The sequence below is a fragment of the Aegilops tauschii genome, chromosome 1, assembly GCF_002575655.3.
Source record: "Aegilops tauschii subsp. strangulata cultivar AL8/78 chromosome 1, Aet v6.0, whole genome shotgun sequence".
NCBI lineage: Eukaryota > Viridiplantae > Streptophyta > Magnoliopsida > Poales > Poaceae > Aegilops > Aegilops tauschii.
Genome location: NC_053035.3, coordinates 425065292 through 425137380, shown reverse-complemented (window position 1 = coordinate 425137380; position 72089 = coordinate 425065292). Strand labels below are relative to the sequence as shown.

The following is a 72089-nucleotide window of genomic DNA, read 5'->3' as shown; positions in this document are numbered from 1 at the left end:
AGTTATCCGCGCAAGGCTTTACCTAAGCACTACGTGAATATAACTGGAGGCGTAAACTATGGAGGGGGCGCCGCACACGGCTAACGAACGTTGGTGTGTCTTGTAGGTGCCCCCTCCCCACGTATATAAAAGAGTGAGGGGGAGAGAAGCTGCCTAGGGCGCGCCCAAGTAGGAGGAATCCTACTTGGGCCCCTAGTCCAATTTGGCCTCCCCCCTTTCCTTTTACCGGAGGGGGAAAAGAGGGAAGAGGGAAGGAGGAAGGAATGGGGGGGGCGAACCCCCACCTCCTTCTCCTATTTGGCCTCCTATCTTCCCCCAGTGGGTTCCGGTAACCCCCCCCCCCCCGGTACTCCGATATGTACCTGATACATTCGGAACACCTCCGGTGTCCGAATACTATCATCCTATATATCAATCTTTACCTCTCGACCATTTAGAGACTCCTCATCATGTCCGTGATTTCATCCGGGACTCCGAACAACATTCGGTCACCAAATCACATAACTCATAAAATCGTCATCGAACGTTAATCGTGCGGACCCTACGGGTTCGAGAACTATGTAGACATGACTGAGACACCTCTCTGGTCAATAACAAATAGCAGAACCTGGATGCTCATATTGGCTCCCACATATTCTATGAAGATCTTTATCGGTTGAACCGTTATGACAACATACATTATTCCCTTTGTCATCGGTATGTTACTGCCTGAGATTCGATCGTTGGTATCTTCATACCTAGTTCAATCTCGTTACCGGCAAGTCTCTTTACTCGTTCCGTAATGCATCATCCTACAACTAACTCATTAGTCACTTTTTTTGCAAGGCTTATTATGATGTGGATTACCGAGAGGGCCCAGAGATACCTGTTCGATACTCGGAGTGAAAAATCCTAATCTCGATCTATGACAACCCAACAAACACCTTCGGAGATACCTATAGAGCATATTTATAATCACTCAGTTACATTGTGACGTTTGATAGCACACAAGGCACTCCTCCGGTATCCGGGAGTTGCATAATCTCGTAGTCGGCGGAATATATATATTTGACATGAAAAAAGCAGTAGCAATAAAACTGAACGATCATTATGCTAAGCTAACGGATGGGTCTTGTCCATCACATCATTCTCCTAATGATGTGATCCCGTTCATCAAATGACAACACATGTCTATGGTTAGGAAACTTAACCATCTTTGATTAACGAGCTAGTCAAGTAGAGGCATACTAGGGACACGGTGTTTTGTGTATGTATCCACACATGTATCAAGTTTCCGGGTTATACAATTCTAGCATGAATAAGAAACATTTATCATGAATAAGGAAATATATAAAATAACAACTTTATTATTGCCTCTAGGGCATATTTCCTTCAATTTATAGAGCAAAAGTTTATGTCAAACACATAGGAAGATGGTGGTTTATAGTGTTCAGCACCCAACTTGTTTATCTCGAGGATAGTTTCAACAATAATAACTCATGGTCACCTACATCCAACTGGATATATATTCCCCACCACATGATGCTTGCCAACTAGAGATTACATAGAGTGGAATAGGGATGTACATTATTGACTCTTGCATAAAAATAAATACAGGAAAGTAAAAGATAGACCCTTCACAGAGGGAAGCTGAGGTTGTCATGCACTTTTTGTTTTTGGATGTGCAAACTCTTAGTCGAAAGGAACGCCACCTTATATTGCCTCTTGTGATGGCGACCTTTATTATGAGGTTCGTCGCTTTTATTTCTTCACCATCACAAGTTCATACAAGGCTTATTTTGCCTTCCAATAAAAGATCATACATATCTAGGAGCCATTTTTATTGCTTTATGAACCGATGACAACTTACTTGACGGATCTTATTCAATCCGAGAGACTAGGTTTAAGGGTTTTGGATGCAAAAGTAGTATCTGTACTTAGTGCGAATTTTGGTTAGCAAAAGATCCTAGACAAGCACCACATGTTAGAGGATCCATGGTAATATAACTTCTATGTGAATAGAAGCAAACATAACTCATTACATTGTCTTCCTTGTCCAACATCAACTAATTGATATAGAATATTTAATGGGGCTCAAAATAATAAAAGATGTCCAAGATATTATATTTATATGTGAAACCTCTCTTCCTTTGTTACTTTTTCATGAATTGCACCAACAACCAATGCTATGTTTGTTAAGCTCCAACAAACTTTATCAACTATACTATTTTATGTGAAATCATTACTCCCCATGGGATTAACATATGATATTTTCATTCTTTATTTTATTTCATTGCTAGGATTGAAACAAGAAAGTAAAGCAAACTCAAACTACTATTTATTATATAACTTTCACACGATTACATAGATAGATAGATCACAAAACAAACACTTGAAACTAGATCATACTAAAAATTTATTCTTCTAAATCATGAAATAACTAAGGATCGAACTAAGATAGGTAATGATGATAAAAGTGATGGTGATATGATACCGGGGCACCTCCCCCAAGCTTCGAACAAGCCAAGGGTGGTGCCCATACCCGTGTACTCAAGTGTCTTTCTTTGATGATGGTGGTGATGAGGTGGTAGGCTTGTTCTTCAGCTTCAATAAGTACTCCAAATTACTGTTAATCCTTCGACAAGCATGATTTTGTTCCTCCAGTGCAATGACCTCATGAGTAAGCGATGTATTCTGAGCACAAATTGCTTCAAAGATCTTTATTGTATCAATTTAAGATGGAGAGAGATTATGATAAAGGGTTTGTAGGATGTCTCCCTCTTTTGTAGCCTCTTATGTGGGCATGGATTTGTTTCCTTCTTCATGGATCTAGCTTCCCACAACCTCCTTAGCTTCCTCTCGCTCGACGGCGTTGAAGGAAATATGCCCTAGAGGCAATAATAAAGTTATTATTTATTTCCTTATATCATGATAAATGTTTATTATTCATGCTAGAATTGTATTAACCGGAAACATAATACATGTGTGAATACATAGACAAACAGAGTGTCACTAGTATGCCTCTACTTGACTAGCTCGTTGATCAAAGATGGTTATGTTTCCTAGCCATAGACATGAGTTGTCATATGATTAATGGGATCACATCATTAGGAGAATGATGTGATTGACTTGACCCATTCCGTTAGCTTAGCACTTGATTGTTTAGTATGTTTCTATTGCTTTCTTCATGACTTATACATGTTTCGATGACTATGAGATTATGCAACTCCCGTTTACCGGAGGAACACTTTGTGTGCTACCAAACGTCACAACGTAACTGGGTGATTATAAAGGTGCTCTACAGGTGTCTCCGAAGGTACTTGTTGGGTTGGCGTATTTCGAGATTAGGATTTTTCACTCCGATTGTCGGAGAGGTATCTCTGGGCCCACTCGGTAATGCACATCACTATAAGCCTGGCAAGCATTGCAACTAATGAGTTAGTTGCGGGATGATGTATTACAGAACGAGTAAAGAGATTTGCCGGTAACGAGATTGAACTAGGTATTGAGATACCGACGATCGAATCTCGGGCAAGTAACATACCGATGACAAAGGGAACAACGTATGTTGTTATGCGGTCTGATCGATAAAGATCTTCGTAGAATATGTAGGAGCCAATATGGGCATCCAGGTCCCGCTATTGGTTATTGACAAGAGAGGTGTCTCGGTCATGTCTACATAGTTCTCAAACCCGTAGGGTCCGCACGCTTAACGTTCGTTGACGATATAGTACTATGAGTTATGTATGTTGGTGACCGAATGTTGTTCAGAGTTTTGGATGAGATCACGGATATGACGAGGAACTCCGGAATGGTCCGGAAGTAAAGATTGATATGTGGATAGTAGTGTTTGATCTCCGAAAAGGTTCCGGAATCCATCGGAAGGGGTTCCGAATGTTTCCCGAAATGTTTGGGCACGAGAACACTTTATCTGGGCCAAAGGGGAAAGCCCACGAGGTTTTTGGAAAGCGCAAAAGGATGTTTTGCGGAGTCCAGGGGCCAGACGCCAGGGTCCCTGGCGTCTGGGTCCAGACGCCGGGAACCCTGGCGTCTGGCCCTGGAGTCCGAGAAGGACTCTTGCCTTTTGGGTGAAACCGACTTTGTGGAGGCTTTTACTCCAAGTTTCGACCCCAAGGCTCAACATATAAATAGAGGGGTAGGGCTTGCACCCAAGACATCAAGAAACACCAAGCCGTGTGCCGGCATCCCCGTCCCCTCTAGTTTATCCTCCGTCATAGTTTTCGTAGTGCTTAGGCGAAGCCCTGCGGAGATTGAACTTCACCAACACCGTCACCACGTCGTCGTGCTGCTGGAACTCATATACTACTTCGCCCCTCTTGCTGGATCGAGAAGGCGAGGACGTCATCGAGCTGAACATGTGCAGAACTCAGAGGTGTCGTGCTTTCGGTACTTGGATCGGTTGGATCGTGAAGACGTACGACTACATCAACCGCGTTGATATAACGCTTTCGCTTACGGTCTACGAGGGTACGTAGACAACACTCTCCCCTCTCGTTGCTATGCATCACCATGATCTTGCGTGTGCGTAGGAAAATTTTGAAATTACTACGTTCCCCAACAGTGGTATCAGAGCCAGGTTTTATGCGTAGATGTCATATGCACGAGTAGAACACAAGTGATTTGTGGGCGATATAAGTCATACTGCTTACCAGCATGTCACACTTTGGTTCGGCGGTATTGTTGGATGAAGCGGCCCGGACCGACATTACGCGTACGCTTACGCAAGACAGGTTTTACCGCCGTGCTATGCACACAGGTGACTAGCGGGTGTCAGTTTCTCCAACTTTAGTTGAACCGAGTGTGGCTACGCCCGGTCCTTGCGAAGGTTAAAACAGCACCAACTTGACAAACTATCGTTGTGTTTTTGATGCGTAGGTAAGAACGGTTCTTGCTCAGCCCGTAGCAGCCACGTAAAACTTGCAACAACAAAGTAGAGGACGTCTAACTTATTTTTGCAGGGCATGTTGTGATGTGATATGGTCAAGACGTGATGAAGATATAAGTTGTTGTATGAGATGATCATGTTTTGTTGAAGTTATCGGCAACTGGCAAAAGCCTTATGGTTGTCTCTCTATTGCATAAGATGCAAGCGCCAAATAATTGCTTTACTTTATCGCTATGCGATAGCAATAGTTGCAAGAGCAATAGTTGGCGAGACGACCATGTGACGACACATTGATATAGATCAAGATGAGGGAGATCATGGTGTCATGCCGGTGACGATGGAGATCATGACGATGCTTTGGAGATGGAGATCAAAGGCACAAGATGATGATGGCCATATCATGTCACATATTATGATTGCATGTGATGTTTATCTTTTATACATCTTATTTTTCTTAGTTCGGCGGTAGCATTATAAGATGATCTCTCACTAAATTTCAAGATAAAAGTGTTCTCCCTGAGTATGCACCGTTGCCAAAGTTCGTCGTGCCCAGACACCACGTGATGATCGGGTGTGATAAGCTGTACATCCATCTACAATGGGTGCAAGACAGTTTTGCACACGCGGAATACTCAGGTTAAACTTGACGAGCCTAGCATATCCAGATATGGCCTCGGAACACTGAGACCGAAAGGTCGAGTGTGAATCATATAGTAGATATGATCAACACAGTGATGTTCACCATTGAAAACTACTCCATTTCACGTGATGATCGGTTATGGTTTAGTTGATTTGGATCACGTGATCACTTAGATGATTAGAGGGATGTCTATCTAAGTGGGAGTTCTTAAGTAATATGATTAATTGAACTTTAATTTATCATGAACTTAGTCCTGGTAGTATTAGCATATCTATGTTGTAGATCAATAGCTCGCGTTTAGCTCCCCTGTTTTATTTTGATATGTTCCTAGAGAAAACTAAGTTGAAAGATATTTGTAGCAATGATGCGGATTGGATCCGTGATCTAAGGATTATCCTCATTGCTGCACAGAAGAATTATGTCATGATGCACCGCTACCTGACAGACCTATTGCAGGAGCAGATGCAGACGTTATGAACGTTTGGCTAGCTCAATATGATGACTACTTGATAGTTTAGTGCACCATGCTTAACGGCTTAGAATCGGGACTTCAAAGACGTTTTGAACGTCATGGACCAGATGAGATGTTCCAAGAGTTGAAGTTAATATTTCAAGCAAATACCCGAGTTGAGAGATGTGAAGTCTCCAACAAATTCTATAGCTAAAAGATGGAGGAGAATAGCTCAAGCAGTGAGCATGTGCTCAGATTGTCTGGGTACTACAATCGCTTGAATCAAATGGGAGTTAATCTTCCAGATAAAACAGTGATTGACAGAATTCTCTAGTCACCATCACCAAGTTAGTAGAACTTCGTGATGAACTATAGTATGCAAGGGATGACGAAAACAATTCCCAAGCTCTTCGCAATGCTAAAATCGGTGAAGGTAGAAATCAAGAAAAACATCAAGTGTTGATGGTTGACAAGACCACTAGTTTCAAGAAAAATGGCAAAGGGAAGAAGGGGAACTTCAAGAAGAACGGCAAGCAAGTTGCTGCTCAAGTGAAGAAGCCCAAGTTTGGACCTAAGCCTGAGACTAAGTGCTTATACTGCAAAAGGACTGGTCACTAGAAGCAGAACTACCCTAGATACTTGGCGGATAAGAAGGATGGCAAAGTGAACAAAGGTATATTGGATATACATGTTATTGATGTGTACTTTACTAGTGTTTATAGCAGCCCCTCGGTATTTGATACTAGTTCAGTTGCTATGAGTAGTAACTCGAAACGGGAGTTGCAAAATGAACAGAGACTAGTTAAGGGTGAAGTGACGATGTGAGTTGGAAGTGGTTCCAAGATTGATATGATCATCATCGCACACTCCCTATACTTTCGGGATTAGTGTGGAACCTAAATAAGTGTTATTTGGTGTTTGCGTTGAGCATGCATATGATTTGATCATGTTTATTGCAATACGGTTATTCATTTAAGTTAGAGAATAATTGTTGTTCTGTTTACATGAATAAAACCTTATATGGTTACACACCCAATGAAAATGGTTCGTTGGATCTCGATCGTAGTGATACACATATTCATAATATTGAAGCCAAAAGATGCAAAGTTAATAATGATAGTGCAACTTATTTGTGGCACTGCCGTTTAGGTCATATTGGTGTAAAGCGCATGAAGAAACTCCATGCTAATGGGCTTTTGGAATCACTTGATTATGAATCACTTGATGCTTGCGAACCATGCCTCTTGGGCAAGATGACTAAAATGCCGTTCTCCGGAACAATGGAGCGAGCAACTGACTTATTGGAAATAATACATACTGATGTATGCGGTCCGATGAGTGATGAGGCTCGCGGCGGGTATCGTTATTTTCTGACCACACAGATGATTTGAGCAGATACGGGTATATCTACTTGATGAAACATAAGTCTGAAACATTTGAAAAGTTCAAAGAAATTCAGAGTGAAGTGAAAATCATCGTGACAAGAAAATAAAGTTTCTACGATATGATCGCATAAGTAAAATATTTGAGTTACGAGTTTGGCCTTCAGTTAAAACAACGTGAAATAGTTTCACTACTCACGCCACCTGGAACACCACAGTGTAATGGTGTGTCCGAACGTCATAACCGTACTTTATTAGATATGGTGCGATCTATGATGTCTCTTACCGATCTACCACTATCGTTTTGGGGTTATGCATTAGAGACAGCTGCATTCACGTTAAATAGGGCACCATCAAAATCCGTTGAGACGACGCCGTATGAACTATGGTTTGGCAAGAAACCTAAGCTGTCGTTTCTTAAAGTTTGAGGTTGCAATGCTTATGTGAAAAAGTTTCAACCTGATAAGCTCAAACCCAAATCGAAGAAGTGCGTCTTCATAGGATACCCAAAAGAAATTGTTGGGTACACCTTCTATCGCAGATCTGAAGGCAAGATATTCGTTGCTGAGAATGGATCCTTTCTAGAGAATGAGTTTCTCTCGAAAGAAGTGAGTGGGAGGAAAGTAGAACTTGATGAGGTAACTGTACCCGCTCCCTTATTGGAAAGTAGTTCATCACAGAAACTGGTTCCTGTGACACTTACACCAATTAGTGAGGAAGCTAATTGAAAGGATCTAGATGACGACTAGAGGGGGGGTGAATAGGCATTTTAAAACTGTTACGGATTTGGCTTTATCCTAATGCGGAATTAAACTAAACGGATACCTTTCAAGCACAAATCCTAAATATGCTAGGCTCAACTAAGCGCACCAACAACCTATGCTAAACAAGATAGGCACTTAAGGAAACTAGCAAGCACAAACTATATCACAAGATATGGAAATGTAGGAACAACTAAACAATTCAACTAGCGCAAGATATATCAATATGAGCAAGTATGAATTGCGGTAAGTAAAGGGTGTGGGTAAGAGATAACCACAAGTGAGTCGGAGACGCGGATTTATCCCGAAGTTCACACTCGTGAGAGTGCTAATGTCCGTTAGAGCGGTGCCGAAGCCAAAGCTCCGGGGCGTCACCAAGTGACTCACCGTATTCTCCTTTTCGAGTCACCCCCAACGGATGAGCCTCGATTCACTCGGGGTTGGTCTTGAAGGCGACCACCACACCTTTACAAACTTCTCCGGAGCACACCACAAGCAAGGAAGATTCCGGAGGAACTTGACCACCTAGGACACTTCAACACCCTTCCCCGGAGCACACCACAAGAGGAAGCTTTCGGGGGAACCTTGGCCACATAGGCCTCTTCACAATCTTCACAATGAATATCACCAAACCGTCTAGGAGGCCGAAACCTCCAAGAGTAATAAACTCACGGACTCTCACTCGAACTAATCGATGTGGGGAGCTCAAACCAATGCAACAAATGCAATGCAATGCCAAGCAACAAATGCTCAACACACTCTCTCAATCTCACAAGATGCACTTTTGAAAGTAGGAGATTGAGGAGAGGGGATGCAATGGATATGATCAACAAATGGCTCACAAATCCATCCACAAATCCCCCTTCACACAGAGGGGAGAAAGGGCTTTGGGAGAGGTGTAGAGAGGCTCAAAATGGTGTTTTGAAAGTGTAAGAACCAACCCCCAACCGGTGGGAGGAAAGGGCCCTTAAATAGCCAAACTCAGAAACTAGCCGTTGGGGGCTCCAACGGGCATTTCCTGGGCACCCTGTGTGCACGGGGGTTGAAACCCCGTGTGCACGGGGTCCTGTGTGCACGGTACGAGCCCGTGTGCACGGAGTACGCAGAATTCTAGACACCCCGTGCGCACGGGGGTCAAAGACCCCGTGCACACGAGGTCCCCAGGACAGCCAGCAGCAGCCCACTAAAACATCGATAACTTGGGCATACGGACTCTGAATTCGATGATCTTGGGCTCGTTTTGAAGCTATGGAAAAGCCCAAGGTCCTCACATAAAGAACCACCCAAGATCAACAAGAAAGAATGATGCAAGTAATGCAAAGGTTTGAGCTCTCTACATGCGACGTGATCAAGCTACTTGCCCGAGAGTCCCTCTTGATAGTACGGCTATCAAACCTATAATCCGGTCTCCCACCAAGCACTATGAGACCGGCAAAACTAGGAAAACCTAGCTAAGGTATACCTTTGCCTTGCACATTCAACTTGAGCTTGATGATGACTTTAATGCTTGCCTCAAGTTGGAATCCCTTTCTTGTCCACGACCACTTGGTGAAGATACTCGAATTGCTTCCTCATGATGCAATGAGGGAAGCCTTATCTCAAGCCCATCTTCACATGCACATTATCATGATGTGGACCGCAAGCTTCAAAGCATATAACCTCCGGCTTCTCATCTTGCACCTGGACTCCCCGAACTCGATGACCATCACCACTTGATGTCATCTCATCTTGCACTTGGACTCCTCGAATCCGATGACCATCACCACTTGATGTCATCCACACATAGGCTACACGAGATCTTTCCTTTTGATGCAAGCCTATGAGAAACACCTAACCCACATAGACATAACAAACATATAGCATGGGTTAGGTAACAAAGCACAATTCACAATTACTTACCATACCACTAGATCACTTGATCTCACGTGGTACATTGTTTGTGCTTTGTGAGTTGACCACTTAGATATACTCTTCGAGCTTCATCTTGGTCAACCAACATCTTTACTTCAAGCTCCATCTTGGTTTCTTGAAAGCCACAATGAACTCTTCATTTCACTTCATTGCTTCAAGACAATATCACCAAAGACTCTTTCATAACCATATCAAGTTCCACTATGAATATCATCTTGGTCACCACTTGCCCTTCTAAAAACTCCATCCCAAACTCTTGAGAGGCATAATGAATTCGTCACTCTAGTTGCTTGCTTCAAGACTTGATCAACATGATCTTGTCTTGAGAGGCATAATGAATTATTCACTCTAGTTGCTTGCTTCAAGGCTTGATCAACCGAAACCCAACACATGAGCTCACCATGATCTTGTCTTGAAACCATAACTCAAATTCTTCTCTTTGATTATTCTCTCAAGCCTTGATCCTCAGAAGACCAACTTGAAACCTCGCTGGATATGGAATCTCGAGAGCCAACACCTAGGCCCCGTGAGCATGGGGTATCCAGAGAGTTGACACTCGACCCCGTGCGCACGGTATAAGCCCGTGTGCATGGGGTATCCAGAGAGGGATACCATGAGGACTTCTTCGGATGCTTTGATGGCAATCTTCACAAAACAACCCAAAGAACTTCAAGCATCACTATGGAACATATCTTCATATAAGATCCAATGCACTTGATGCTCCATAGGAATTGTCATTTAATACCAAAGCTTAGAGCAAATATAACTTCATCTATATGGACTTCATCCTTGATTCCATCCAATATCCTTGAGGCATTATCTTCATATATATGGACTTCATCCTTGATTCCATCCAATATCCTTGAGGCACCATCTATGGACAAAACCTTCAAATATATCTCACTGAAAACATTAGTCCATAGAGATTGTCATTCAATTACCAAAACCACACTTAGGGGCTACATGCCCTTTCACTAATGATGATGATCATGAAACTTCAGATTAAATTACTACCGAACCTCGTAGGTCAACCAGAGTAAGATCCGCACCAGAGTGGTACGGTAATCCTGTTCTGGAGATCATGTTACTTGACCATGACGAACCTACGAACTATGAGGAAGCGATGATGAGCCCAGATTCCGCAAAATGGCTTGAGGCCATGAAATCTGAGATGGGATCCATGCATGAGAACAAAGTATGGACTTTGATTGACTTGCCCAATGATCGGCGAGCCATCGAGATTAAATGGATCTTCAAGAGGAAGACGGACGCTGATAGTAGTGTTACTATATACAAAGCTAGAATTGTCGCAAAAGGTTTTTGACAAGTTCAAGGTGTTGACTACGATGAGAGTTTCTCACTCGTATCTATGCTTAAGTCTGTCCGAATCATGTTAGCAATTGCCGCATTTTATGAAATCTGGCAAATGGATAAACAAAATTGCATTCCTTAATGGATTTATTAAAGAAGAGTTGTATATGATGCAACCAGAAGGTTTTGTCAATCCTAAAGGTGCTAACAAAATATGCAAGGTCCAGCGATCCATCTATGGACTAGTGCAAGCATCTCGGAGTTGGAATATACGCTTTGATAAGTTGATCAAAGCATATAGTTTTATACAGACTTGCGGTGAAGCCTGTATTTACAAGAAAGTGAGTGGGAGCACTACAACATTTCTGATAAGTATATGTGAATGACATATTGTTGATCAGAAATAATGTAGAATTATTCTGCAAAGCATAAAGGAGTGTTTGAAAGGAGTTTTTCAAAGAAAGACCTCGGTGAAGCTGCTTACATATTGAGTATCAAGATCTATAGAGATAGATCAAGACGCTTGATAAGTTTTTTCAATGAGTACATACCTTGACAAGATTTTGAACTAGTTCAAAATGGAACAGTCAAAGAAAGAGTTCTTGCCTGTGTTACAAGATGCGAAATTGAGTAAGACTCAAAAGCCCGACCACGGCAGAAGATAGAAAGAGAATGAAAGTCATTCCCTATGCCTCAGCCATAGGTTCTATAAAGTATGCCATGCTGTGTACCAGATCTATTGTATACCCTACACTGATTTTTGGCAAGGGAGTACAATAGTGATCTAGGAGTAGATCGCTGAACAGCGGTCAAAATTATCCTTAGTGGAATAAGGATATGTTTCTCGATTATGGAGGTGACAAAAGGTTCGTCGTAAAGGGTTACGTCGATACAAGTTTTGGCACTGACCCAGATGACTCTAAGTCTTAATTTGGATACATATTGAAAGTGGGAGCAATTAGCTAAAGTAGCTTCATGCAAAGCATTGTAGACATAGAAATTTGCAAAATACATACGGATCTGAATATGGCAGACCCGTTGACTAAACTTCTCTCACAAGCAAAACATGATCACACCTTAGTACTCTTTGGGTGTTAATCACATAGCGATGTGAACTAGATTATTGACTCTAGTAAACCCTTTGGATGTTGGTCACATGATGATGTCAACTATGGGTGTTAATCACATGGTGATGTGAACTATTGATGTTAAATCACATGGCGATGTGATCTAGGTTATTGACTCTAGTGCAAGTGGGAGACTGAAGGAAATATGCCCTAGAGGCAATAATAAAGTTATTATTTATTTCCTTATATCATGATAAATGTTTATTATTCATCCTAGAATTCTATTAACCGGAAACATAATACATGTGTGAATACATAGACAAACAGAGTGTCACTAGTATGCCTCTACTTGACTGGCTCGTTGATCAAAGATGGTTATGTTTCCTAGCCATAGACATGAGTTGTCATATGATTAACGGGATCACATCATTAGGAGAATGATGTGATTGACTTGACCCATTCCGTTAGCTTAGCACTTGATCGTTTAGTATGTTGCTATTGCTTTCTTCATGACTTATACATGTTCCTATGACTATGAGATTATGCAACTCCCGTTTACCGGAGGAACACTTCGTGTGCTACCAAACGTCACAACATAACTGGGTGATTATAAAGGTGCTCTACAGGTGTCTCCGAAGGTACTTGTTGGGTTGGCGTATTTCGAGATTAGGATTTGTCACTCCGATTGTCGGAGAGGTATCTCTGGGCCCACTCAGTAATGCACATCACTATAAGCCTTGCAAGCATTGCAACTAATCAGTTAGTTGCGGGATGATGTATTACAGAACGAGTAAAGAGACTTGCCGGTAACGAGATTGAACTAGGTATTGAGATACCGACGATCGAATCTCGGGCAAGTAACATACCGATGACAAAGGGAACAACGTATGTTGTTATGCGGTCTGACCGATAAAGATCTTCGTAGAATATGTAGGAGCCAATATGGGCATTCAGGTCCCGCTATTGGTTATTGACAAGAGAGGTGTCTCGGTCATGTCTACATAGTTCTCGAACCCGTAGGGTCCGCACGCTTAACGTTTTGTTGACGATATAGTACTATGAGTTATGTATGTTGGTGACCGAATGTTGTTCGGAGTTTTGGATGAGATCACGGATATGACGAGGAACTCCGGAATGGTCCGGAAGTAAAGATTGATATGTGGATAGTAGTGTTTGATCTCCGGAAAGGTTCTGGAATCCATCGGAAGGGGCTCTGGATGTTTCCCGAAATGTTTGGGCACGAGAACACTTTATCTGGGCCAAAGGGGAAAGCCCATGAGGTTTTTGGAAAGCACAAAAGGAAGTTTTGCGGAGTCCACGGGCCAGACGCCAGGGTCCCTGGCGTCTGGGTCCAGACGCCGGGAACCCTGGCGTCTGGCCTTGGAGTCCGAGAAGGACTCTTGCCTTTCGGGTGAAACCGACTTTGTGGAGGCTTTTACTCCAAGTTTCGACCCCAAGGCTCAACATATAAATAGAGGGGTAGGGCTAGCACCCAAGACATCAAGAAACACCAAGCCGTGTGCCGGCAACCCCGTCCCCTCTAGTTTATCCTCCGTCATAGTTTTTGTAGTGCTTAGGCGAAGCCCTGCGGAGATTGTTCTTCACCAACATCGTCACCACGCCGTCGTGCTGCCGGAACTCATATACTACTTCGCCCCTCTTGCTGGATCGAGAAGGCGGAGATGTCATCGAGCTGAACGTGTGCAGAACTCAGAGGTGCCGTGCTTTCGGTACTTGGATTGGTCGGATCGTGAAGACGTACGACTACATCAACCGCGTTGATATAACGCTTCTGCTTACGGTCTACGAGGGTACGTAGACAACACTCTCGCATCTCGTTGCTATGCAACACCATGATCTTGCGTGTGCGTAGGAAAATTTTGAAATTACAATGTTCCCCAACGGGTGTCATCCTCTCTGGACGACCACTTGTAATAAACCTCGTTGAAAGTAAGTTTTCCCAGTGAAGGTTGCATGATCCGGTGCTTGGTACGGGGCCTTCAGGGAGCTATGGCGATCTAGATCTGTCAGAGAAGTAGCACGAAACGAGAACATATGAGAAACTTGCGATGCGGTGGTCAAAGCAGTGAGGAGTATATATAATGAATTTTTTTCATGCATGACAAGTAACATGGAAGAAAAACGGAGTCCAGAAAGTCCACGAGGGAGCCACAGGCTCGGAAGGCGCGCCCAGGGGGTAGGGCGCGCCCCCTGGGCTTGTCGCTTTCCCGTGAACTTTTTGGATTGGTTATTATTTTCCTAATTTTTCATATATTCCGAAATGAACAAAAGGTGCGTTTATGGAATTTTTGGAGTCGGTTTACTTACCTTACCACGTACCTACTCCATTTCAAGGTTCTGGAGCATTTCGGAAGGTCTCTTCTGTGTGCTCCTCGGGTGTCATTACTTGAATAATATTAGTTTTGACATTAATGGGCGCACCTGAGATATAGTGTTCAATTCTTTGCCCATTAACCACTCTCGGATTGGTGCCTTCAGCGTTGTTGATCTTGATAGCCACGGAGCGATAAACTTCTTCGACGATATATGGTCCTTCCCATTTAGAGAGAAGCTTTCCTGCAAATAATCTGAAACAAGACAAAAGAACTTGATCCCCTACATTAAATTCCTGTTTTTCGATTCTTTTGTCATGCCATCTTTTATATTTTTCTTTAAACAACTTACATTCTCATAAGTTTGTCCCCTCCATTGATGTAATGAGCTAATATCAAATAACCTCTTTTTGCCGACATGTTTGAAATCATAATTAAGTCATTTTATTGCCCAATAAGCGAGGTATATGACATGCTATTCCTTAGACTATTTTATATGGAGACATTCCCATAGGGTTTTTATAAGCAGTTCTATAAGCCCAAAGTGCATCACCAAGTTTCCTAAACCAATTCTTTCTGGATCTATTAACAAGCTTTTGCAAAATTAATTTTATTTCTCTATTGCTCAATTCAACTTGACCACTAGACTGAGGGTGATAAGGTGATGCAATTCTATGGTTGACATCATATTTAGCAAGAAGTTTACGGAAAGCACCATGAATAAAATGTGAACAACCATCGGTCATTCTTTAAGCATTTTAATAGAAGTGTTATGATCATCACTACTAGTTCGAATAGCTTCTACCCACTTAGTAACGTAATCAACATCAACTAACATATGATTATACCCATTAGAGTAAGGAAAATGTCCCATATAATCAAAACCCCAAACATCAAATGGTTCAATAACAAGTGAATAATTCATAGGCATTTCCTGACGTCTACCAATATTATCAATTCTGTGACATTCATCACAAGAATGTACAAACTTACGTGCATCTTTGAAGAGAGTAGGCCAATAAAAACCAGACTGTAATACCTTATGTGCAGTTCTGTCTCCAGCATGGTGCCATCCGTATGCCTCGGAATGATACTTGTAACACCCCAATTTTTGGCCTTTTTTGATTTCTTTGGTTTTTGCTCTAATTTTTCTTTTGGAGCAGTTCTATGGACTTGAAACTTGGGAGATCATCATTCTTGCTTCTCTCAAGTGGTCCATCATTCTCAAAGCTCTCCCACGATCATGTCATTTCTATTCTAGCCCAATCCCAAATTCTTTTTCTTGAGAATATTCCTTTTTTCTATTAAAGGAATAATCTTGTTTGAGCTAGGTTTTGAAGCAACCTATATTTATGCCTTGCCATTAATTCCGACAAAATCCTCATAAATTCTGTGGACCATATCTTCCACAAATATGTCCAAACCTTTCCTTTCATTTTCGTGTTCTGTCCAGAATGGCACTTTGTGAAGGAAGTGCTATTTATCTTGTCTTGATTGCCCCAAACTTTTTATGCGCTCTTTCATATCCAAATTGTTGCCACATGACATAATTCAATTCCATTTGCCTAGTGAATCTTCCTCAGCAAATTTCCAAAGTTTCTGTCCTAAGGGAACCTTTGTGAAGGAAGTACTAGCTAGGTAATCCAAATGAGTTGAAATTTTGCAAGCTCCTTCATATGCTCAAATCATTACTCTCCACCGAATTTCAACTCCATCCAACTATCTGTGTGAGCACAGTAACAAATCTTTGTTTCGGATAATATTTTTAGTTTGTGAAGCAACTATATTTTATATTGCTCCATAAATGCTGCAAATATACCAGAGCATGCTCATACCTATATAACTTCTCTTTACCAAATTTGGGCTCATTTCATCAATCCAATATGTCTCCATAATTATCTCAAGTTTATGTTAAGAGAGGATCTACTAGTGGAAAAGGTGCTAGCCAAAACTTACGTTAGTGGCGCCACGGTCCCAGCAACGCCAGCACTATTTTTCTCAAATAGTGGTGGCGTTGGACAAATTGGTACGACATTGATATGACTATACCGCTGACGTAGAATGTTTCTAGGACGCCATAGCTATTTTCTGAGTTTTTTCCCGTGTGCGATCTTTTTCTATGGCGTGGCCCATTAGGCCTACGATAGCACTGTCCATTAGGCCCACGCTAGTAAAAATTATTCCCTGTCCAGTAAAAACCAGCAAGTCCGATTCATCACTAAGAGCTCATCGTTTTCACCCTTCTTCGTCTCCCCCATCTCGACCAGCGCCGCCGCCGCCACCCGACCACACCGCTCTTCGCCGCTGCCAACTCCAGCAAGGAGGTGAGATCTCCCCTCGTGATTTTTCTTCCCCTCCCCAAGTGTCTCCCTCCGGCCGGTCGCGGATCTGATAGCCATAAATTTTTTATATTAGCTAGTACTGTGAAATTGATTTTATTAGGTAGATGATATTGGCATGGCATTAGCATTGATTTATTAGGTAGATGATATTTACTAGAAATTGATTTATTACTAATGTGATTTATTAGTACAAATTGATATATTAGGTCCTTTGATTTTCTAGATTTATAATGAGATACCATTTCGGATTTGGAACATAGGAGAATGAGTGTGAGTAAGTTGAATTGGTTGGGTGGGGAAACTAAAATCAAGACCATGATTTTGAATTGGAGTGGCATACTTGCATTTATAGTTCAACTTAGTGTTCGATATGTGTTTTTTGTAGAATGGAGCAAGAACCACAATGACTATGCAAGTCAAGGTGTCGGACCAGCCTTTGTCATGCCATGTTGTTTGGCATCTACTTCCAGCCTAGTTTTATTCCTTCAGTTGTAACAAATTATATGAACCTTCTAGCCCCCTGACGAAGGGGTGGAGCGGGAAGCCTAGTCGCCGGATGAAGTGGGAGATGAACACCACCCATTCGCCTGGCTGAGGCGTGGGGATGGCCTGGCCCTTTTCTGGGGCACGATGAGCGATGTCGGTCGAGAGGTAGTCGTCACTCTTTAGATCCTCGATGTCACTGGATCCGGCAATAGCCGGAGTAGGGAGTTGGCTTGGAAGGATTAGCTAGGGAAGAATGGCACGGGGCGCTAGAGCTCTGAAGATTAGGAGGGCATGGGCAAGAGGAAGGAGGCGTATGCCGATGGCAATGGTCGTTCCCCTTTTATAGGCCGCTAGGATGACCAAGGGTCCTCTTACTGCGCCGTGGACCTCTCCACTTCCCGATATACTCGTACCATTATGCGCGAGTGGGATGATTGAAATCATTGATCATAACCCTTAAAAAGCGGGCACGATCCTCGCCTTGATAGGACGTGCCTATGGAGGCGGCCTCGAACCGTATTTCGAGGGTTCGCAACGGTTCAATGTTTGTGACCGGACGCGATCCTTCGTCGAAAATTTGTCAGACAAAAATATTGTTCACACTCGAGCGTTTGACCTTCATGGCTAAGTAAGACCGATGACCCTGATTCCGGATACTACTTGACGAACTATGTGGGCAAACCTGGCCGAACACGCTCCTTCGAGGATAACCAAGGGAGATTATTCCGAACATCAAAGGAGAAGATGAACTCGCCTCACAAGCCGAAGACTCTGAGATGGCCGATGACCGCAAGTCCCGTCACTGGAGGCTATTTCGGGGGCTACTGAGAGAGTCCTGGACTAAGGGGTCCTCGGGCCGTCGGCCTACTTCTCGTGGGCCGGATAGGTGGGCCGTTGGGTGACTACTGTGGGGCCGAACTACTAGATGACCATGTGGCCGGACAGGAAGATCTCGGAGTCTTGGTATATCCTCCAAGTCAAGATGGAAGATTCGATGTGTTATTTCCTTTGTTGTAACCGACCATGTGTAACCCTAGTACCCCTGGTGCCTATATAAACCATGTGGTTTAGGTCCATAGAGGCTAGAACAATAATCATTGCCTTACTAACCTAGGCTTAGTTCATTTGATCTCGAGGTAGATCAACTCTGTAACCATCCTGGACGTATGGTTTTACCTCTTAGAGAGGGACCAAACCTGGTTAAACATCGTGTCACTCGTCTCTTGTTCCCCATTGATGCAAGATCCACGACTCGGGACCCCCTGCCCGAGATCTACCGGTTTTGACACCGACACCCCCCAATGCAAAACAAAGGGCATCAGCAGTGTGTAGAGGCGGCATTGCCTCTAACATGGGTCCCACATATTTGCCTCCAATATCTGCAGGTTTATAGGCGAAAAAAGACCACGATGTGGATGCCCTTAGCATCTAATAACTAACTTTTGCATCTCTGAAGCCAAAAACCCCTCTTCAACTGATGATGTGGATGCAAAAAAAATTACATCTCCGCCTTCCAGAGATGTAAAATACAACACTTCACGATGAAAATATACATCTCCACCTATAGATGTAAAAAAACGACGGTCGCGCACCAACTGCCTAGCTGCTTTTATTTTTCTTCCGTTTGCACGCCAGTAGCCCACCCGCCGACTGTCGCCCAGGCCATGGCCGACTGCGACGACCCCACCACCTCCTCCGCCGCAGCCGCCCACCCCGTCGGAGCCTTCGTCGGCGTGAACACCGCCCCCAGTCCCGCCTCCGCCTCCATGTCGTCGCCCTGGTTTTGCCCCACTCCAGTCGGTCGCCGTCACGGCTGCCTCCCCACTGCCAAATCTGGCCGCTCCATCGCCCTTGCCTCCGCTTATGCCGTTGCTCCGCCTTCACCCGCCTCCAAATCAGCCAAATTGGTTGCTTCTCCATCGCCGAATCGCTGCCGCGTTGTCGTATAATTTGAGCTTCCCACGCCGCCCCGTCGTCGCTGGGTTCTAGCTAGTCGCACACCCGCCGCCCCTTCGACGCTCCTTCGCCACCCCTACGCCGCTCCTCCTCTCTCTCCACCTTGAATGGCCGCCCCACTGTTGTTGCACCGCCGCTGCTCCGCCACCCCGATTCGTGTCGCCGCTGTCCTGATTCACTACCCCCACTACCCCTTCGACGCTCCCCCGCTGCCCCCACGCACAGCCGCCGCCCCGAATCACGCCACGCCGCCGCCGTTCCCACTTTCGCCGCCCCGATTCTACTGCCGCCGACTAGTTTTTACATCTCCATTTTGCATCATCTATTGGAGTTGCGGTTTTATATCTCCAATATGTGTCATCTGTTGCAATTGCCTCTTTTCGAAGATGTAAAAACACTTTTTGTAGATGTAAATTTTTACATATCCTATTTTACATCTTCAAATTTGCATCTTTTATTGGAGATGCTCTAAAAGGGTCCCCATGATGCTCCTCCTTATGTATTAGTGATGAAGAGGGCCTCAAGCTGTGCGTGACCCAAGTAGTACTAGCAGTGCAGACACGTGAAAGGATGGAGCGATTCGTCACGCACCATGTTCCCTAGCCTAGTGCCCTTGGCAAACATCACCTCATGACCTAGTCGGGATGAACACCGTGTATTGTTGCATATTCGCTTTCGCGTGAATCCCATGCTCCCTGACTCATTTCGTTCATCCTTTCTTCTCATTGTTCTCAAGCACTGATCATAGTTTTTAATCAAATTAGATGTCAGTTGTATTCAGATTTTTGGCTCTACTGCTTTGATTTCCATATGTCGCCGTGGGAACTCGGGGAAACTGGGCTGACCGTGCTAGAGAACTATGGGTGTTTCCCTTCAACTATTACTTAGTTGTGCCTAGATGGCCGAAAATCCTCTTCTGAGCTCGAGCTCAGCTGATCCCAAAATCCAGACCGATGGTTCACATGTGGATGTGTGCGTCACAGGGTATTTCCATTCTGTATATGTCGTTTTTGCGACTGTTGTTGAGATGCATTCAATGCGACGACGCGTCTCGCTGCCGTTGAGGGACAGAAGGACTAGAGATGGCTCGGCAATAGTTCTGAGTGTTCATGAGCCGTGTGAAGCGTCTGTCCAGACAGTGGCCAGAGCACAGAGCACTGGCCATAAATGCCAACCCATACTCCCCATCCGTCCACCACACCCATTCCCCATCCGAAATCAAAAAATCCCCTCTTCATGTTGATCCATTCCCAACTCCATCTCCGGCAGCTGCGTTGTACTCCACGCGCTTGATGTTGAATCCATGCCCGTGGATGACGATGTCTGCGAGGAGCAGATTCCATCAGCAAACAACACAGCGCTTCATCTCCTCTAGAGAATCACTATAGATGGATTGGTTAAGAAGGGGGGAAATCCATGATCACCTGATCTTTCGAGACGCCAAAAGTGTCACGCCCACCGGACGTTCAGGTTGAGCCACTCGCCGCTGATTGAACAAACGAGCGCCCCATCTGATGCAGCCGCTAGCTTTCAATTATGTTTGAACTATTGGCAATTGCTGAACTGAGGCAATCCCTGTTTTATACTGCATCCGAGGCTACCCCAGGACCCCGTACGCATTTAATCTGCCCATCAGTTTTCTGAATTTTGAAGAAGAGAGTGCCCGCTCAAGACCTACTCCGCCGTGATCATGCATGGTGCCCATGTGTCAACCCAGCACTTCTTCAGTTCAGGAAGCAAATCACATACCATTTCAGACGAAAGACGAATAAAAAGCCAGACTGGGCATATGTCCCATTTTTCTTGTTGTTTGCTGAATTTTTTTCCTAGGGAGGAACACAATATGTCTGCAAGTAAATTAGTTCATCAGAATTCATACGAAAACCATACATGGTTCATCGCAGTTCAAACATACACACACAGAGTTCATGCTCTTAGATACAGCAGGACACACGACCATCTAGACTGAAGGAATACAGAGTGGAGCAATGCCCATTTGAAACACACTGGAAAATCCCCTGGTTAAGAACATTTAGGCCGAACTGAAATTTTTATAGCTCAGTTCCCAGCAAAACCAATTGGGCTTTTGCAGGTATTCCGCCGATGCCCTTCTATTCTGCAGTTCTTGCATTTCCCTGGCTTCCGTGGCTTCTTTGGTGCATCCCCTCTTTCCGGGCATGTGGTCCTTTTGTGACCTTCTCGTCGACAAATGATGCAGAATCTGGTTCGTTTACTTAACCCTTCATATGGGGCTCTCTCTCTGCTGTTTGTCGGCCTTCCAGCACCTCTACGCTTGTCCGGGGCTGCAAGACCATGCAACCCATTCACACTAGCAGAATGCTCAGCACCGTGCATTGTCCATCTCCTCCTTCCACATTTGCAATGTCCATGGTGCGATGTAGCCTTGCACCCGTTGTTTCAACCAACCGGTCCTCAAATGCCAAACCATCCCTTTTCTCCGCCAACGGGGCTCCACTCAGCAGCAGAGCGCCGAGACCTGCATTCACATGGTCATAACATGTAGCACTTGCATCCCCCATCCGCACGACTTCCATGGCCTTCAGGTACATCGTTGCATGCCTACACGTGAACGATAGGTTTACTGAATTATCTCACTGGTACTGGACCTAGTGATCTGGTAGTATATCTCTTGCATCTCTCGTCCACCGTTTCACGATATGGTGCTTAGGGATCTCTTCGAGGTGTAGAATCTCCATCAATTGTGTGATCATCAAGAGAAAAAAAAGAGAGTTTTAGTCTTCAGTACCACAAATTTTCTCATTTTATTTTCTGATTTATCAGAGAAGACTTCTTACGATATAGGGCAGCTCACCCGCAGAACATGGTTGCATAGCATTCCAGTGTGTTGAAACTAACCACACTCACATGTAAATATTGATTTGTCTTCGTTTATGCTCACCTCATACTCAACCCTGCTTCACTTCTCTCGTTTGGCTGCATTATTGTGGGTCGTTTTGCATTTCTTCATCTTCTCCAATCCAGTAACGTTGTAGGCGGTCCCTTCAATTAGGACGCGACCAAATTCCTCAAACATATTCCTAGTGTAAATTTTGCTTGCGTGCCGCTCTATCGCAAGGTTGGTGCGCCTAACAGCACCGCCCTGCCAAGGTTTTTGTACAGATGAATCAGCATATGAGTTGCAGCTTTTTGGTCACTTTTAAGTGCAACATATATGTTCGAAAACACACGGCAAAGACATGGGCAACGAATATATCCGATAAAACAAACCAGGCCTGATTTTTGAAGGGGGAAAAATTACTTACAATCATGGTCCTCTTCTCCTCATAACTTTCGTCCCGCTCGCGGTCAAACTGTAACCTCATGTTTTGCCTAATGAAAACATGCATTGGGCTTGCAGGGGGGCATATACGATTTCAACACGTGGTTTGAGCTCTCACTTCGCTGGGTGCTTGTCATTTTCGCGCAAAACACACCTCTGAAGTATGGTTTTGCCCATTTCCTCCTGGTTTCATATATTTTGGGTCATGTAGGTGTGAGACCCCAGATTGTATTTATCCAACAACAATCCCCAACCTGCTTCATACTCGTCCTCAGTTAACATATGTGGTTCACAACCTTGTGAAATTCAGCCTGAAAATCACTCTTCTTCGTGTACAGTGGACCCAATGTTTCTTTTGCTTTCTTCAGGACATGACACTTGCACCATCGGTGCATGGTGCCAGGGTAGGTCTTGCTGATCGCCACTTCCATAGCTCTGCATTGATATGCAAATGAAAGACAATTTTACTTTGTCAGATGTGATAGTTGCTCGATGAATAATCATACTTTTCCACAAGTACTGGTGCTCTACATAGTTAGATGTTCAACATAACTGAACTGGGTTTCTGAAAGTGAATCAGACTGAAATTCTTGTATCTGCCAACGCATTTCACCAGCTAAACAAAAAATCATCAACAACCCTTGATCTTAAAATGCAAGGTACGTGATACACACAAGAATTCACAACGGAATGCAGCTATAATTACCAAAAAAACTGCATTTATTCCTCCTACCTTTTGGTCAACCCAGGGCCTCTGGATTTACTCTGTCAGTGGGCTAAGCTGACCTCGTCGGTGAAGCAGCATGTCGCCAACGGGCGCCTTCTCGTGGTACAGCCGCCCCATCCTCGCCATCCTTTTGAGACATGCCAGACCCACCATCAGAATCACCTGTTTCTGCATTCACTGCCCTGTTTCCTATCAGGTAATGCAGCGAAACCGGATCCGGCTGTTCAAGGCTGTCAGCGAATTCCTCTCTTGGGAACCTGAGAAAATCAGCAACCATCGCCGCAAGAAAATGATAGATCGTCAGGGGGGGACTTCTATCGGCTGATGGAGCTTATGGGCAAGAAATCCATAAAGCAATAAGGCATAGATCTGCTGGGGACTAACCTGTCAACCGCGTCAAGCAAAAACTCCATGCCCGCAGTGTCCATCCCACCAGTTGCCGGCGACGAAGCACGAGTGGAGCGGCGCAGCATGACTGGGCGGCGCCGGCGAGGGTTTCTAGAACAAACGAGGTGATGCAAAAGGGTGAAATACTATTTTCTTTTGGACACACGCTGACCGACAGACGGCTCAGGCGGCGACCCCGACCTAGACCCATTATCTGATCCGTGGCCCAGACAAAAAAGGTGACGTCCTGGTCCACGGCCCAGTGCGACGAGCGGTGCAGTCCGTCCTGCCGCTCCGCTTCGGGCCCACGACTTCGCCACTGTTTCATACCGTATTCCCCTGTACCCCTGATTTACCACCGCTCAAGTCTGACACACCAGCTGGATTTGTTCACATCCCGAGCATGAAACGGACGAGCGGGATTTCGGGCTCAGCTGAGCCCGAGCACCAAATCGTCGCTTCACTAGATGGCACACTACTCTATCCCTTTTTAGATTTGTATCGGCATCTTGTGGGTTTTCTGCGCAATTGTTTTACCAGCTACACATGTTGGGAACACATAATGGTAGTGATGAGTTGTGATAAATGTGATATGATTCTTACAATGTGCAATCACAATAGAATGTTGAGTCTTCCTCTTGCTTTCCTGCTACAGTGAAGACAAATAGTTAGACATGGTGTATACGCAGGCATGGACGATGTATGCCCTACGGTGTGATGTACTCCTTCTGTTGCAAAATAATTGAAGTTCCAGAATTGTCCTAAGTCAGACCTCTTCAAATTGGACCAAGCTATAGAAAGAATGCTAATATCCACAATGTCAATATATTTGAATCTAATGAAGCAAATTTGGTATCGTAGATGTTAATATATTTTTATATAAACTTGGTCAAACTTAATGAAGTTTGACTTAGGACAAACCCATAACTTCAATTATTTTAGAACAGAGGGAGTATACATTATATATGATTAAATATTTCTTTGAATCCCGGTCGCCTGTCTTGATAGCATTTTTAATGCAAATACATTTAATCTAGTAAATAAATTGGATAAAATCTTAGGTCAAATTTCGTAAAATGACAGGATTTGTTTCACTTTTCCAAAATATGGACAAACAAAATGAAGTGAGTACATATTCTAAGGGTTTATTAGTTACATCTCTTATATACACATACTAATTATCACTTTGATGTTTATATTATGGGGCCTCGGTCTAGTTTCACGGGGCCCCGAAATCCCAAGATCCACCAGGCGTCCAGGCCATTCCCTTCTCTCTCCATTGCAGGGCAGCTCCTGGCCTCCACGTGTGCGCCCAACTCCATGGTCTTCCCACGCCGCTCGTCTGGTGCACTCTCCTCCTACTTGTCGGGGTCACCACAAGGACCGGTCGTGCAAAACCTGCTGCAAGCGGGATACGCCTTGCTGTTAGTCATCCACTATTTCTGCAAAGCGGGCCGGTGACGCATGATGTTGTAGGTGGCGGTCGCCGACGATGGAAGCTAGGAATCGTGAGCTGCAAGGTCACACAACGATGCTAGAGCCGAAGCCGACCGTGCTACAAGGTTTCCCGACAATGCTCCATGTCCGGGTCAAAGATTCCCGGAGCGGCAACAATAATGTTGCATGTTCGCCTCGGCGGTGTTGTGGGCGGTGGTAGCGATAGGTCGAACTCACCACCAGTGTTGCATGTCGGCGGGCAACAATTGCATGCTTGGCAAGTTTTTTCATGCTGCCAAGCGAGATGTAGTTTTTTTTTTGTCTCGCCATGTGCATGGTAGGAGGGGCGAACGGGACAATGCAGCGGTGAGGTTATCGCTCGGCTGGCAAGGCGGCCGATCGGGCGATCCGGTTGCTCCTAACGCTGAAACAACACATTCTCGCCACAAATAGTGAAAAAACAACACTCATAGCAACTTGTATTGTATATCCGGCAACGTGGTAGCTCCTGGTTCTCCTTTCCAAGCACGGAAGTAAACCCATTGTGATTTGTGAGATTCCCACATGACCTCGTGCCTAAATATTCCCTCGCCCGTTGCGGGAAGCCGTCGGCGAGGGCTCCCATCCAACCGAAGTTGAATAAGGCAGTGGTCGGACGACGTAGCGGCACCTCACCGAAGTGGACCGGAGTAGTATCGACATATCATATCTTCTCGTCTTGTCAGTTAAGTTTTTCGTTTGGAGAAGATAATCCAGAGGGTCGTAGTGGTCGTTGTGACTTCGATACCCAGTGTCTGTCAATTCCTCCAGAAATACCACTCAAAACCAAACTCGAGAGGAAAAGTACAACTAAAGCTGATTGATTCCCCCTTGCATTGTTCCTGTATCCGATTAGAAAACCTTCAAAATTCATTGTGAAATGTACAAAGTACAAACAAGATTATCATACGTGACACTTTTCAAGGAATTATTATTATTATGGATAAGTCGATACATGATATGCATCATGGTGACTCATGACTAGTGCAAAAGACGTTACATGCTGAGGACATCCATACTACACGATAAAAAGTGTTGGCGGTAAAAGCAACTTTCCAGCTCATCCAACATCATCCGGAAAACATGTTCCAATCTCAATCTCTTCAACATCTCACCACACAACAAATAAACCACAAACGGAAAGGCAACCACATTTCGTACTGGAATCGATATATGTAAGTTCGTCATCCGGAAAATACGGCGCCGAACATGTACACCTCGGCGCCGGCGCCACTTAGTTTGGCGTTGATGGGTACATGTTCGGCGCCATGTTGTGCGGCGCCGACCACGGGGGCCAGATTTCGAAATAGTTTTGCTTGGAGGCCAGGCATGCCTGAAGTTGCTCAAAGGGGCCAGATTTGTCAAAAAAAATACTTCCAATTGTAAGGCTGACAGAGCCGGACAACTGATTGTGTGGTGGCCCCTCCCTCGCTCGGCCCATCTCTCGTGCTGGACACCTAACAATTTATCTTTGTTCATTAGGGTTCCCAGCCGAAGGAAAGCGCCACCGCACCAGAGCTCGACCTGCATAGTCGGCCACCGCCCCCGCTCCCATGTCTCCCTCGGATCCCGATGCTCTCCATTCTCGTGACGCTGGCTACTGTCGCTGCCGCTTTTTTCATCATCTCTCCTCCACAAATCTCGCACATCTGGCGGTGATTCAAGAGGAAGAAGATCACAAGTTCGCGGTGGTCTTTGATGGAAAAGGGTTTCCCCCCGCTTTAGATCATAAAGCAACCGCACCAACAACATCCGACCACAACATCAAGTTCAAGGTTCAAGCAGAAACAAAAGCAAAAGCAAAGTCGAAGAGTGCAAATAGGTTCAGTTGGGGCACAACACAACAAACCCCTATAAAAGAAGCAACGAACTACCTAATCCGGCTCTGGCGGTGGGGGGGGGGGGGGGGGGGGGAGGGGCGGTGGCGCAATGGATCCGGCAGTGGAGCAATGTCCCGCAATGATCATGTCGATGTTGTCCTAGTCGTAGCGCTTGCTAAGCGGTCTCCAGAGCTGTAAGAAACCACACATTTTATATATCGCGTCAGTCGCACAAGAAGGAATCACATGCTCAATCACTAGTTTATTGCGCACATTCCATAATGTCTAGGCAAGTGAGCCCATCACTACCCAAAGGGCGGGGCGCATCCTGCAATCCAGACTTAGGTTCTCTTGGAACAAGTCAGGAAGATTGTCGTGGCACTAGTTGCCACCAACAGTATCCCGGAGGAAACTCCAAAGGAAGATCGCCGTCGGATAGCGGAAGAATATATGGTTAGAGTCTTCCGGCACTCCGCATAATGGGCATAGCCCGCCCCCGGGGCTGTTACTTTTAAGGACCTCAGTACCCAAAGTAAGGCGGCGATGCACCCATTGCCAGAGGAGGATGCGAATCTTCAGTGGCAGCTTAATCTCCCATAGAAGAATCAGCTCGGTCGGGCCCAGGGTGGCCACAAGTGCGTGATATAGGGATTTGGTGGAAAACCTCCCACCTGGTTCAAGTGACCAGGAAATCGCATCCTCCTCAAGGGAGGGAGAATGGAGGGCTATGCATTGAAGCAGCTCCTCCCACTGGTCCCGCTCAAGCGGGCCAAAGGTGCAGCGGAAGGCGATGCACCCCAGGTCCGTTAGGGCCGCACTCACCGTAAGTTGTGGGTGAGCGGAAATACTAAATAGTGCATAGAACCGTTTGGTGAACGGTCTATCGCCCGACCACCGATCTAGCCAGAAAAGAGTGTTGGTACCTGTCTCCACTACGATCGAAGATCCTATCCGAAGAACCGGCATCAGCTGAATGATAGATTACCAGAACTAGGATCCACCCGTTCTGGGTGCAAAAGCTAGGGGTTTCCCACGCAAGTATTTTGCGCGGATAATCTGAAGCAACAGCCCGCCTTCACCAACCTCAATGCGCCATAACCATTTGGACAACAAGGCGATGTTCATCCGTTTGGATGAAATGACCCTAGGTCGCCTTGGTCCTTTGGTTTTTGCATATCTCGGACCATTTCACCATGTGGTATTTCTGCCTATTGCCCTGACCTGCCCAGAAGAATCTGGACAAGTATTTGGCAATTTCCTGGTGAAGGGATTCATGCAGGCTATAGAATCCCATCATGTACATCAATAGGCTAACTAATGAGTAGTTCATCAAAACTACCCGCGCTGCTTTGGAGAGCCAACACCCCTGCCACGGCTTGACACGGTACTAAACCTTAGCCACCGTTGGACGGAGATCTTTCTCCTGGAGCCGAGAGTCACTAATCGGCAAGCCGAGATAGGTACTCGGGAATGATCCTAATCAACAGTTAAGCCGGTTGGCTATGCGGACGGAGTCCTCCGCGGAATAACCTAGTACCATCACCTCGCTCTTAGTGGTGGCCTTTATGTGGGAGATGAAGATGGAGAATTTGTAGGGAAGTTGTGTGTTTGTTTCAGGTTGGGAACACCTGGGGCAGGTAGTGGAGACGGTGACCTTGTTGCGGGGTGTACAAGGCGAAGATGGCCAACATTGAGTTGTCGCTGCTCCGCCAGGGAAAGAACTACAAGACGCTGGGTCATGCAATCCTATCGTGCGACACATCGCGGTTTAGAGGCGAGCGGCACTAGAAATGGTGCCTCTGCCAGCCTTCAATCAAAGTTGGCGAAAAGAGAAGATGGATGTACTACTTCATCCGCCGAACACTCCATGACCTCCTCCACCAGGGTTATTTTTTTGGTCAAAGGATTTGTGGTATTTCTTTGATCCGGGTGAAAGACAACTTTCTTCAAGATTGTTTTTTTTTTAACGAGGCAAAAGACTTGTCATTTTCATTGATTAAGAAGAAGAGAATTTTCCGGTTAATTGACGAAAAACCGGGCTAAAACCGATACAATCCAACCCACATGACATGGTTACCACCGGCCAACCTGGCCACCGACATGAAACAACCATGACAGCACATACCAACAGATGGCCACACGCGCCAGCAAACGACAGCTCCAACTTCGACGACACGATCGTAAGGGAGATATGCAGGACTCGTGCCGACCATGCCCTCCGCAAAAGAACACCGGGTGCATGTCATCGTCACCACCTGGACCCACTCCACCGCAGCTCCGACTTCAAAGCAATCAGGCAACCCACAGAAGAGCACCTCGGACACGCCGGGAAGAACCGACTACCGAAGTCCACGCCGCGACCCGAGCTCCTCTCGACGCCATCATCATTGCCAAAACAGAAACCATAGCCCCACCTCAGCAAACCACGCGGCGAAAATGCCGCCATCCACCGGTCTCCTAGCCGTAGCCGGCTCCTAGACGATGCCCCCAAGGAGGAGAAAGACACAAAGACGCCTTCGTCGCCCGATCCAGCAGATCTGCAGTTTCCCTCCGGAGCCCAAGCCGTGGAGAGGAGGAGCACACCTCCACGACGACGCTTCCAAGAAAGAGCGCGGCACTCGCGGGCGCCGCCGTCGCCGGCTCCGATGCAGACCGGAACAAGGATTTCTCTCGGAGGTGCGCCGACCACCTACCACCACCGACCACCGCCCACCGACCACCATACCCCTGCCGAAGCTGACTCCAATCTGGCCGCGGGATCCCTCGATCCACCACGCCGAGGCACGCACCGCCCCTGGCCGAAGCCGCCACCATCAAAACCCGGGGCCGCCGCCCCGCAACACCATCAGCCACGAGTCCCCACAGCCGGAACTCGGACAGGGAGACAAGCTGCAGCGACGACGCCCTCGATAGGGTCGCGACGCCCCTGGACGCTGTCATCGCCGCCCCGTCCGTAGACATGCATGGTTTTCACCCGCAGCCGCACCACACGATCGAAGACCGGCTGGTCCACCGGCACACCACGGCCACTGCTTCACCCGCACAAACACCGCAGCCGTCGTCACCCACCACGGTCCGGGGCTGCCGCCCCGGGATCCAGACCACAGATCTCCACCGCGCGGCCGCCGCACGCTGGACGTTTTGTCCATTATTTTCTACAAAGAATTTGTATGGATTGGTGCTGGTGTTCATCCATTCCCTGCAAATGTTTTGATCCGAATGCTACAGGTGGAGACCTCATCATTTAGATGCCTGGGAGAAATTTGTTTACAGTACCATCTTGACTAGATATATATGGGATGATATGATTTTGAACAAAGTTCGTTAGGTGATATCAAGCAATACTATCATTTTATTAGAGGCGAAGGTGGTGTGCTGGTACTGGTTTCAGTTTCAAAACTGTTCAGGATCTAATTTGATATGTAATTGCTTCCTGTAACTGATATCTTATATTACCCCTCGTTCTGTGCAAGCCGATGATTGGAAATTCATGTACGTGTGATGTTTAATTATCATTAGTTTCTTGGTTTCTCAAAGCAGTGACATCAACAGACAATGGCGCTTCTAGCACAAATGTACTATTCTAAATGGACAAGCAAGACAAACAGATTTTGTGTATGCTAATTTGTGCTTCTGTATATCTTTAGAAGATTGCAGGCTTTGGTTGTTCTGTTCATACCTTTAACCGAGGACCAACCATGCCTCCTGAAATGGGCACTTTCTTTCCATTTACTTCAATGTCAGAACTGATTCATGGTGAAATAGACTACCACAACTTGCAGAAAACTGAAGTGAACATTTATGTTCGGGGAAGCAAAGAGCATCTTGCTGATAGAGGGGTAGTTCAAGAGGAAAAAGAGCTAGGATATAGAGATTGAAAGTAATTTGTTCGCATGCTTGAATTGATGGGATTAGCACTATAGAGAAATATGCAGTGCATGTCATCATGCTTGAATTGATAAGTATGTAGTAGTACCACAAGTTGACTGGGGTTGACCTAGATAAGTGCTTTCATTAGGCGGTTCACCCACAGGTAGTAACTGTAATCTCATCTCTCATGCATTGGGTTGGGATCACCGAATTGTTGCCTATTGGTTGCTAACCATTTGATTGGTAATTATTGTCACTATTGTAGGCCGATGATAAACTTACGTGATGCATCAAATAGAGAGAATTTTTTTGAAGTAATTTTGGAAGAATGGCTGAAGACTCTTATCTAGAGTCACTTGCCATTGCAATATGAATTATGGATATCGAGGAAATGACCTGAAGGTATGTTTGGTCTTACTTCGGCCTCTTATAGATGATATCCTCCTAAAAATAACAAATTGATAAACGAAAGTTGTTTTCATACTTGCCAAACCAGTTTGGTTGTCAAAGTTTGCATCACATATTCACAACACATCCCCGGAAAATAAAATGTACGCAGCTGTTGATGTGCCCTTGCTTGATTTCAACATAGTGTTGTAAATTAAGTGCTACTAACAAAGTCATATGCATTGTCAGTTTTTTCTTCTGCCAAACGAAATTTAAGCCTTTGTGTAAACACACATGAGACTACTACAAACAACATCTCTGAAGAATTTAGCCAAATACATTGTAAACTATCTTAGGATATGTGTAAGGTCTGCTGGTATCTCCTTGCATGACGTGATAGTAAAGTAGCTTCTTGAATAAGATATGAAAAGTCGCTTCTTTTGTCTTGCGAATATACTTTTGTCTCGAGACAATGGCCAATCGTTTACACTGGTGTTCTGGTATTTGTTGTAAAAGCGATATTCATAGTGACCGGCAAGACCAGAGGCAACGATTACGGGGCTGCAAGGTGCAAGTTGGCCTGTAACTGCATAGCTGATCGGGAAAGAACACTCTCTCATGAGTTGTATGCGGGTGTCAATGGTTTGACACATGATCTTCTTTCTTAACTAAGTTACAGTTGACCCCTCATGTTGGTCTTGACAACATTGTTTTTTCTTTGTATTAAGACAATTGTTTCTTGATGATATTGTAAATCTGATTCCAGATGACTAGTTCGGATGCCATCATTTTCTTCAGCGGCAAGGTTTTCTGTAATGTTCAGTTTGCCTTTGCTGAACTCCAGATAATAATGGCAAGGTGGTGGCTAATTGTGAAGGAGATCTCTTATTTAATTCCTTATTCTCCCTAATTTGTGAATTCTAAAAGTCAATTGAGGTCTCCAATTTGAAATTGGATCATCCGATTTTGACTGAGTCGATGTTTTTTTCTCTCTCAAGGAGCCCTCTCATTCAATTCTTTTCATTCATTATGCTCCCTAAATTTGGAGCTCTCCCATCCGATTGAAATATTCAATTTTAGATTTGGTTCACAATTTTAACCGGGTCGATGGTATCAATCCCGCACATCCTCTCACCACCGAGAAAAAAGAAACGTCAATATATGATTTGTACGAAAAAGGGTTTCCCCGGTTTATATTATAAAGCACAACCGTCAAGCATCCAACAACATAAGAGTACAGGACAGAGTACATGAAGCAAATAAATGAGGTCCGGCTGGGGGCACAGCCAAACAAGCCCCAACTACAAAAAGAAAGAACTCTAGTCAGGCTCCGGTGGAGGGGGTGGTGATGGCGGAGACATCGCGGCAGCCGAAGAACGAAGACCGGCGACGATGGAGTCAATGGAGCCACGATCATGTCGCTTGCTAAGCGGTCTCCAGAGCTGTAGAAATCCACACATTTTAAAGATGGCATCAGTGACACGACAAGGAATGACGTGCTCGATCACAGTTTATTACGACAGTTCCAGAGGGTCCATGCCAGGGTGCCCACTGCGACCCAAAGGGTTGGCCTACTAATCGAGGGGAAATCTAGGACCTTCCTGAATAGGTCAGGGAGGTTATCATGGCACCATGCCCCACCCACGACGTCCCGGAAGCAACTCCATAGGAATCGTGTCGCCGGGCATCGAAAGAAGATGTGGTTGGAGTCTTCCGGGATGTCACGGAGGGGGCAGAGGCCATCACCCGGACCATTCCGCTTCTGGACCTCCGTGCCTGAAGGCAGGCGGCCACGAACCCATTGCCACATGGAGATACGAATTAAGCGGCAACTTGATTTCCCAAAGAAGCGTAAGTTCATTGGGACCCTGAGACGGCAAGATTGCCCGGTATAGGGACTTAGTCGACAATGTTCCACTCGACTCAAGGTGCCAGGCTACAGAGTATGGTTCGAGCGAGGGGGTGTGTAGAGCCACGCATTCCAACAGTTCGTCCCACTGTGCTCGCTCAAGCTCCCCAAAGGTGCGACGAAAGGAGATGGTGCCAATATCATGCAGGGCGGCTCCCACCGAAATCTGTGGGTGGGAGCAAATCGAGAATAAGGCATATAACCTTTCCGCGAACGGTCTAGTTCCCGACCATCTATCTAGCCAGAATAATGTGTTAGAACCCGAGCCCACAGCAATCGACGTGCCGATCCGGAGAACCGGCAGCAATTGAATAATTGACTGCCAAAACTGGGACCCCCAACCCAGGGGGCAAAGGCAAGGGGTTGTCCGCGCAGATACTTTGCGCGGATAATATCTAACCTCAGCCCACCGGCACCGGTCAATGCGCCACAACCACTTGGCAAGGAGAGTGATATTCATACGCTTCGAGGAGATCACCCCAAGGCCACCATGGTCCTTGGGTTTGCAGATCTCGGACCACTTAACCATGTGGTATTTCTGCTTATTATTTTCTTCCGCCCAGAAAAACCGGGAGAGGTACTTGGCAATCTCCTGGTGGAGGGATTCATGAAGACTATAGAATCTCATAATATACATGAGAAGGCTAATAAGGGATGAGTTCATGAGAACCACCCGAGCTGTCTTGGAGAGCCACCGCCCTTGCCACGGTTCTACCCGGAATTGGAGCTTGGCGGTCGTAGGGCATAGGTCTTTTTCCTAAAGGCGGGCATCACTAATTGGCATGCCGAGGTAGGTCGTCGGGAAGGATCCCAAGCGACAATTAAGGCGGTTAGCTATACTGTTCGCCTCCTCCGTGGAGTAGCCAAGCACCATTACCTCGCTCTTTGCGAAGTTTATTGTAAGCCCCGACATCTCCTGAAAACAAAGGAGCAAGAACTTGAGGTGTTGGATGTCGAGAGAAAACAATATGAAAATTCGTTTCATGCTTAATCCAATGATATCGACTTGATATTATGGATATTTGTATATTTCTCTACAAATTTGATCAACTTTAAAAGGTTTAACTTTTCAGAAAACTAATACACCTTATATTTTGAAACAGATGGAGTAGTTTTTTTTTACCCCAACAACACCAACGACACAGCAAAGCGCGCCCAACCCCTCTAGTTTAAATAACTAGCCTCCACTAACATATTTCTCTCGACATGCAAGCATGTCACTTAAGAAAATGCCCACCTCAATATGCAACCATGCATAGAAGAAAGCTCTCTACACCCAGGGGCAAATGCTCCGGGTGTGAACAGTAAAATCAAAAAAAAGTTCAAAAAATCTGAAATTTATTTGTTTCATACTTCCACAAATGTTTGTTGTGCATGCAAAATTTCAACACAAAATCACATTGGTGGAAGGCGTGGTAAAGAAACAAAATCGATGCTTCGAAAATGTTACTTACAAAAGCATTTTGGAGTTTCGATTTTTTTTTTGCACGACTTCCACCAATGTGATTTCGCGCTGGATTTTTGCGTGCACGACAAACATTTGTTAATGTCACAAAAAAATCAGATTCTTTTAAATAAGTTCTATTTTTTTATTTTATTGTTCACACCAAAAGCATTTGCTCGTGGGTGTAGAAAGGCACTTTCGTAGCTCAGCATGCAAATATGCAACATAATTTCCTTTTTACTTGGCTAATTATATTTGATAAATATTTCACAAATATACAATAATCAAACACAATAAATCATATGTGTTTTTAGTTTCAGTTCTCATATCCAAATATAATATAGCTAACCAAATCTCATCGGGAAGTTAGCCATGCCGAGGTAGGTTGTTGCCGGAATGTTTTTAGTTTTAGTTCTCATACAACCAAATCTCATTCAAATATATAAAACATTCCGGCAACAACTTGTGGCGTACATGTAGTTACAAGGGAATATTAGTGATGGCGTGAGCAAGCGATAAGGCCAAGGAGAGAAGAAGTGCATCGTCTACGGAGGCCAGGGAAAGACAATGGACATGCAGAGAGGCATGGGCGGGGAAGAAACACTTGGAGATCATAGAAGAAGATAAGAGGTTAAACATAGGAGGAGGATATAATGGACAATTAAATCTGCATTAGTTGAACTCATTTGGGAAGTAAACAAATTTTCTATTCTGTGTAAACCAAACTATTTGACGCGGATTTTCTCTGAAGATCCTATATTAATTTTAGACATGGTTTGGCTAGTTCATTTGTCATGAAAAGGTGTTTCCATAAGTCCAAAATTCTACCAACTTTTTTGTATGGCAGGTCATAGCATAGATAGATGTTGTGAGTCACTGGATAGATATTGTGAGTCATAGCATGGATTCGTGTTGCTGGAAATCCAACTACATGACAAGCAACAAAACCTGAAATGGGCTTTAGGAGTTATCAATTTACTTGTTCCATGCAGGCTACCTTCCACTACTCGACATGCTTAGAAGCTTTGAGTGGCCGTAGATTTGCAAAAGCAATGGCTAACAGACACATATTCTGCCAAACCCCAAGAAGGATAATCACTTTTCTTAGATAAAAAAGAACAGACCAGTATACAAACATCCACACTTCTGCAAACAATACATCAGAACTAGGATTACGCCGATTACGTGGCTTTAGCAGACTGTCCAAAAATCTGTTTTGCAAAGCTCCAATTGCTCCTTGCTTATCCAGCTTCTTTTGTGTTGGCAAACTGCGCTTTTCCAACCGATTTTGTTCTTCTCGCGCTTTCTTCTTAGGCTAAACAAACCTCACCGTGCACGCAGCCATGGTCCTGAACCTTCACCTCGTCCCTATAAAAGCCTAGCCAACCTTCACAATCTTATCATCACCCACAACACCGAGCACCACAAACTAGAGATCAATTCACTGATAGTCCACCGAGATGGCTAAGCGGTTAGTCCTCTTTGTGGCGGTAGTCGTTGCCCTCGTGGCTCTCACCGTCGCTGAAGGTGAGGCCTCTGAGCAACTACAGTGTGAGCGCGAGCTCCAGGAGCTCCAGGAGCGCGAGCTCAAGGCATGCCAGCAGGTCATGGACCAGCAGCTCCGAGACATTAGCCCCGAGTGCCACCCCGTCGTCGTCAGCCCGGTCGCGGGACAATACGAGCAGCAAATCGTGGTGCCGCCCAAGGGCGGATCTTTCTACCCCGGCGAGACCACGCCACCGCAGCAACTCCAACAACGTATATTTTGGGGAATACCTGCACTACTAAAAAGGTATTACCCAAGTGTAACTTCTCCGCAGCAGGTTTCATACTATCCAGGCCAAGCTTCTCCGCAACGGCCAGGACAAGGTCAGCAGCCAGGACAAGGGCAACAATCAGGACAAGGACAACAAGGGTACTATCCAACTTCTCCGCAACAGCCAGGACAATGGCAACAACCGGAACAAGGGCAACCAGGGTACTACCCAACTTCTCCACAGCAGCCAGGACAATTGCAACAACCAGCACAAGGGCAGCAACCAGGACAAGGACAACAAGGTCAGCAGCCAGGACAAGGGCAACCAGGGTACTACCCAACTTCTTCGCAGCTGCAGCCAGGACAATTGCAACAACCAGCACAAGGGCAACAAGGGCAGCAACCAGGACAAGGGCAACAAGGTCAACAGCCAGGACAAGGGCAACAACCAGGACAAGGACAACAAGGTCAACAGCCAGGACAAGGGCAACAACCAGGACAAGGGCAACAAGGTCAGCAGCTCGGACAAGGACAACAAGGGTACTACCCAACTTCTCTGCAACAGTCGGGACAAGGGCAACCAGGGTACTACCCAACTTCTCTGCAGCAGCTAGGACAAGGGCAATCAGGGTACTACCCAACTTCTCCGCAGCAACCAGGACAAGGGCAGCAGCCAGGACAATTGCAACAACCAGCACAAGGGCAGCAACCAGGACAAGGGCAACAAGGTCAGCAGCCAGGACAAGGGCAACAAGGCCAGCAGCCAGGACAAGGGCAGCAACCGGGACAAGGGCAACCAGGGTACTACCCAACTTCTCCGCAGCAGTCAGGACAAGGGCAACCAGGGTACTACCCAACTTCTTCGCAGCAGCCAACACAATCGCAGCAACCAGGACAAGGGCAACAAGGTCAGCAGGTAGGACAAGGGCAACAAGCTCAGCAGCCAGGACAAGGGCAGCAACCGGGACAAGGGCAGCCAGGGTACTACCCAACTTCTCCGCAGCAGTCAGGACAAGGGCAACCAGGGTACTACCTAACTTCTCCGCAGCAGTCAGGACAAGGGCAGCAGCCAGGACAATTGCAACAATCAGCACAAGGGCAAAAAGGACAGCAACCAGGACAAGGTCAACAGCCAGGGCAAGGGCAACAAGGTCAGCAGCCAGGACAAGGGCAACAAGGTCAGCAACCGGGGCAAGGGCAGCCAGGGTACTACCCAACTTCTCCGCAGCAATCAGGACAAGGGCAACAGCCAGGACAATGGCAACAACCAGGACAAGGGCAACCAGGATACTACCCAACTTCTCCGTTGCAGCCAGGACAAGGGCAACCAGGGTACGACCCAACTTCTCCGCAACAGCCAGGACAAGGGCAGCAACCAGGACAATTGCAACAACCAGCACAAGGGCAACAAGGGCAGCAACTAGCACAAGGGCAACAAGGGCAGCAACCAGCACAAGTGCAACAAGAGCAGCAGCCAGCACAAGGGCAACAAGGTCAGCAGCTAGGACAAGGGCAACAAGGTCAGCAGCCAGGACAAGGGCAACAAGGGCAGCAACCAGCACAAGGGCAACAAGGTCAGCAGCCAGGACAAGGGCAACAAGGTCAGCAGCCAGGACAAGGGCAGCAACCGGGACAAGGGCAGCCATGGTACTACCCAACTTCTCCGCAGGAGTCAGGACAAGGGCAACAGCCAGGACAATGGCAACAACCAGGACAAGGGCAACCAGGGTACTACCTAACTTCTCCGTTGCAGCTAGGACAAGGGCAACAAGGGTACTACCCAACTTCTCTGCAACAACCAGGACAAGGGCAGCAACCAGGACAATGGCAACAATCGGGACAAGGGCAACATGAGTACTACCCAACTTCTCCGCAGCTGTCAGGACAAGGGCAACGGCCAGGACAATGGCTGCAACCAGGACAAGGGCAACAAGGGTACTACCCAACTTCTCCGCAACAGTCAGGACAAGGGCAACAACTAGGACAATGGCTGCAACCAGGACAAGGGCAACAAGGGTACTACCCAACTTCTCTGCAACAGACAGGACAAGGGCAGCAATCAGGACAAGGGCAACAAGGCTACTACAGCTCATACCATGTTAGCGTGGAGCACCAGGCGGCCAGCCTAAAGGTGGCAAAGGCGCAGCAGCTCGCGGCACAGCTGCCGGCAATGTGCCGGCTGGAGGGCGGCGACGCATTGTCGGCCAGCCAGTGATAGAACTCTCCGCAGCTCGCATGGTGCTTAGGCATGCATGCACTTTAGCTATACAATAAATGTGACGTGTGTTCACAGTTTTTCATGTAACTAGAGTAAAGCCCAGTAATAATGCAAAATGAAAAGCTTTTCTGGATAAAAAAAGAACAAAACTGGTGCTATATAGTATGTGCTGCATGTCTCAGCTCATTGTCAGCCACTGAATGCGAACAGACTCCTATATTTTGCATGCGAAAAAAGAGGGTGTGGCAATATCCCTGGCTAAAACTAACAACAGTTAGAAGGAAAAAAGAACAGACCAAAAATGGCTTCTTGGTTTGAGACCTATCATCATCCAAGCAAGCCTCCAAGGGAAAGGGAAACCGCCACATTCTTCGGGTGCAGATTAGGGATACGAGAGAACAATTGTGCGCTCACCTGTGCCTCCGGCCGCTCCTTCTTACCGCCGGTGAAAATTCTTATCCGGTGATCGTAATGATCGGCACGAGAGTGCTCGCCCACTCTCGCGTCGATCCAGCAATTCGATGGGGTGCTGCTGCTCGTGGATTCGTGGTATTCGCACCGTGAAATGCAGCAGCATACGCCTCGGGTGCTGCTGCTCGTGGGTTCATGGTCTTCGCACCGTGAAATGCAGCAGCATACGCCTCGGGTGCTGCTGCTCGTGGGTTCGTGGTAGCTGTGCTTGCTGCTGTTCATGGATCAGTGGCCTGTGCGGCAGGAAGAAGAGGGAGGCTGGGAAAGAGACATCGACATCAGAGACAAAGAAAACAAAGAGGAAGTGGAGGCGCAGTTTCTGTGGCTGGACGTCACATGAAGCGAAGGAGCCATTGACATCAGAGACAAAGAAGAAGAGGGAGGCTGGGCAAGAGGCATCGACATCAGAGACAAAGAAAACAAAGAGGAAGTGGGGGCGCGGTTTCTGTGGCTGGACGTCACATGAAGCGGAGGAGCCATCGACATCAGAGACAAAGAAGAAGAGGAAGAACGGGGCATCGAGCTCTGAGCCGGACAAGAAAAGGTGGTTCAAGAACAAGATTTGGAGAAACAAGAAGGCCAAGAACAAACAGTTGGCAACCCTTGTGAAAGAGATTTCACTCCCAAGTAATGCCCTCCATCATCTTATTATCCATCTTTGCAGAGAAACTAAATTCAGCAATGCATGTCAATATCAAATTTATCAATGAATATTTGCCCAACACAGATATGTGACGAGCATTTAGGTACTTACATAGGAAATCTGGTGGTAAGAATTTTCAGTTCAAATACATTGCAACAACAAGTTACTGATGTTCAGGAAAGTTGTCTGTGCATTGCCCTCTTCTTGGACCTACTTTCACCCTGAAATTTGTAATCCTGGATTAGTAATTCATGTTTGGGCGATTAAGTAAGCATTTCTGATTGAGAAGAAATCTTAAAATGCAGATAGTCCCAAGGCCAGGGCTGCGGCAGGGGAAATACTACGGATCGGCAACCACAACATTCCTAGCAGAGTGTTTACGCACAGTCAACTGTCAGACGCGACCAATTCTTTCAGCCAGGAGAATCTCCTTGGAGAAGGTGGCTTTGGAAGGGTGTACAAAGGATACATTCCAGAGACCATGGAAGTAATAAGCATTCCTTCTCCCAGCTTCCTGTTCTATGTTTCATTAAGTTGGCACCTCAAGATGCTATGCTACATACAGCAGCAACACGTTTCTGATGTAAATTATGTGCATACGTAGGTCATAGCGGTTAAGCAGCTGGACAAGGATGGGTTGCAAGGAAATCGTGAGTTCCTTGTCGAGGTGCTGATGCTTAGCCTCCTTCATCACCCAAACCTTGTCACCTTGCTCGGGTACTGCACCGAATGTGAACAAAAGATTCTAGTGTATGAGTATATGCCACTCGGTTCTTTACAAGATCATCTCCTAGGTAATACAGAATAATAATGTTGTGGTTCTCGAACATATTCCGCAGAACTGAAAGATCTGAAATTATGATCGCACATTTGTAACGACGCTGATTTGGTACTTGAATTCTGCAGATCTCACTCCAAAATCCCAGCCGCTGTCCTGGCATACACGGATGAAGATTGCAGTTGATGCTGCCAGAGGCCTCGAGTACTTGCATGAGGTAGCCAATCCACCGGTGGTATACCGTGATCTCAAGGCATCAAATATTCTCTTGGACGGGAACTTCAGTGCAAAGTTGGCAGATTTTGGCCTTGCAAAGCTTGGCCCAGTCGGCGACAAAACTCATGTCACCACAAGGGTGATGGGCACGTACGGATACTGCGCTCCCGAGTACGCCATGAGTGGCAAGTTAACAAAGATGTCAGACATATATTGCTTTGGTGTAGTTTTCTTGGAGCTCATCACTGGGAGGCGAGCAATCGACACCACGAAACCAACTCGCGAGCAAATTCTTGTCCACTGGGTAAGACTTACATCTACTTGACCAAGAAATACTATAGCCTTGAAATTTTCACTTGGTAGTCATATTGGATTGTAGTCCCTCTGTCCCAAAATAAGTGACTCAACTTTGTACTAACTTTATATTTTGGGACGGAAGGAGTAATAACCAAGTAAAACAGCTCATACTTGAGATATACAGATTGCCCATACGGTTTGGCATTAAGATGCTGCTATATCTGCAGGCAGCGCCACTCTTCAAGGATAAGAAGAAGTTCACCAAGATGGCTGATCCAAAACTTGACAGCAAGTACCCCTTAAAAGGTCTATACCAGGCACTTGCAATTTCATCAATGTGCCTACAAGAAGAAGCAAGCAGTCGTCCACTAATCAGTGATGTGGTGACGGCCCTTACATTTCTTGCTGATCCAAACTATGACCCTCCAGATGACATTGAGCCTCTACCTATAACAGTTCCCAATTTCGACAGAGGAATTAGCCTAGGCGAACCTGAAGAGGTCAAAGAAAAGTTTGAGGAAAAACAAGTAGAGGATAGCTAAAATGGCTTGTGAGACGAACAGATGGTGAATCAAGCCAGCAAAGTTTGTAGGGGTGCAGATGGAGGCACTGCAGGCCTTGTATGATATCTCTGTTTGTAATGTACAGCACATATAGGAAGGATGTAACAGCATATGACGTTCTTGAATGAGATTGACTTGAGTTCTTCGATTAGGCATAACCAAATTTTCAGCAGCAAGATATTCTGGCTGGTGCGAAAACTGAGCCAGTGATTGATGGCAAACTCACTAAATTGTGATCAGCGACATTTACTTTAATTCTTTTAGTTGCATGAAGAAGACTAAAAGATAGAACTAGTGTCAAACGGCTGCACATCTGAATTGGTAAGAATTAGATGAAATGATGTATGAACCACTACAGTCACAATATACCAAACAATGTTTAATTTATTTCTTTAATTGCAAAAAAACAAACAATGGTAATTGCGATACATTGTTAACAATATATAAACAGCGGATATGCAACGATAAATAGTCCCGAATATTAGCCTTTCTAGATGCCTCTTCAGATGTGTCGTCAAGAGTGTGTTCAGAACAGAAACTAACCGCGCCATCCGAGTAAATCGGCGGCCGTATTGCAGTCCACAGCAATGGACTATGACAAGCAATGCTCAGGAACTACCCCAGGCAATGCCTGGTTTCCACTTTGCACGCCAGTTAAGTTGGCACCGCAGCTAGTACTGCTTTCTCCTGATGCCAAACCCATATATACCAGCACCGTCAGTACAGTACAGTGCAGCGCAGTGCAGTACAGTGCAGCACGGCGGGAGAAATCTGAGCGCACCTGCCCAGCCCGTGAAGCAGCGAGGAATAAGTACAGACACGGCGGCGCCGGCGAGCGGCCGCGCACGGGCACGGCCATGGTTTGCCACCGGACACACGACGCCGCGCCGGGAGGGAGAGTGCGTACGTAGCGGAGCCGTCAACTAGCGACGTGGACAGGACAAATACCTGGCGGTGCCTGCCACTAGTCGGGCGGCGAGCGGGGAGCGGACGGGAAGCTGCGCCGCGGTCTTCTGCCGGCGGGGCCGCGTCGCCGACGAGTCCATGGAGGGCGGCCGGACCGGCTGTTCGGTGGTTGGGCCTGACGCACGGAGGCCTGCGCCGCGGAAAACATCGGGATAACCCATCTGGTTCTGGGCTTTACTTTGAGGCCGGGAAGCCAGGAGTGAGACTGGCCCGGTCATGAGCGATAGATGTTTTCATTTCACTCAAAATTCAAAAAAAAAAAGATATTTCACTCAAAACAATGAGCGATAGATATTTCTGCGTTGCTGCTGCTGTGGTTTTTTTCCTGCTATATTTTTCTCGTGCGCCGTCAGCAGAAAAGGACAGACTTTATCGAGAATAAAAGAGACGAAAAACAGAGAAGGAAAACTACGTGGCAGCTGCACAAAGAAGGACGTTTCACCGTAGCTGTCACCAAAGCTGGAGCACGAAGCCCACACACAGAGAGGTCGCCCTCGCGTCGCGGCCTCGTGGAAGCCATTACATACAGCAGCTGTATTTCTGTCTCTGTTTCATTTTTCCTTGGATATAAAATATCTCCAACGCCTTACGATATTTATAGTGGAATGAAATATCTCCTGCATTTACAGTAGACAGTGCCACGGTGATGGGGTCATGGAGATCACATAATATCCTGCTCCAGGAGAGGAGAGTTGCATAGGATCCTCCCCGCATACATGTTTCCTCGTGTCCTTGCAGAGCCCATTGAACTGTACTTGCAGCTCGAGTAAATTGGGTAGTTAATGCGGCTAATTACGCACTTCACATGTTGGTTCATGCGTCGCGCGCACAACTACCGGCCGGCCTCTGTGCATGAATGAATGAATAGTCCTTGGGAACCAGTGATGGTCAATGCCGATGCCGTGCTTAGAGCAAGTACAAGTACAATAGTGGGCTTATAGCCCGCTTACATGGCATTTTTGCCTATGTGAAGGAAAGAGATGTGAAAAAGTAAGAGGAGTGGGCTCTCATTCAAGAGTCTAGCTATATGCGCATTCTTAGATAAATGCAATAAATGTGAAGAAAGAGATAGAGAGAAAATGAAAGAAAGTACTAATGCAATAGCCAATATTCAAGAGTCTATCTCTCTTTGACATGGCGATTTCTTATAGCCATCAGCTGACTATATTATTAGCCATGCTCTTGATTGGAAGGCCGGCCGGTTTGCTCCTCCCATGTGAAGGCATGGCATGGCATGCCACCCACTGACTGGACTTGGTAAGCTGGATGGAGCACATGGCCACCAGCTTTAGTTTAGTGGATGCGATCAGTACTCTAATCCACCTAATCTAGCCATCGAATTAAGAGAGATGTCGAAGAAGATTACAATATTGGTGGTCGACATGCATGGGTTGCCACTTGCAGTTCGAGTGGTGATGAGATGAACCCCTGTGACTATCTCTCTTTTTTTTCCCTTTTTGATTGATTGAAAGCAGGGAGGGAGGGAGGCTGCGATTAATAATTATCACCAGTGGATGGATATTCTGCAGATCTTTGCGATATAAGTATTCTCTGCTAATGATAATCCATTTACTCTGCTGGTCGATCAAGCTGGCCAGGTCTGGGGAATCTCAAGAGGGTGGCACGATGCCAGGCTCGATTCAAAATTCAAAATCCAAACAATAAAAAATTTAAAAAAATAGTAGTGTACTGGTTCTATTGGCACACAGGGGGAGGGGAGGAGAGCAGGTCCATGTGCCCATTTGTCACTACCCGCTGACAGACGGAATATGCGAGCGGCCGTGGCCGTGCGTGCGGCGCCTTGCCGCCCCACTGTCACCTCCCCGTTGCTTCATGCGACTCGTGGAGGTACAAGCCTAGCTCATCCCTGCCCCCCGAACACGGCGCACCGCGCGAGACCACGCACATGCGCTGGGCATAGGAGCTCGGTGTGGACGGTAGCTGGAGAGAGAGAGAAACCGACCTCTTGGATCCCCATAAGCCTAATATTTTCAATAAGTTTGTGTACTATTTTCATTCAAATTCGAAATATGGTTTGTCAGTACTGGCCTACTTGGGGGCCGCTAGTGCAAGTAGTTTTATATGCTTGCATGCACATATGCTGTCGTTGAATTTGAGAACGGCGAGAAGGTGCTCGCTCTTTAGTGACACTTGTGTGTGTGTGTGTGTGTGTGTGTGTGGCTAGAGTGCGTTGCAACAAAAGCGCAAAGTGAAGGGATATGTGCTGCCGGGAAGCCCGGGGCTGTGTGGTTGGGAGGTGGATGGATGGATGGATATACACGAATGACGAACTTGCCTTTCATGCGTTTCTTTGCTTAACCCACTGGACTGGGTGCTGACCTGGAGTAGTTACGAGCCATGCATATCTCACCAACTTTACACACATTTGATTCTCAAAGAAAAAAAGTTACACACTTTTTTCCCGAATAATCTTAGGCCAACTCAAACGCGCATGACCCATCTGTCTGCCCGCATCCGTTTGAGTCCAAACGGACAGAAAACGCGACCAACGCACATAGATGGATGTCCGTTTTCTTTTCTGTTTGGACTCATTTTGGCCTAAATTTGGGTCGGGTTTGCGTCTGTGCGGATGCTCGTAGCGTCTCCCATGTCCTTCCCCTGGCCCGCCAGTCTGTGGCACAACGCCATGCATCCTGGCCTCGACGCCCTTGAAGGAAATATGCCCTAGAGGCAATAATAAAGTTGTTATTTATATTTCCTTATATCATGATAAAGGTTTATAATTCATGCTAGAATTGTATTAACCAGAAACTTAGTACATGTGTGAATACATAGACAAAACAGAGTGTCCCTAGTATGCCTCTACTTGACTAGCTCTTTAATCAAAGATGGTTAAGTTTCCTAACCATAGACATGTGTTGTCATTTCATGAACGGGATCACATCATTAAAGAATGATGTGATGGACAAGACCCATCCGTTAGCTTAGCATAATGATCGTATAGTTTTATTGCTATTGCTTTCTTCATGACTTATACATGTTCCTCTGACTATGAGATTATGCAACTCCCGAATACCGGAGGAACACCTTGTGTGCTATCAAACGTCATAACGTAACTGGGTGATTATAAAGATGCTCTACGGGTGTCTCCGAAGGTGTTTGTTGGGTTGGCATAGATCAAGATTAGGATTTGTCACTCCGTGTATCGGAGAGGTATCTCTGGGCCCTCTCGGTAATGCACATCACTATAAGCCTTGCAAGCAATGTGGCTAATGAGTTAGTTGCAGGATGATGCATTATGAAACGAGTAAAGAGAATTTCCGGTAACGAGATTGAACTAGGTATGATGATACCGACGATCGAATCTCGGGCAAGTAACATAGCGATGTGAACTAGATTATTGACTCTAGTAAACCCTTTGGGTGTTGGTCACATAGAGATGTGAACTATGGGTGTTAATCACATGATGATGTGAATTATTGATGTTAAATCACATGGCGATGTGAACTAGATTATTGACTCCAGTGCAAGTGGGAGACTGAAGGAAATATGCCCTAGAGGCAATAATAAAGTATTATATATTTCCTTATATCATGATAAATGTTTATTATTCATGCTAGAATTGTATTAACCGGAAACATAATACATGTGTGAATACATAGACAAACAGAGTGTCACTAGTATGCCTCTACTTGACTAGCTCGTTAATCAAAGATGGTTATGTTTCCTAGCCATAGACATGAGTTGTCATTTGATTAAGGGGATCACCTCATTAGGAGAATGACGTGATTGACTTGACCCATTCCGTTAGCTTAGCACCCGATCGTTTAGTATGTTGCTATTGCTTTCTTCATGACTTATACATGTTCCTATGACTATGAGATTATGCAACTCCCGTTTACCGGAGGAACACTTTGTGTGCTACCAAACGTCACAACGTAAATGGGTGATTATAAAGGTGCTCTACAGGTGTCTCCAAAGGTACTTGTTGGGTTGGCGTATTTCGAGATTAGGATTTGTCACTCCGATTGTCGGAGAGGTATCTCTGGGCCCACTCGGTAATGCACATCACTATAAGCCTTGCAAGCATTGTGACTAATGAGTTAGTTGCGGGATGATGTATTACGGAACGAGTAAAGAGACTTGCCGGTAACGAGATTGAACTAGGTATCGAGATACCGACGATCGAATCTCGGGCAAGTAACATACCGATGACAAAGGGAACAACGTATGTTGTTATGCGGTCTGACCGATAAAGATCTTCGTAGAATATGTGGGAGCCAATATGGGCATCCAGGTCCCGCTATTGGTTATTGACCGGAGAGGTGTCTCGGTCATGTCTACATAGTTCTCGAACCCGAAGGGTCCGCACGCTTAACGTTACGATGACAGTTTTATTGAGTTTTGATGTACCGAAGGAGTTTGGAGTCCCGGATGAGATTGGGGACATGACGAGGAGTCTCGAAATGGCCGAGACGTAAAGATCGATATATTGGACGACTATATTCGGACTTTGGAAAGGTTCCGAGTGATTCGGGTATTTTTCGAAGTACCGGAGAGTTACGGGAATTTGTATTGGGCCTTAATGGGCCATACGGGAAAGGAGAGAAAGGCCTCAAAAGGTGGCCGCGCCCCTCCCCATGATCTGGTCCGAATTGGACTAGGGAAGGGGGGCGCCCCCTTCCTTCTTTCTCCTTCTCCCTTCCCTTCTCCTATTCCAACAAGGAAAGGAGGAGTCCTACTCCCGGTGGGAGTAGGACTCCCCCTTCTGGTGCACCTCTCCTCGCTAGGCCGGCGGCCTCCCCCTTGCTCCTTTATATACGGGGGCAGGGGGGCACCCCAAGGACACACAACTTGATATACGATATTTTAGCCGTGTGCGGTGCCCCCCTCCACCATATTACACCTCGATAATACCGTTGCGGAGCTTAGGCGAAGTCCTGCGTCGGTGGAACATCATCATCGTCACCACGCCGTCGTGCTGACGAAACTCTCCCTCAACACTCGGCTGGATCGGAGTTCGAGGGACGTCATCGAGCTGAACGTGTGTAGAACTCGGAGGTGCCGTGTGTTCGGTACTTGATCGGTCGGATCGTGAAGACGTACGACTACATCAACCGCGTTGTGATAACGCTTCCGCTGTAGGTCTACGAGGGTACGTGGACAACACTCTCCCCTCTCGTTGCTATGCATCACCATGATCTTGCGTGTGCGTAGGAATTTTTTTGAAATTACTACGTTCCCCAACAGTGGCATCCGAGCCTTGTTTTATGCGTTGATGCTATGCACGAGTAGAACACAAGTGAGTTGTGGGTGATATAAGTCATACTGCTTACCAGCATGTCATACTTTGCTTCAGCGGTATTGTGAGATGAAGCGGCCGGACCGACATTACGCGTACGCTTACGCGAGACTGGTTTTACCGCCGTGCTATGCACACAGGTGACTAGCCGGTGTCAGTTTCTCCAACTTTAGTTGAACCGAGTGTGGCTACGCCCGGTCCTTGCGAAGGTTAAAACAGCACCAACTTGACAAACTATCATTGTGGTTTTGATGCGTAGGTAAGAGCGGTTCTTGCTAAGCCCGTAGCAGCCACGTAAAACTTGCAACAACAAAGTAGAGGACGTCTAACTTGTTTTTGCAGGGCATGTTGTGATGTGATATGGTCAAGACATGATGTGATATAATTTGTTGTATGAGATGATCATGTTTTGTAACCGAGTTATCGGCAACTAACAGGAGCCATATGGTTGTCGCTTTATTGTATGAGATGCAATCACCATGTAATAGTTTTACTCTATCACTAAGCGGTAGCGACAGTCGTAAAAGCAATTAGTTGGCGAGACGACAACGATACTACGATGGAGATCAAGGTGTCGCGCCGGTAACGATGGTGATCATGACGGTGCTTCGGAGATGGAGATCACGAACACGGTGCTTCGGAGATGGAGATCACGAACACGGTGCGCCGGTAACGATGGTGATCATGACGGTGCTTCGGAGATGAAGATCACAAGCACGGTGCTTCGGAGATGGAAATCACAAGCACAAGATGATGATGGCCATATCATATCACTTATATTGATTGCATGTGATGTTAATCCTTTATGCATCTTATCTTGCTTTGATTGACGGTAGCATTATAAGATGATCTCTCACTAAAATTTCAAGATAAAAGTGTTCTCCCTGAGTATGCACCATTGCGAAAGTTCTTCGTGCTGAGACACCACGTGTTAATCGGGTGTGATAGGCTGTACGTTCAAATACAACGGGTGCAAAACAGTTGCACACGCGGAATACTCAGGTTAAACTTGACGAGCCTAGCATATACAGATATGGCCTCGGAACACAGAGACCGAAAGGTCGAGCGTGAATCATATAGTAGATATGATCAACATAGTGATGTTCACCATTGAAACTACTCCATCTCACGTGTTAATCGGACATGGTTTAGTTGCTTTGGATCACGTAATCACTTAGATGATTAGAGGGATGTCTATCTAAGTGGGAGTTCTTAAGTAATATGATTAATTGAACTTGAATTTATCATGAACTTAGTCCTGATAGTATTTTGCAAATTATGTTGTAGATCAATAGCTCGCGTTGTTGCTTCCCTGTGTTTATTTTTGATGTGTTCCTAGATAAAAATTATGTTGAAAGATGTTAGTCGCAAAGATGTGGATTGGATCCGTGATCTGAGGATTATCCTCATTGCTGCACAGAAAAATTATGTCCTTGATGCACCGCTAGGTGACAGACCTATTGCAGGAGCAGATGCAGACGTTATGAACGTTTGGCTAGCTCAATATGATGACTACTTGATAGTTTAGTGCATCATGCTTAATGGCTGAGAATCGGGACTTCAAAGATGTTTTGAACGTCATGGACCATATAAGATGTTCCAGGAGTTGAAGTTAATATTTCAAGCAAATACCTGAGTTGAGAGATATGAAGTCTCCAACAAGTTCTATAGCTAAAAGATGGAGGAGAATCGCTCAACTAGTGAGCATGTGCTCAGATTGTCTGGGTACTACAATCGCTTGAATCAAGTGGGAGTTAATCTTCCAGATAAAATAGTGATTGACAGAATTCTCTAGTCACCATCACCAAGTTAGTAGAACTTCGTGATGAACTATAGTATGCAAGGGATGACGAAAGTAATTCCCGAGCTCTTCGTGATGCTGAAATCGACGAAGGTAGAAATCAAGAAAAACATCAAGTGTTGATGGTTGATGAGACCACTAGTTTCAAGAAAAGGGCAAAGGGAAGAAGGGGAACTTCAAGAAGAACGGCAAGCAAGTTGCTGCTCAAGTGAAGAAGCCTAAGTCTGGTCCTAAGCCTGAGACTAAGTGCTTCTACTGCAAAGGGACTGGTCACTGGAAGCGGAACTACCCCAACTATTTGGTGGATAAGAAGGATGGCGAAGTGAACAAAGGTATATTTGATATACAGATTATTGATGTGTACTTTACTAGTGTTTATAGCAACCCCTCGGTAATTGATACTGGTTCAGTTGCTAAGAGTAGTAACTCGAAACGGGAGTTGCAGAATAAACAGAGACTAGTAAAAGTGAACAAAGATATATTTGATATACAGATTATTGATGTGTACTTTACTAATGTTTATAGAAACCCCTCGGTAATTGATACTGGTTCAGTTGCTAAGAGTAGTAACTCGAAACGGGAGTTGCAGAATAAACAGAGACTAGTAAAAGGCGAGGTGACGATGTGTGTTGGAAGTAGTTCCAAGATTGATATGATCATCATCGCACACTCCCTGTACTTTCGGGATTAGTGTTGAAACTAAATAAGTGTTATTTGGTGTTTGCGTTGAGCATGAATATGATTTGATCATGTTTATTGCAATACGGTTATTCATTTAAATTAGAGAACAATTGTTGTTCTGTTTACATGAATAAAACCTTCGATGGTCATACACACCAACGAAAATGGTTTGTTGGATCTCGATCGTAGTGATACACATATTCATAATATTGAAGCCAAAAGATGCAAAGTTAATAATGATAGTGCAACTTATTTGTGGCACTGCCGTTTAGGTCATATTGGTGTAAGCGCATGAAGAAACTCCATACTGATGGGATTTTGGAATCACTTGATTATGAATCACTTGATGCTTGCGAACCGTGCCTCATGGGCAAGATGACTAAAACGCCGTTCTCCGGAACTATGGAGAGAGCAACACATTTGTTGGAAATCATACATACAGATGTATGTGGTCCGATGAATATTGAGGCTCGTAGCAGGTATCATTATTTTCTGACCTTCACAGATGATTTGAGCAGATATGGGTATATCTACTTAATGAAACAAGAGTCTGAAACATTTGAAAAGTTCATATAATTATGGAGTGAAGCAGAAAATCATCGTAACAAGAAAATAAAGTTTCTACGATCTGATCATGGAGAAGAGTATTTAAGTTACGAGTTTGGCCTTCGGTTAAAACAATGTGGAATAGTTTCACAAATTTATGCCACCTGGAACACCACAGCATAATGGTGTGTCCGAACGTCATAACCGTACTTTATTGGATATAGTGCAATCTATGATGTCTCTTACCAATTTACCACTAATCGTTTTGGGGGTTATGCATTAAAGACAGCTGCATTCACGTTAAATAGGGCACCATCAAAATCTGTTGAGACGACGCCTTATGAACTGTGGTTTGGCAAGAAACCAAAGTTGTCGTTTCTTAAAATTTTGGGGTTGCGATGCTTATGTGAAAAAGTTTCATCCTGATAAGTTCAAACCCAAACCGGAGAAATGTGTCTTCATAGGATACCCAAAGGAGACAGTTGGGTACACCTTCTATCACAGATCCGAAGGCAAGACATTCGTTGCTAAGTATGGATCCTTTCTAGAGAAGGAGTTTCTCTCGAAAGAAGTGAGTGGGAGGAAAGTAGAACTTGATGAGGTAACTGTACCTGCTCCCTTATTGGAAAGTAGTTCATCACATAAATCTGTTCCTGTGACTCCTACACCAATTAGTGAGGAAGTTAATGATGATGATCATGGAACTTCAGATCAAGTTATTACTGAACCTCGTAGGTCAACCAGAGTAAGATCCGCACCAGAGTGGTACGGTAATCCTGTTCTGGACGTTATGTTACTAGAACATGACGAACCTACGAACTATGAAGAAGCGATGGTGAGCCCAAATTCCGCGAAATGGCTTTAGGCCATGGAATCTGAGATAAGATCCATATATGAGAACAAAGTATGGACTTTGATTGACTTGCCCAATGATCGGCGAGCCATTGAGATTAAATGGATCTTCAAGAGGAAGACGGACGCTGATAGTAGTGTCACTATCTACAAAGCTAGAATTGTCGCAAAAGGTTTTTCGACAAGTTCAAGGTGTTGAATACGATGAGAGAGTTTCTCACTCGTATCTATGCTTAAAGTCTGTCTGAATCATATTAGCAATTGCCGCATTTTATGAAATCCGGCAAATGGATAAACAAAACTACATTCCTTAATGGATTTATTAAAGAAGAGTTGTATATGATGCAACCAGGAGGTTTTGTCAATCCTAAAAGTGCTAACAAAATATGCAAGCTCCAGCGATCCATCTATGGACTGGTGCAAGCATCTCAGAGTTGGAATATACGCTTTGATAAGTTGATCAAAGGATATAGTTTTATACAGACTTGCGGTGAAGCCTGTATTTACAAGAAAGTGAGTGGGAGCACTACAGCATTTCTGATAAGTATATGTGGATGACATATTGTTGATCGGAAATAATGTAGAATTATTCTGCAAAGCATAAAGGAGTGTTTGAAAGGAGTTTTTCAAAGAAAGACCTCGGTGAAGCTGCTTACATATTGAGCATCAAGATCTATAGAGATAGATGAAGACGCTTGATAAGTTTTTCAATGAGTACATACCTTAACAAGATTTTGAAGTAGTTCAAAATAGAACAGTCAAAGAAAGAGTTCTTGCCTGTGTTACAAGGTGTGAAATTGAGTAAAGACTCAAAGCCAGACCACGGCAAAAGATAGAAAGAGAATGAAAGTCATTCCCTATGCCTTGGCCATAGGTTCTATAAAGTATGCCATGTTGTATACCAGATCTATTGTATGCCCTACACTGATTTTGGTAAGGGAGTACAATAGTTATCTAGGAGTAGATCACTGGACAGCGGTCAAAATTATCCTTAGTGGAATAAGGATATGTTTCTCGATTATGGAAGTGACAAAAGGTTCGTCGTAAAGGGTTACGTCGATGCAAGTTTTGACACTAAATCTAGGTGACTCTAAGTCTCGGTCTAGATACATATTGAAAGTGGGAGCAATTAGCTAGAGTAGCTCCGTGCAGAGCATTGTAGACATAGAAATTTGCAAAATACTTACGGATCTGAATGTGACAGACCCGTTGACTAAAATTATCTCACAAGCAAAACATAATCACACCTTAGTACTCTTTGGGTGTTAATCACATAGCGATGTGAACTAGATTATTGACTCTAGTAAACCCTTTGGGTGTTGGTCACATAGAGATGTGAACTATGGGTGTTAATCACATGATGATGTGAATTATTGATGTTAAATCACATGGCGATGTGAACTAGATTATTGACTCCAGTGCAAGTGGGAGACTGAAGGAAATATGCCCTAGAGGCAATAATAAAGTATTATATATTTCCTTATATCATGATAAATGTTTATTATTCATGCTAGAATTGTATTAACCGGAAACATAATACATGTGTGAATACATAGACAAACAAAGTGTCACTAGTATGCCTCTACTTGACTAGCTCGTTAATCAAAGATGGTTATGTTTCCTAGCCATAGACATGAGTTGTCATTTGATTAAGGGGATCACCTCATTAGGAGAATGACGTGATTGACTTGACCCATTCCGTTAGCTTAGCACCCGATCGTTTAGTATGTTGCTATTGCTTTCTTCATGACTTATACATGTTCCTATGACTATGAGATTATGCAACTCCCGTTTACCGGAGGAACACTTTGTGTGCTACCAAACGTCACAACGTAAATGGGTGATTATAAAGGTGCTCTACAGGTGTCTCCAAAGGTACTTGTTGGGTTGGCGTATTTCGAGATTAGGATTTGTCACTCCGATTGTCGGAGAGGTATCTCTGGGCCCACTCGGTAATGCACATCACTATAAGCCTTGCAAGCATTGTGACTAATGAGTTAGTTGCGGGATGATGTATTACGGAACGAGTAAAGAGACTTGCCGGTAACGAGATTGAACTAGGTATCGAGATACCGACGATCGAATCTCGGGCAAGTAACATACCGATGACAAAGGGAACAACGTATGTTGTTATGCGGTCTGACCGATAAAGATCTTCGTAGAATATGTGGGAGCCAATATGGGCATCCAGGTCCCGCTATTGGTTATTGACCGGAGAGGTGTCTCGGTCATGTCTACATAGTTCTCGAACCCGAAGGGTCCGCACGCTTAACGTTACGATGACAGTTTTATTGAGTTTTGATGTACCGAAGGAGTTTGGAGTCCCGGATGAGATTGGGGACATGACGAGGAGTCTCGAAATGGCCGAGACGTAAAGATCGATATATTGGACGACTATATTCGGACTTTGGAAAGGTTCCGAGTGATTCGGGTATTTTTCGAAGTACCGGAGAGTTACGGGAATTTGTATTGGGCCTTAATGGGCCATACGGGAAAGGAGAGAAAGGCCTCAAAAGGTGGCCGCGCCCCTCCCCATGATCTGGTCCGAATTGGACTAGGGAAGGGGGGCGCCCCCTTCCTTCTTTCTCCTTCTCCCTTCCCTTCTCCTATTCCAACAAGGAAAGGAGGAGTCCTACTCCCGGTGGGAGTAGGACTCCCCCTTCTGGTGCACCTCTCCTCGCTAGGCCGGCGGCCTCCCCCTTGCTCCTTTATATACGGGGGCAGGGGGCACCCCAAGGACACACAACTTGATATACGATATTTTAGCCGTGTGCGGTGCCCCCCTCCACCATATTACACCTCGATAATACCGTTGCGGAGCTTAGGCGAAGTCCTGCGTCGGTGGAACATCATCATCGTCACCACGCCGTCGTGCTGACGAAACTCTCCCTCAACACTCGGCTGGATCGGAGTTCGAGGGACGTCATCGAGCTGAACGTGTGTAGAACTCGGAGGTGCCGTGTGTTCGGTACTTGATCGGTCGGATCGTGAAGACGTACGACTACATCAACCGCGTTGTGATAACGCTTCCGCTGTAGGTCTACGAGGGTACGTGGACAACACTCTCCCCTCTCGTTGCTATGCATCACCATGATCTTGCGTGTGCGTAGGAATTTTTTTGAAATTACTACGTTCCCCAACAATGTTCCTAAAGAAAAATAAGTTGAAAGATGATAGTAGCAATGATGCGGACTGGGTCCGTGATCTGAGGACTATCCTCATTGCTGCACAAAAGAATTATGTCCTTGATGCACCGCTAGGTGAAGGACCTATTGCAGGAGCAGATGCAGACGTTATGAACGTTTGGCAAGCTCGGTATGATGACTACTTGATAGTTTAGTACAGCATGCTTTACGGCTTAGAACCAGGTCTTCAAAAACGTTTTGAACGCTACGGAGCATATAAGATGTTCCAAGAGCTGAAATTGGTATTTCAGACTCATGCCCGAGTCGAGAGGTATGAGACCTCTGACAAGTATTTTTCCTACAAGATGGAGGAGAATAGCTCAACCAGTGAGCATGTGCTCAGAATGTCTGAGAACTACTATCGCTTGAATCAAGTGGGAGTTAATCTTCTAGATAAGATAGTGATTGATAGAGTTCTCTAGTCACTATCACCAAGTTACTGGAACTTCGTAATGAACTATAATATGCAATGGATGACAAAAACGATTCCCGAGCTCTTCGTGATACTGAAATCGGCGAAGGTAGAAATCAAGAAAAGCATCAAATGTTGATGGTTGACAAGACCACTAGTTTCAAGTAAAAGGGCAAGGGAAAGAAAAGGGAACTTCAAGAAGACTGGCAAGCAAGTTTCCACTCCCATGAAGAAGCCCAAAGCTAGACCCAAGCCTGAAACTGAGTGCTTCTACTCTAAAGGAAATGGTCACTGGAAGCGGAACTGCCCCAAATACTTGGCGAATAAGAAGGATGGCAAACTAAACAAAAGTATATATGATATACATGTTATTGATGTGCACTTTACTAGTGTTCATAGTAGCCCCTAGGTATTTGATACCGGTTCAGTTGCTATGATTAGTAACTCGAAACAGGAGTTACAAAATGAACAAAGACTAGTTGAGGGCGAGGTGACGATGTGTGTTGGAAATGATTCCAAGGTTGATAAGATCACCATCGCATACTCCCTCTACCTTAGGGATTAGTATTGCAACTAAATAAATGGTATTTGGTGTTTGCGTTAAGCATAAATATGATTGGATCATGTATATTGCGATACGGTTATTCATTTAAGTCAGAGAATAATTGTTGTTCTATTTACATGAATAAAACCTTCTGTGGTCTTACATCCAATGTAAATGGTTTACTGAATCTCGATCACAGTAATACACATAATATTGATGCCAAAAGATGTAAAGTTAATAATGATAGTGCAACTTATTTGTGGCACTTCCGTTTAGGTCATATTGGTGTAAAGCGCATGAAGAAACTCCATGTTGATGGGCTTTTGGAATCACTTTATTATGAATCACTTGATGCTTGCGAACCATGCCTCATGGGCAAGATGACTAAAACTCCGTTCTCCGGAACAATGGAGCGAGCCACTGACTTATTGGAAATAATACATACTGATGTATGCGGTCCGATGAGTGTTAAGGCTCGCGGGGGGTATCGTTATTTTCTGACCTTCACAGATGATTTAAGTAGATATGGGTATATCTACTTAATGAAACACAAGTCTGAAACATTTGAAAAGTTCAAAGAAATTCAGAGTGAAGTTGAGAATCACCGTAACAAGAAAATAAAGTTTCTACGATCTGATCACGGAAGCAAATATTTGAGTTACAAGTTTGGCCTTCATTTAAAAATAATATGGAATAGTTTCACAACTCATGCCACCTGGAACACCACAGAGTAATGGTGTGTCCGAACGTCGTAACCGTACTTTATTAGATATGGTGCGATCTATGATGTCTCTTACCGATTTACCACTATCGTTTTGGGGTTATGCATTAGAGACAGTTGCATTCACGTTAAATAGGGCACCATCTAAATCCGTTGAGACGACACCGTATGAACTATGGTTTGGCAAGAAACCTAAGCTATCGTTACTTAAAGTTTGAGGTTGCGATGCTTATGTGAAAAAGCTTCATCCTGATAAGCTCGAACCCAAATCGGAGAAGTGCGTCTTCATAGGATACCCAAAGAAACTGTTGGGTACACCTTCTATCACTGATCCGAAGGCAAGATCTTTGTTGCTAAGAATGGATCCTTTCTAGAGAAGGAGTTTCTCTCGAAACAAGTGGGTGGGAGGAAAGTAGAGTAGAACTTGATGAGGTAGTTGTACCTTCTCCCGAATTGGAAAGTAGTTCATCACAGAAATCAGTTCCAGTGATTCCTACACCAATTAGTGAGGAAGCTAATGATGATGATCATGAAACTTCAGATCAAGTTACTACCGAACCTCGTAGGTCAACCAGAGTATAGTCCGCACCAGAGTGGTACGGTAATCCTTTCTGGAAGTCGTGTTACTAGACCATGACGAACCTACGAACTATGAAGAAGCGATGATGAGCCCAGATTCCGCGAAATGGCTTGAGGCCATGAAATCTGAGATGGGATCCATGCATGAGAACAAAGTATGGACTTTGATTGACTTGCCCAATGATCGGCGAGCCATTGAGATTAAATGGATCTTCAAGAGGAAGACAGACGCTGATAGTAGTGTTACTATCTACAAAGCTCGACTTGTCGCAAAATGTTTTCAACAAGTTCAAGGTGTTGACTACGATGAGATTATCTCAACCGTAGCGATGCTTAAGTCTGTCCGCATCATGTTAGCAATTGCCGCATTTTATGAAATCTGGCAAATGGATGTCAAAACTGAATTCCTTAATGGATTTATTAAAGAAGAGTTGTATATGATGCAACCAGAAGGTTTTGTCGATCCTAAAGGTGCTAACAAAGTGTGTAAGCTCTAGTGATCCATTTATGGACTGGTGCAAGCATCTCGGAGTTGGAATATATGCTTTGACAGTGTGATCAAAGCATATGGTTTATACAGACTTGTGGTGAAACCTGTATTTACAAGAAAGTGAGTGGGAGCACTACAGCCTTTCTGATAAGTATATGTGAATGACATATTGTTGAACGGAAATAATGTAGAATTTTCTGGAAAGCATAAGGGAGTGTTTGAAAGGAGTTTTTCAAAGAAAGACCTCGGTGAAGCTGCTTACATATTGAGCATCAAGATCTATAGAGATAGATCAAGATGCTTGACATGATTTTTTCAATGAGTATATACCTTGACAAGATTTTGAAGTAGTTCAAAATGGAATAGTCAAAGAAGGAGTTCTTGCCTGTGTTGCAAGGTGTGAAGATGAGTAAGACTCAAAACCCGACCACGGCAGAAAATAGAAAGAGAATGAAAGTCATTCCCTATGCCTCAGTCATAGGTTCTATAAAGTATGATATGCTGTGTACTAGACCTATTGTGTACCTCACCATGAGTTTGGCAAGAGGGTACAATAGTGATCCAGGAGTGGATCACTGGACAGTGGTCAAAATTATCCTTAGTGGAATAAGGACATGTTTCTCGGTTATGGAGGTGCCAAAAAGTTCGTCGTAAAGGGTTACGTCGATGCAAGCTTTGACACTGATCCGGATGACTCCAAAAGTCTCAATCTGGATACATATTGAAAGTGGGAGCAATTAGCTAGAGTAGCTCCATGCAGAGCATTGTAGACATAGAAAATTTGCAAAATACATAAGGCTCTGAATTTGGCAGACCCATTGACTAAACTTCTCTCACAAAGGAAAACATGATCACTCTTTGGGTGTTAATCACATAATGATGTGAACTAGATTATTGACTGTAGTAAACCCTTTGGGTATTAGTCACATGAAGATGTGAACTAATCACATAAAGATATGAACTATTGGTGTTAAATCACATGACAATGTGAACTAGATTATACACTCTAGTGCAAGTGGGAGACTGAAGGAAATATGCCCTAGAGGCAATAATAAAGTTATTATTTATATTTCCTTATATCATGATAAATGTTTATTATTCATGCTAGAATTGTATTAACCGGAAACTTAGTACATGTGTGAATACATAGACAAAACAGAGTGTCCCTAGTATGCCTCTACTTGACTAGCTCGTTAATCAAAGATGGTTAAGTTTCCTAACCATAGACATGTGTTGTCATTTGATGAACGGGATCACATCATTAGAGAATGATGTGATGTACAAGACCCATCCGTTAGCTTAGCATAATGATCGTATAGTTTTATTGCTATTGCTTTCTTCATGACTTATACATGTTCCTCTGACTATGAGATTATGCAACTCCCGAATACCGGAGGAACACCTTGTGTGCTATCAAACGTCATAACGTAACTGGGTGATTATAAAGATGCTCTACGGGTGTCTCCGAAGGTGTTTGTTGAGTTGGCATAGATCAAGATTAGGATTTGTCACTCCGTGTATCGGAGAGGTATCTCTGGGCCCTCTCGGTAATGCACATCACTATAAGCCTTGCAAGCAATGTGGCTAATGAGTTAGTTGCAGGATGATGCATTACAGAACGAGTAAAGAGACTTACTGGTAACGAGATTGAACTAGGTATGATGATACCGACGGTCGAATCTCGGGCAAGTAACATACCAATGACAAAGGGAATAACGTTGTTATGCGGTTTGACCGATAAAGATCTTCGTAGAATATGTAGAAGCCAATATGAGCATCAAGGTTCTGCTATTGGTTATTGACCGGAGATGTGTCTCGATCATGTCTACATAGTTCTCGAACCCGTAGGGTCCGCACGCTTAACGTTCGATGATGATTTGTATTATGAGTTATGTGATTTGATGACCGAAGTTTGTTCGGAGTCCCGGATGAGATCACGGACATGACGAGGAGTCTCGAAATGGTCGAGAGGTAAAGATTCATATATTGGAAGGTTGCATTTCGGACATCGAAATGGTTCTGAGTTATTCGGGCATTTTTTCGGAGTACCGAGGGGTTACCGGAAACCCCCCGGGGAAATCATGAGCCTGATGGGCCATGGGAGAGAAAAGGGGACAGCCCACAAGGGGAAGGCGCCCCCCCAAGGGGAGTCCGAATAGGAAGGGGAGGGGGCGCGGCCCCCCTTTCCCTCTTCCCCTCCCCTCCTTCCCTCTTTCCCCCTCTCCGGAAAAGGAAAGGGAGTCCAACTAGGATTGGGAGTCCTAGTTGGACTCCCCTCTTTGGCGCGCCCCCTAGGCCGGCCGCCTCCTCCCCCCTCCTTTATATACGGGGAAGGGGGGCACCCCAAAAGCACAACAGACAATCTCTTAGCCGTGTGCGGTGCCCCCCTCCACAGTTTAACACCTCAGTCATATCGTCGTAGTGCTTAGGCAAAGCCCTGCGCCGGTAACTTCATCATCACCGTCGCCACGCCGTCGTGCTGACGGAACTTTCCCTCGTCCTCAACTGGATCAAGAGCTCGAGGGACATCATCGTGCTGAACGTGTGCTGAACACGGAGGTGCCGTACGTTCGGTACTTGGATCGGTTGGATCGTGAAGACGTTCGACTACATCAACCGCGTTACTAAACGCTTCCACTTTCGGTTTACGAGGGTACGTGGACACACTCTCTCGTCTCGTTGCTATGCATCTCCTAGATAGATCTTGCGTGATCGTAGGAAATTTTTTGAATTACTACGTTACCCATCAGCCCTCACCGCCGCCGCCTAGTTCTGCCCGCTTTGTCACCGCCCAACCTCCACCGCATCCACCGTCGCCGACTTTTGTTGGCGTTTGTGGCCTACCCAGGGTCGCCGGCACCGCCTCTGCCTCTACTGCTCCACGGTCAACACTGGAGGGCGCGTGCTTCGACAGGACTGCTGCATGTACAGGGAGATGGTGTTTCCCTTCACTGGCCGCGACTCGACCCGCCCGCCTCCGTTGTTCCCCTCAAGGTGTTCGTACGTTTGCCCATAAGGTACCATGGTGGACAGCTGGAATGAATTATTTTACAACAAGTTCATATGTTCATCGATGAATCCAACGATGAGGATTTTGTGGTTGCTACTTTCATTGTTAACAAGCACATTGATAGTCGGCAGCCTAGTTTTAGGGGATCGATCCTGGGCCATTGCTCCGGGGTTGAATCGTAACAGAGAGTGCAGCCATTTCCTACTCTACAACGATTATTTCAAGTTCATTGGCCCACTATTCTCTCCCAAGCTTTTCCGACGACGACTTCCGAATGGCGACACATGTGTTCAACCGTATTCGGGAGGGAGTGGTGGCGTATGATGATTACTTCACATGCGAGCATAATGCCTTCTCTTCTTATCAGAAATGTACTGCAGCTTCGGATGCTTGCATACGGATTTTTCGGTGATCTTGTGGATGAGTATGTTTGCATGAGTGATTCCATATGCCTAGCGTCATTGTACAAGTTCTGGAAAGTTGTGGTTGCAGTGTTTGGCCCGGAGTACTTGAGAGAACCAAATGTTGCGAATGCATCCCGATTGTTGGCGATCAATGAATCTAGAGGCTTTCTGAGAATGCTTGGTAGCATAGATTGTATGCACTACGTGTGGAAGAACTGTCAATTTTCTTGGCAAAGGCAACATAAGGGACATGTTAAAGCTTACACGATCATAATTGAAGCTGTGGCACCACAAGATCTCTAGATTTGACACTTTTTCTGCATGGTAGGTTCTCACGCTGACATCAACATGCTTCAGCTCTCAACGGTGTTCGGTGTTCGCAAGGCTTTCAGAAGGCAACTCCCAGAGGTTAACTTTGAGGTCAATGATCAAGAGTGTAACAATAGATTCTACCTAGCTAATGGTATCTACCCTCCATGGTCAACTATTGTGAAGACAATCTCCAAGCCCATGGGAGAGAAGAGGGCTAGGTTTGCCCAAGAACAAGAGAGTGCCAAGAAGGACGGTGTCGGGGGAATTACCCGCGGCTAGACCCGGCTTTGAGGTTAAGTTATCTCTGGAGTTAAGTCATTTCTGGAGTAAAGTCATTTCTGGAGTTAAGTCATCTCTGGAGTTAAGTCGGCCGGCTATGATACATCTCCAACGTATCTATAATTTTTGATTGTTTCATGCTATTATATTATCTGTTTTGGATGTTTTATATGTATTAATATGCTATTTTATATTATTTTTGGGACTAACCTATTAACCTAGAGCCCAGTGCCAGTTTCTGTTTTTTCCTTGTTTTTGAGTTTTATAGAAAAGGAATATCAAACGGAGTCCAAACGGAATAAAACTTTACGATGTTTTTTCTTGGACCAGAAGACATCCACGGAGCTTGGAGAGGGGGTCAGAAGATGGCCGAGGAGGCCACAAGCCTGCCAGGCGCGCCCCTGGGGGGCGTGCCCTAAAGGCTTGTGGGCCCCTCGGGGGTCTCCTAACCCTGATTCTTGCACTATAAATTCCCAAATATTCCCAAACCACCAGAAGCGTCCACCAAAATACTTTTCGGCCGCTGCAAGCCTCTGTTCCTGTGAGATCCCATCTTGGGGCCTTTTCCGGCGATCTGCCGGAGGGGGATTCGATCACGGTATAGTTTTTTGGGTTTTGGGGTTTATAGATCTGAAACTATCTCTATTATACCAAAATAAATCTAAATAAATACCAAAAATACCTTGGGTTTTTTGGGTTTATTTTGGGTTTTTATTCTTTTATACCTATCTCTATTAGATCTCGCTCTTGTTCAAAACCGTGAAGGGATTGACAACCCCTTTTTCGTGTTGAGTGCAAGTGCTTGTTAGTTTGTGCAGGTGCATAGATTGGAGACTTGCTTGTGCCTCCTACTGGATTGATACCTTGGTTCTTAACTCACGGAAATACTTATCTCTACTTTGCTGCATCACCCTTTCCTCTTCAAGAGAAAAATCAACGCAAGCTCAAGAAGTAGCAGGCTACAATCTAGACCCGGTTACAATCTTGACCCAGCCTATTACAAGACAAGTTTTCTGACTCTGAAGATAGGTCGGCTCATGGATGAGCAGGCTCATGGTTAAGCAGGCTCACGGAGTTAAGCGGCCTCGCGGAGATGAGCGGGCTCATGGATAAGCAGGCTCAGGGAGATGAGCCGGCTCATGGTTAAGCAGGCTCATGGAGATGAGCAGGCTCATGAAGATGAGCCGACTCATGGATAAGCAGGCTCACGGATGAGCCAGCTCATGGAGTTAAGCAGCCTCACGGAGATAAGCATGCTTTGGAGATAAACCGGCTCATGGAGATGAGCCGACTCTAAAGACGAGACCCAGTGAGGATGAGTCCCGACCTAGAGAGACAAGTCCAGGTTTCCAGGAGTCCAAATACAAGACGGAGAACCCCGACTTGGATGACACGGAGGACTTAGAGTAGGACTCCTACAACGGGTATAACCTGGAATCTCTTGTAATCCCAGGGGCTCAACTATTATATAAAGGGACTCCCTGGGTCATCAGAAGGAGGTTTTTAGACAAACAAGTCAGGACAGACAGACAAGTCTTAGACAAGATCAAAGTAGATGCTCTCGAGATGAGAGGTAGCGAAATAACACCCTGTAATCGAGATCATCATCAGCATCAATAGCAATCAAGCATGATGCAGGCTTTTACCTCCACCGCGAGGGGCCGAACCTGGGTAAACCTTTGTCTCTTGATTCCGATCAACCCCGTTCGGCACCATGAACATTGAGTCCTCAGAGGATGTGGGATGTGATGACTGCTTGTGTGATCATGCACAACATGATTGTAGATGTGACGCCTGGATACTTAAGCTACAGTGAACCTCTGCTAATGATGCCACGTCACCTCAATTACTGTTGCTAATCTCGCGTTAGTTCGAAACCGATTCGAATCCAAATTAAAAATCAAGCAAAGAACAAAAGTTTTGAAACAATGAAACTAAATGTTCAGGTCATGCCAGATAATGCATAGGTGATTATGGTGGTGAAACCAAACTTTTATGAAATGCTTAACTGCACTAAAATGATTTAAGTAGTAGCAAACCTAATTATTTAAATACCTTTTGTAATTAATAAAATGTCAAACTGATTTATTTGAGGACTAGACTTTTGTGACTATGGACTAAGTTGAAATACTAATTTAGATGATAAGTGTATATTTTACTAAAACTAAAATATTAGGAAACAAAAATAAAACAGAAAAAGGAAAAGAAAATACAAAACAGAAAATAAAAAGAACAAAAGGCAGAGCCCCCTCCCCACTGGGCCATCTATGGCCCAGCTGACCAGCCCAACTGGCCAAAGGCCCAGCCGGCCGGCCCACCCCTCACCCCACTCCCTTATCCCCACTCCCTCCCGAAACGCTAACCCGTCGCCCCCCCACTTCCCCCACTCCCTCTCGCTTCCCCCTCCCGATCCGATCTGGATCGGGGCTGCGACCCCGTCGCCGCTCGACGACCACGCCTCGGTGCTCAACGCCGCACGCCGCCGCCCGAGGACATCGCCGGACCGCTCCCTCGCCGGACTGCCTCCCCGTCGCCCAGTCATCCCCATCCTCCTCCTCAACCTCCACTTCCCCGAACCCTACGGCCCCGCGGTGAGGCACCATCCCCTCCTCCTCCCCGCGCGCGCTCGAACCCTGGTGCCGCACGTCGCGCGCCCGAATCCGCGTCTGGCCGCGCTCACCGCCCCTAGCCCTCGCTCGTCGTCGCGCCTAGTGCGGGCATTCGCTGCACGCCGCCCTGGCCACTCCATCGCCCGCGCGTGCCTGCGCCCGACGCCGCGCAACCGCAAGGCCACCCTGCGTCCGGTCGCACGCTCGCGTGCCCGCGCTCGGGCACCACCCGCTCCGGCCACTGCCTCGCCACGGCTTCGCCGCCCCAACCTCGCCGCTACATCGCTTTGCTGCATCCGCGGCCACCTCGCCTTGCGCCCCCGCTGGCCCTCTCCCTGCGTGCCCTCGCCACGGCCGCGCACCTCCCACCGTCCTCCCGCGCGCCCTGCCGCTGCGGCCGTCTCTGCTCGCCCGCGCTCCGGCTCCGGCTCCCTCCGCCTCCCAGCAGCACCGCTCCACCGCAACCGCCCACGCGCCGCTAGCCGCCCGCGCCCCCTTCTGCTGCATGCGGCTGCACCTGCACTGCCGCGCCGCCCCCTCTTCTCGCCGCTGCTGGGGCAGCTTCTGCTCGCCCGCGCGCCTCTGGTGGCGCCCTGCTGCCCTCCCGCCGGCGCCCCCCTCTGGCGACCGCCCGGCCTCGCCGGCCTCGTTCGCCGCGGCGCCCTTGGGCGTGCGCCTAATCGGGCCGCGCCCGAAACCCGTCGCCCCCACCCGCTATGGCCCCTAGGGCCAATGACATGTGGGGCCTAGCCCCCAGAACGTTTTTATAAAAAAAGGAATTAAAAAAATAAAAATAAAAAAGTTAATTAATTAATTGACTAAATTAATTAACTTAATTAATCATAATTAGATTAATCTAATCACTAATTAACTGTTAGTTAATGAATCAGTCAATGACATGCGGGACCCTCATGTTAGTTTGACCAGTCAACACCTCTGTTGACTGCTGACGTCATGCTGATGCAATAATACTAATTTCGAATTAATTTAATAATAATAATTTAGAAAATGTTTTCAAACTTTAAAAATTAATATAAAATAAACTGTAGCTCAGATGGAAAAACCTTGTACATGAAAGTTGCTCAGAACGACGAGACAATTCCGGATACGCAGCACGTTCGTCCACTACACATCCCTAGCATAGCAAACACGCAACTTTCCCCCTCCGGTTCATTTGTCCGAAAACGCAAAACACCAGGAATACCTTCCCGGATGTTTCCCCCCTTCACCGGTATCACCTACTACCGCGTTAGGGCACACCTAGCACCGTTCATTGTCATGTCATGCATCGTCATGCATATGTTTGCTTTTATATTTATTGTTTCTTCTCCCTCTTCTCTCTCTAGACACCGAGACCGACGCCGCTGCTACCCAGTACGACTACGGTGTTGACGACCCCTCCTTCTCGGCTGAGCTTCCAGGCAAGCCCTCCCCTTGATCACCAGATATCGCCTATTCTTCTCTCTACTGCTTGCATTAGAGTAGTATAGCACGTTACTGCTTTCCATTAATCCTATCCTGATGCATAGCCTGTCCTTGCTACTACTGTTGTTACCTTTACCTGCAATCCTACATGCTTAATATAGGATGCTAGTATTCCATCAGTGGCCCTACATTCTTGTCCGTCTGCCTTGCTATACTATCGGGCCATGATCACTCGGGAGGTGATCACGGGTATATACTTATATACATAATATATGATACATGTGGTGACTAGAGTCAGGTCGGCTCGTAGGGTACCCGCGAGTGATTCACGGATTGGGGGCTGAAAGGACCTTTGTCCCGACGGCCCTCTGTGTGGATCTTTGTGGCGGAGCGACAGGGCAGGTTGAGACCACCTAGAAGAGAGGTGGGCCTGGCCCTGGTCGGCGTCCGTGGTTATTTCATAATAACACGCTTATCGTGATCTTGGTATTTGATCTGAGTTGGTTCGTTGACCTTATACGTGTTGGGGATCGTAGCAAAATTTTAAAATTTTCTACGCATCACCAAGATCCATCTATGGAGTATACTAGCAACGAGGGGAAAGGAGTGCATCTACATACCCTTGTAGATCGCGAGCGGAAGCGTTCCAATGAACGAGGTTGATGGAGTCGTACTCGCCGTGATCCAAATCACCGATGACCGAGTGCCGAACGGACGACACCTCCGCGTTCAACACACGTACGGAGCAGCGATGTCTCCTCCTTCTTGATCCAGCAAGGGGGAAGGAGAGGTTGATGGAGATCCAGCAGCACGACGGCGTGGTGGTGGATGTAGCGGGATCTCGGCAGGGCTTCGTCGAGCTTTTGCGAGAGGGAGAGGTGTTGCAGGGGAGGAGGGAGGCGCCAAAGGCTGTAGTACTGCTGCCCTCCCTCCCCCCCTTTATATAGGCCCCCTGGGAGGGGGGCGCCGGCCAGGAACCCATCTGCATGGGGGGCGGCGGCCAGGGGGGAGACTTGCCCCCCAAGGCAAGTGGGGCGCCCCCCCCCCACCCTAGGGTTTCCAACCCTAGGCGCAGGGGGAAGGCCCATGGGGGGCGCCCCAGCTCACTAAGGGCTGGTTCCCTTCCCACTTCAGCCCATGGGGCCCTCCGGGATAGGTGGCCCCACCCGGTGGACCCCCGGGACCCTTCCGGTGGTCCCGGTACAATACCGGTAACCCCCGAAACTTTCCCGATGGCCGAAACTTGACTTCCTATATATAATTCTTCACCTCCGGACCATTCCGGAACTCCTAGTGACGTCCGGGATCTCATCCGGGACTCCGAACAACTTTCAGGTTTCCGCATACTCATATCTCTACAACCCTAGCGTCGCCGAACCTTAAGTGTGTAGACCCTACGGGTTCGGGAGACATGCAGACATGACCGAGACGCCTCTCCGGTCAATAACCAACAGCGGGATCTGGATACCCATGTTGGCTCCCACATGTTCCACGATGATCTCATCGGATGAACCACGATGTCGAGGATTCAATCAATCCCGTATACAATTCCCTTTGTCAATCGGTATGTTACTTGCCCGAGATTCGATCGTCGGTATCCCAACACCTTGTTCAATCTCGTTACCGGCAAGTCTCTTTACTCGTACCGCAATGCATGATCCCGTGACTAACTCCTTAGTCACATTGAGCTCATTATGATGATGCCTTACCGAGTGGGCCCAGAGATACCTCTCCGTCATACGGAGTGACAAATCCCAGTCTCGATCCGTGCCAACCCAACAGACACTTTCGGAGATACCCGTAGTGTACCTTTATAGTCACCCAGTTACGTTGTGACGTTTGGCACACCCAAAGTACTTCTACGGTATCCGGGAGTTGCACGATCTCATGGTCTAAGGAGAAGATACTTGACACTGGAAAAGCTCTAGCAAACGAACTACACGATCTTTGAGCTATGCTTAGGATTGGGTCTTGTCCATCACATCATTCTCCTAATGATGTGATCCCGTTATCAATGACATCCAATGTCCATAGTCAGGAAACCATGACTATCTGTTGATCAACGAGCTAGTCAACTAGAGGCTTACTAGGGACACATTGTGGTCTATGTATTCACACATGCATTACGATTTCCGGATAACACAATTATAGCATGAACAATAGACAATTACCATGAACAAAGAAATATAATAATAACCATTTATTATTGCCTCTAGGGCATATTTCCAACAATACGCACTAACCGCCACGTGGGACAAGATATGGGCAACCGGCGTCGTGGTATCAGTCGAAGCCTTCGTGACGTCAGCGACTGAGCGGCACGCACCGGGTTGGACCGCGTAACGCAACTTCCTTTGTAATGGAGGTTGCTAGGTCTGCTCACCGGCCGCGTACGCAACGTGCAGGTGTGCAATGGGCGATGGGCCCGGACCCCTGCGTGCATAGGATTTAGACCGGCATGCTGACCTCTCTGTTGTGCCTAGGTGGGGCTGCGACGTGCTGATCTTCCGAGGCCGGGCATGACCCAGGAAAGTGTGTCCGGCCAAAGGGGATCGAGCGTGTCGGGTAATGTGGTGCACCCCTGCAGGGAAGTTGATCTATTCGAATAGTCGTGTCCACGGTAACAGGCGACTCAGAGTTGTACCTTGACCTTATGACAACTAGAACCGGATACTTAATAAAACACACCCATCCAAGTGCCAGATATAATCCGGTGATCGCTCTCACACAGGGCGACGAGGGGAGGATCGCCGGGTAGGATTATGCTATGCGATGCTACTTGGTGAACTTACCATCTACTCTCTTCTACATGCTGCAAGATGGAGGCTGCCAGAAGCGTAGTCTTCGACAGGACTAGCTATCCCCCTCTTATTCTGGCATTCTGCAGTTCGGTCCACCGATATTGCCCCTTTACACAGATACCCCTGCATATGTAGTGTAGATCCTTTCTTGCGAGTACTTTGGATGAGTACTCACGGTTGCTTTTCTCCCTCTTTTCCCCCTTTCCATTCTACCTGGTTGTCGCAACCAGATGCTGGAGCCCAGGAGCCAGACGCCACCGTCGACGACGACTCCTACTACACCGGAGCTTCCTACTACTACGTGCAGGCCGCTGACGACAACCAGGAGTAGTTTAGGAGGATCCCAGGTAGGAGGCCTGCGCCTCTTTCGATCTATATCCCAGTTTGTGCTAGCCTTCTTAGGGCAAACTTGTTTAACTTATGTCTGTACTCAGATATGTTGCTTCCGCAGACTCGTCTATGATCGAGCACTTGTATTCGAGCCCTCGAGGCCCCTGGCTTGTATTATGATGCTTGTATGAGTTATTTATGTTTTTAGAGTTGTGTTGTGATATCTTCCCGTGAGTCCTTGATCTTGATCGTACACGTTTGCGTGCATGATTAGTGTATGATTGAATCGGGGGCATCACAGTAGAGGACAAGCATGATGACATCGTCTTTGATCAAGGGTGGGATTTATAGGGTGAGAACATTGAGCCTGAGTATGGAGCGGCAACGTTTGCACATTTCACCCAATTTCATCAAGAAATACATGATTGGACAACTCATCATTTAACTTCAAAATAATTTGGTTGAGCATATGTGGACTCGCGTAGGAAACCAATAGGTGTATCAGCTCTTTTTTTTCAATGTAGTTGGTACAATTTTAAATTCACTTGGTTGTAATAAACTATGAGTTTTTTATTTATTGTGATGAAAATGTAGTGTAACTTATTTGGTTGTAAACTATGTGAAATGTTTTGTTTTATTCGGTTGTATATGCATAGAATGTCTAAATTGAGAAAATTTGGCAAAAAACTGACGAGGCGGACCATATGGGTCGGTCGGTTGGGTGTGATACGTCTCCGTCGTATCTACTTCTCCAAACACTTTTGCCCTTGTTTTGGACTCTAACTTGCATGATTTGAATGGAACTAACCCGGACTGACGCAGTTTTCAGCAGAATTGCCATGGTGTTATTTATGTGCAGAAACAAAAGTTCTCGGAATGACCTGAAACTCCACGGAACTTATTTTTGGAAAATATTAAAAATACTGGAAGAAGAATCCACGTCAGGGGGCCCACACCCTGTCCACGAGGGTGGGGGCGCGCCTGCCCCCTGGGCGCGCCCCCTGCCCGTGGGCCCCCTGACGCTCCACCGACCTTAACTCCAACTCCATATATTCACTTTCGGGGAGAGAAAAATCAGAGAGAAGGATTCATCGCGTTTTACGATACGGAGCCGCCGCCAAGCCCTAAAACCTCTTGGGAGGGCTGATCTGGAGTCCGTTCGGGGCTCCGGAGAGGGGAATCCGTCGCCGTCGTGCGTGAGTAATTCCATCCTCCATCACCAATTTCATGATGCTCACCGCCGTGCGTGAGTAATTCCATCGTAGGCTTGCTGGACGGTGATGGGTTGGATGAGATCTATCATGTAATCGAGTTAGTTTTGTTAGGGTTTGATCCCTAGTATCCACTATGTTCTGAGATTGATGTTGCTATGACTTTGCTATGCTTAATGCTTGTCACTAGGGCCCGAGTGCCATGATTTGAGATCTGAACCTATTATGTTTTCATGAATATATGTGAGTTCTTGATCCTATCTTGCAAGTCTATAGTCACCCACTATGTGTTATGATCCGGCAACCCCGAAGTGACAATAATCGGGACCACTCCCGGTGATGACCATAGTTTGAGGAGTTCATGTATTCACTATGTGTTAATGCTTTGTTCCGGTACTCTATTAAAAGGAGGCCTTAATATCCCTTAGTTTCCATTAGGACCCCGCTGCCACGGGAGGGTAGGACAAAAGATGTCATGCAAGTTCTTTTCCATAAGCACGTATGACTATATTCGGAATACATGCCTACATTACATTGATGAATTGGAGCTAGTTCTGTGTCACCCTATGTTATGATTGTTACATTATGAATCGCATTCGGCATAATTCTCCATCACCGATCCAATGCCTACGAGCTTTTCACATATTGTTCTTCGCTTATTTACTTTTCCGTTGCTACTGTTACAATCACTACAAAACCCAAAAATATTACTTTTGCTACCGTTACCGTTACTTCCATACTACTTTGCTACTAAATACTTTGCTGCAGATATTAAGTTATCCGGGTGTGGTTGAATTAACAACTCAACTGCTAATACTTGAGAATATTCTTTGGCTCCCCTTGTGTCGAATCAATAAATTTGGGTTGAATACTCTACCCTCGAAAACTGTTGCGATCCCCTATACTTGTGGGTTATCGCGCTAGCAAGATTTGTGCGGACGAGGGAACACCGTCCCTACAGCCGATCCAAATGGACAAAAGGCAGACGAAATCCACGTCCATTCGCGTCGACAGGTTGGAGTTGGCCTTAAAGGCTTGTAAGATCAAGAATGTGGGTTCAATGGGTAATCAACGAGGTAACATGACCTAGTTTAATCTTACTACTTGCATTTGGTTCCTTGCTCGGATATTGCTAAATGAGCTCATGTTCATCAAGTCCTTAATAAAAACATTCTAAAGTTTCAAAAATTTATAAAAATTTACAAGTACATGTATACTCTGGCTATGTACTAGTGAATATTCATATAACATTCTATTGGTTTGTAGGGCTGCATAAAAAAGACATATATGTTGATCTACAATATATAATTTCCTATTGTAGATCCACGCAATTGCTTTTTATGTAGCACACAAATGAAAACGTTTATTAATGAAGGTAGAATATGTTGGGGAACGTAGTAATTCAAAAAAATTCCTACGATCACGCAAGATCTATCTAGGAGAAGCATAGCAAGGAGACATGAGAGTGTGTCCACGTACCCTCGTAGACCGAAAGCGGAAGCGTTTAGTAACGCGGTTGATGTAGTCGAACGTCTTCACGATCCAACCGATCCAAGTACCGAATGTACGGCACCTCCATGTTCAGCACACGTTCAGCACGATGACGTCCCTCGAGCTCTTGATCTAGTTGAGGACGAGGGAGAGTTCAGTCAGCACGATAGCGTGGTGATGATGATGATGAAGTTACCGGTGCAGGGCTTTGCCTAAGCACTACGACGATATGACCGAGGTGTTAAACTGTGGAGGGGGCACCGCACACGGCTAAGAGAAGACTTGTTGTGTCTTTGGGGTGCCCCCCTCCCCATATATAAAGGATGGGGGGAGGAGGCGGCCGGCCTAGGGGACGCGCTAAAGAGGGGATTCCAACTAGGACTCCCAAT

At 45.8% G+C, this 72089-nt stretch overlaps 2 protein-coding genes and 1 long non-coding RNA gene across 3 annotated transcripts; 2 read left to right on the top strand and 1 right to left on the bottom strand.

The window, feature by feature from the left end:
* The first annotated feature begins 36242 nt into the window (after positions 1-36242).
* On the top strand, positions 36243-38985 carry LOC109747870 (glutenin, high molecular weight subunit DX5). The gene has a single exon (XM_020306917.4). The coding sequence runs from the start codon at positions 36307-36309 to the stop codon at positions 38815-38817; it is 2511 nt and encodes an 836-aa protein (XP_020162506.3). The 5' UTR covers positions 36243-36306; the 3' UTR covers positions 38818-38985.
* A 140-nt stretch (positions 38986-39125) lies between these two features.
* LOC109747958 (probable serine/threonine-protein kinase PBL7) lies at positions 39126-41913 on the top strand. The gene is made up of 5 exons (XM_040388852.2): positions 39126-39918; positions 40240-40421; positions 40539-40728; positions 40841-41232; positions 41453-41913. Exons 1-5 carry the CDS (start codon positions 39342-39344, stop codon positions 41765-41767), a joined length of 1656 nt encoding a protein of 551 aa, XP_040244786.1. The 5' UTR covers positions 39126-39341; the 3' UTR covers positions 41768-41913.
* On the bottom strand, positions 39957-42984 carry LOC141023386 (uncharacterized). Its single transcript, XR_012184615.1, has 2 exons — positions 42737-42984; positions 39957-40155 (listed from the first exon to the last, which is right to left on the bottom strand). It is a non-coding gene; the product is annotated as an uncharacterized lncRNA (long non-coding RNA).
* Positions 42985-72089: the final 29105 nt, after the last annotated feature.

Bases quoted from the DNA above. Each gene is read 5' to 3' on its own strand.
- LOC109747870 (XM_020306917.4), top strand. From the start codon at position 36,307: ATGGCTAAGCGGTTAGTCCTCTTTGTGGCGGTAGTCGTTGCCCTCGTG.
- LOC109747958 (XM_040388852.2), top strand. From the start codon at position 39,342: ATGGGGTGCTGCTGCTCGTGGATTCGTGGTATTCGCACCGTGAAATGC. The intron at 40,422-40,538 runs GTAATAAGCATT...GTGCATACGTAG, and splicing joins ACATTCCAGAGACCATGGAA to GTCATAGCGGTTAAGCAGCT. The intron at 41,233-41,452 runs GTAAGACTTACA...CTATATCTGCAG, and splicing joins AGCAAATTCTTGTCCACTGG to GCAGCGCCACTCTTCAAGGA.